Source organism: Sorex fumeus, unplaced genomic scaffold (genome assembly GCF_029834395.1).
Source record: "Sorex fumeus unplaced genomic scaffold, SorFum_2.1 ptg000039l, whole genome shotgun sequence".
Taxonomy (NCBI): Eukaryota; Metazoa; Chordata; class Mammalia; order Eulipotyphla; family Soricidae; genus Sorex; species Sorex fumeus.
In genome coordinates, this window is record NW_026606096.1 from 10079402 (window position 1) to 10151490 (window position 72089).

General features: G+C 39.1%; 1 protein-coding gene across 1 annotated transcript; it reads left to right on the top strand.

Annotated features, from left to right (window-relative positions):
• The first annotated feature begins 870 nt into the window (after positions 1 to 870).
• Positions 871 to 51315, top strand: CDCA2 (cell division cycle associated 2). The gene is made up of 14 exons (XM_056118824.1): positions 871 to 928; positions 1023 to 1205; positions 1933 to 2084; positions 11749 to 11899; positions 13631 to 13821; positions 16816 to 16900; positions 19917 to 20119; positions 23768 to 23852; positions 24304 to 24542; positions 26099 to 26177; positions 28154 to 28242; positions 30414 to 30551; positions 47182 to 47353; positions 50153 to 51315. Exons 1-14 carry the CDS (start codon positions 871 to 873, stop codon positions 51313 to 51315), a joined length of 2988 nt encoding a protein of 995 aa, XP_055974799.1.
• The last annotated feature ends 20774 nt before the right edge of the window (positions 51316 to 72089 follow it).

Genomic DNA, 72089 nt, shown 5'->3' on the forward strand with positions numbered 1-72089 from the left:
GGCGAAGGGATTCGCAGAGTCACGCCGGGCCGGGGAGGAGGCGGGGCCGCGATTTGAATCGAGCGGCGGGCGCCGAGGGACGCGTCGCTGAGAGGGTCTGGGTGAAGTGGGTCCCGGGCTTCCTGGGCCGGCGACTGCCACCCGGACCGAGTCCACCCGGGACGCCTGGTTTGGTATTAGTTGCTTTTTTTTTTTTTCCGAGCGAACCTTCGGAACCTAAAAAAAAAAAAACCCCAAACCGAACGAGATCTAGACGACAACACTTGTCTGCGGTCGGAAGTTGAGGGGGGCAAAAAAAAAAAAAAGCGAAATATTCAGCGGAGAACAGCAAAGTGCGGGACTGAGAGGTAGGACGACTGCCGTGGTTTGGTTTTCAGATTTGATCCCGAAGAGCTGTTGGACGTGTTCCTCAGAAGTATGTTTTTCTGCCCCCCCCCCCCCCCCCCCCCCGCCCCGGAGTTACTGGTCCAACCGATCACCCCGCGAGCGTTTCCAGCTTGACTTTTCTGGGGCCCGGCACACTTTGGCTGACAGGTTTTGGAAATGTCCAAAACTGAGTTTTTAAGCAGGGTGCCCACCTGCCTGCAAATGTTCGTTAAGCTGGAAAACCCAGGCTTCCAGTCCGGCATCCACCTTGTTTGTCTCAGAGTTGTCTTAACGTTTCTTTCTCTAATTTTAGCTGCGGAAGTACTTTCAAGTGGATAAATCAAAGGTCTGTATTCAGGCCTTCCCAGCTAAATGTTCTAAAGGGTTCAGTTCTGAAGGAGAATCTTGACCCAGTCACAGTATATCCCCGCCCTATCCATTCATCTAATCAGGAGGACCGGTTATTTTTCTTATTCTTTTTTTTTTTTTTTTTTTTTACTTCAGATGGAGACCAGTTCAAAAGACAAGGCCTGTGAAGTCCAGGAATCTGCTGTGAATGCTGGTTTGTAGCGATCTCTTGCCTTCTTGTGAAATTTAAGGTTTTGGTTATTTGTCCTGAATGTCTGACCCCACCCCCGCAACACGTTGTGTTTCAGAAAAAGTCTCCTTGAATTTGGGAATTGGGGAGTTTTTAACAACTCAGAAAGATACCGCTGAAGTGACTCTTAATCCTTGCGTACCAGAGGCTTTTAAATCGCCCATGAATTTTTCCTCAGTCACCGTTGAGCAATTGGGAATCACGCCTGAAAGCTTTGTTAAGAGCCCTGCAGGTAAGAGAAGTTGCCTTACTAGTGCAGTGCTTCTGGTAAGAAGTTTACAAACACATTAGGGGCCGGAGTGCTAGGACCGCGGGTAGGGCCTTGAACACAGCAGACCCAGGTTCAGTTCCTGGCATCCCATATGTTCTCCCAACCACTGCCAGGAGTAATTCCTGAGTGCAGAGCCAGAAGTAACCCCTGAGCATCACTGGGTGTGACCCAAAAAGCAAAAATTAAAAAAAAAAACACATTAAAGCACTGGGGAGATGGTATAGGGAATAGTTTAGGTACTTAATTTGTACTCAGGGTCTCCACCTACCTTGGGCAAGGTGAGGAGTGATCCCTGAGCACAGCAGAGTGTGAGCCTAACACTCCCCCTCCTCAAATAAGATAATTCAAATTTCTTGTTTACTCTCACTGCTCATATGTTACTATTGAAACTGATCAGGGAATTCCATGTGCATCACAGATGGAGCAAAAAAGGGAGATATCAAAATGTAATGATGTCTTTACTCAACAACTGTTTGATGAATGCCTTCTACTTGCCCAGTATTGCTCTTAGAGTGTGCATTAAATCAGTGGATAAAACTTCCCCTTCCAACTGATTGTATATGCATTATTTTGCCCATGAGTTTCTGTTCAGACTCCTTTACTACATGTATACAAGGTTCTCTCTCTGCTACGTGTCTGGTATTCTGGACATAATTTTTAATGCTTGATTTCAATTTAAAAGAAGGTTTCGTTTCAGAAAAGGCATCTTACCTTAAAAAATCAAGACGACGCTCCACAGTTGGTGCTCGGGGTTCTCCTGAAACAAACCATCTTATTCGCTTTATTGCTCAGCAGCGGAATTTGAAGAGTGCAGAGAAATCTCCTTTGGTACAGAATTCCCCTCTCCAGGTATGTTTTCTTCTAGCTGCTGTCATAATTCTTTTAGGAAAGTTGTTTAACTAATTCATGTGTGATTTTACTATAAATTGAATAGTCACTTTTTTTATGGAACTTTTTTTTTTCCTGGGCCTCACCCTTCAGTGCTGAGGGCTTACTCCTGGTTCTGCTTTGGGGTCACTCCTGGCGGGGCTCAGGGAACCATATGCAATGCCAAGGATTGCTTCTGGGTCAGCCACATGCAAGGCAAGCACCCAAACCACTGTACTATCTCTTCAATCCATAACATCATTTTTACTTGAAGGAATTTCTGATACATATCAGTGTTAGTCTAACTTGGGAATAGTGTCTCAAAAATTAAGTGTGTATGGACCCTTTTCCAAAAAAGTAAGAATAGAGCCCCTATTTGAGCCAGTGCTTTCATTTCTTGGTGCTTAACCCCCAAACTTAGAAACGCTAATTCGAAGAGATAAAGGCACACCTATGTTCAATGTAGTGCCTAGTACAGTAACCAGGATATGGAAACAACCCAACTGTTCAACAAAAAAAATAAATGGGTAAAGAAGTTGTGGCCTCAGGACCTGCACAGCAGCTGCAAAGCAGAGGCTTGAGTTATCACTATAATTGCCTCGTGAGTTGCAACTATAATGATAAGCTGCAGTTCTTAGACAATATTTATAAAATCTGCTGGAGGATCAAGATGGGCTTTAAGATTCTCTGGAAAAATTAATGTCTGAGGAAGTGGTGTTGGTGGCTTTCTGACTGCTATAAGGCAAATAGGCAATGTGGCAGCCCTGCCTGAGATTGTCCATAGATCTGTTGGGCTTCCTGATGTTCATTCAGGTCATGGGTTTGCTCCTGGCGATATGGCAGCCTTTGATTTGAACAACCCGAAGCAGTGGTGTCCTCAGGGGTGTCGGATTTGATATTCACTGTGGTGTTCACTTACTAAGAACCAATTTCAATGAGAATGAAGGTCAGCCTGTGAAGGAGTAACTTGCCCAGGCCATATCTGACCATGGTTCTGTTGGTGTGGGATCAAAAGATGTCATCCCCATGAATGCCATAAACTTAAAGGAGGCCTTGGAGATGGATGTGCATTGCTTCTTGTCAGGAGACCGTTTCTGGGCTGAGGACAAGGAGCACTGTGAGGAGTATGGGAGGTTGCTGCAGACCTACCTCAACAAGGTCTCTGCCAGGGTCACAGAAAGAGGCTCATTAAGGACTGTGGGTGTAGGCAGCCACTATGCAGAAATTCCGATGGTGGATGAAATTTTCAATAAATATGGTGCCAAGAAAATGGGCATCAACCATAAGGGACAGTGTATGTGTATGATGATTCACAGTGGAAGCCAAGGTACCAGGTAGCCAGAGATGCCCTGCTACCTCTGGAGAAAGCTCTGAAGAAAGACAAGAGTATAGCCAATGCCCACCAGTTGGCCCTTGCACAGATTGCTTTACCAAAGAGTCAGGGTTATCTGAAAGGAATAGTAGAGGCAGGAAATTACTCCTGGGTCAGCCACTCTTCTATGACCTTTGTAACCTGCCAAGCTTTTGCCAAGGTTGTTAACACAATCCCTCATGACTTGAACCTGAATGTGATCTACGTTTCTCACAATCTTGCCGGAGTGGAGTAGTGTGTGGTGGACAGGAAGGAGCAGATATTGTTGGTACACAGGAAGGGATCCACCCATTCTTTCCTCCTCACCAATCTTCATCACTGTCGATTGCCAATTCACGGGACAACCAGTGCTCATTGGGGGCACCATGGGAACCTTGTAGTTATGTCCCTACTGGCATTGGATAGGGTATGACTGAGGCCTTTGGAACAACCTGCCATGGAGGAGGCTGCACATTATCCCGAACAAAATCTCAGTGTGATTTAAATTTCCAGGATGTCTCAGGCAAGTTGGCAAATATGGGAATTGCCATCCTTGTTGCCTTCCCCAAACTGCTTTTGGAAGAGGTTCCTAAGCCCTGTAAGAAAGTGACCGATGTTGCGATCACTGGCCATGATGCTAGAATCAGCAAGAAGGCCCTTCAACAGAGACTGATTTCTGTGGTCAAAGGATAGAGGAGCCCTGACCCAGGCCACCTGATACCACTAAACCATAAAATGGACTTGGATTCATTTGCTCTTTAGAACTGACTCGCTGTTCAGCAGGCTCCAGAGTACACACCTAAAACTGCCTCCTTTAATGGCTGTTAGGAGGTTGCTGCTCTCCAGAGCCAAACTTAGAAAATCACCTTCCCACAGGAGCCAGGTTATCCCCATTTGTAAAGGGTTATTTAGGATCTTTCCCTGAGGGTCTCTGAGGGTCCCAGATTTTTAGGAAAATCGTTTGGGTGCAGATAGATCAAGACATTACCTTACTATCTCCTATGTCTTTAATCATCAGAATCAACTTCTGTACACTGAGTTCTGTTTATATCCTGAGAGGTGTCATGAGGAATATTCTATTAAAGTTTGAAATACGTTAAAATTGTGGTATATCCACACAACGGGATACTATGCAGCCACAAGGAAAGATGAAACTTCTTTGGTACTGGGGCTGTCCGGTTAAGTAAGTCAGTACAAATACCAAATGTTCTCATTAACTGCAGTATATAGTGAGAATGGTAGACGTCAATGTGGAGAAACCCATGGCACTGGATTTCAGAAATGAGAATGAAGTAAGAGAGAATGATGGGAGGAGAGAAGAGCAGGAGGCAGAATGGCAGTAACATGAGGCATTGGTCGGGGTCCTTGAACACACTGATATAGAGATGAGGTCATTGCAAACTACAGAACTATAGGAACCATTTAAAATGGTAAGCATCAAAACCACAAGCTATTGCGACATTTATCCCAAATTATAATTAAACCAAAAAAATTGAGTTTGTTAAGGAGGAAGATGGGAGGGAACCTTAGATCATTGATGGAGGGATGCTGACACTGGTGATATGGTCAGTGTTGAAACATTAAATTCCCGAAACTTTTCTTTTTTTTCCTTTTTTTTTTTTTCTTTTTCTTTTTGGGTCATACCCAGCAATGCACAGAGGTTACTCCTGGCTCTGCCCTCAGGAATTACTCCTGGCAGTGCTCAAGGGACCATATGGGATGCTGGGAATCGAACCTAGCTTGGCCACGTGTTATCACTCCAGCCCCAAGTTCCCAAAACTTTTATTCACAACTTTGAAAATCATTGTGAATAAATGCAAAGTTTTTAAAAATCATCTGTGAACTAAGGAAAAATGAAGATATTTCTTACTAGTTAAATAATGAGTTTAATTTAGTATTTTGAAAAACTTATTTTTACTTTTAGGAACTTAAAAACTTCCCTGTAGCTTAACTTTTCTTATAGATGGCCCAGAGGAGATATTAATGAATGTTATTTTGACATTGCATAATAAAATGGGCTGGAGCGATAGCACAGCGGGTAGGGCGTTTGCCTTGCACGCAGCCAACATGGCCGACCCGAGTTCGATTCCTCCGCCCCTCTCAGAGACCCCGGCAAGCTACTGAGAGTATTCGATATGCCAGACACAGTAACAACAAAGTCTCCAATGGAGACGTTACTGGGCCCGCTCGAGCAAACCAAGCATAATAAAATGTGTTAACATTTTGGAAGATCTGCCAAATTATCAGTCGATGCTATACTTTCAAAATGAAAGACCCATAAATTATAACAAAACTGGTGGGATTCCCTTTTTGATACTGTAACACACATAAAGAAATCTTCGGGTTTTGTGCTGTGTGAAGAAAAATATCCAGGGGTTGGAGCTATAGAACAGCAAGTAGGACACTTGGATCCTTGGGACCCCATAAAGCCAGGGGTGATCCCTGAATAAGCCTTGAGTAAGCACTGCCGGGTGTGGCCTTAAAACCAGAAAGAAGGGGCTGGAGCGATAGCACAGCGGGTAGGGTATTTGCCTTGCATGCGGCCAACCCGGGTTCGATTCCCAGCATCCCATATGGTTCTCTGAGCACCACCAGAAGTAATTCCTGAGTGCATGAGCCAGGATTAACCCCTGTGCATCACCAGATGTGATCCAAAAAAATTTAAAAAATAAATAAATAAAAAACAGAAAGAAAAATCAAAAAGAAAGAATGATACTCACAAATGTTACCAACAAGGTGTCTTCAAGGTCATCAGTAACTTTAAATGTGTAATGATTTTCTGAAAACTGTCTTTAGATACCAAGTGTGCATCATGCTTAGGTTTGAATTACGGTATTATAACTGTGATTTTTGACAAGTTCCTTAAACTGTTTCTTCGTGTAAAATAGGGGTGATAAATGTGGAAATGTTTTGATGGGCATGAGTAAGCTAATGGATAATTGATGTTTCTGAGAGATTTACTGTGAGTGTTAATTATTTTTCAAAAGCTAGGATTTTGTTCTCTCACACAGACTCTCTGCAACTATTTCGGCACTCTCCCTTTCACCAGTGTAAATTTGTAATCTTTGTGTAAATTCCAGTTTGGAGTATTTTTTAATCATGTAGATGTTTTTAGCTATTGCTCTATTTCCTTTCTTGTGCAACTTGTATATCCTGTCATTAATATGGTCTTTTTGTTTGGAGTTTGTTTTTTAAACTTAAAACATTACATAATTTCTTCCCCAAACTTTAGGGAACTTAAGGGAATTGTAAATTTGAAGTCTGTCCATGGGTTCTTCTTTCTTAGTCGTAGTTTGCATCTAAGTTTGTTAGACAGCTGTCATTTTGTGCTTTCCTTCCACCATCCTTGCTATTTACCCTTTTCCTTTGGTCTTTTTGCCTTCTCTTTTTCCTTGATTTTTTGTTTTTGTTTACTATCTTATTTTTTGGAACTGCTCTATATCTTACTAACCCTTTGGGGTATTTTTTTAATTAGAGAATTTTTTATTTTTAAATAGAGAATTTTTTTAAATTAGAGAAATCTAGATTTAAAATATTTTCCATTTACTTTAACAGTACATTTTAGCTTAGAGAGTTGAGGATGTCATTCACTCAACAAGTGTCTTGATTCCTAATCCTTTGTATGAAAAGATTTCTAAAAGCTCTATTTTTGCTGTTATACAATTATACAACATTATCTTTTACTGTGGATTCCTGAGACAATACAGTGAAAGGAGTTTTCTTTCTTGTTTCACAGAATGTTTTTTCCTTCATATTCTGTTTTCTGTCTGGTTATTTTAGGCTATGTCTGGTGCTCAGATCTTTTTCCAGGTGCCAGGTTTTCCCTGTTTCTCTTTAAAGGTGAAGCAGTAGGAGCTGGAGAGTACAGCAGGTAGAGAGTGTACCTTGTAGGCCTCCAGCCAGGGTGTGATCCCCAGCCCGTATGGTCCCCCAAGCTCTACCAGGAGTAGTCCCTGATCACAGAGCCAGGAGTGTTCCCTGAGTACCCCTAAAACCAAAAAAATAAACTGAAAAATAAAAGTGAGGCACTGGGCCAGAGAGAGGGTTCAGTGGGCTAAACACAGGCTTAACGTGCTGGCAGCCCCGCACGTTGCATGTTAGAGGCCTGAGTTCCATCTTGGAATTAAAAAACCTGCAAGGAATTTCATTGAGTATGTTGACAGATATATTTCTGTGTAGAACAAAAGAACTTTGCCAGTGGATGAAGTCCCAAAAGTCAGAATTAATGGCCTTTTCTCATTCGTGGATCAGTTTTCTTTGTGAGGAATTCCTGGGCTGTAGAACTTCGAAAATCTGCTGTGGAATTCAGTAGACGTTTCACTATTCCTTGGGGAAGAATTGGACCATTCCTGGTTTTTATGCAGCTCTCCTATCCTTATCTGTTTATTGAGTCCTTGAATCCCGAATCTCTCTGGACTCTCTGTCACTGCCCTCCCGTTGTTCATCGATTGCTCGAGTGGGCCCAGTAACGTCTCCATTGTGAGACTTGTTACTGTGTTTGGCGTATCGAATATGTCATGGGGAGCTTGCCAGGCTCTCCGAGAGGAGCGGAGCAATCGAACTCGGGTTGGCCATGTCAGCCAAGTCAGCCGCATCAGCCGAGTGCAAGGCAAACGCCCTACCCACAGTGCTATTGCTCCAGCCCTCTGGACCCTCTAAAAGACCCTTATTGATTTGTAGCAAGACCTGTGGGTTCAAGGGATGCAGATACAGTCTTTTTTTTTTTTTTCCCCTTTTTTGGGTCACACCTGGAGATGCACAGGGTTACTTACTCCTGGCTCTACACTCAGGAGTTACTCAGGTGGTGCTCAGGAGACCATATGGGATGCTGGGAATCGAACCTGGGTTGGCCGCGTGCAAGGCAAATGCCCTACCTGCTGTGCTATCACTCCAGCCCCTGCGGATACAGTCTTAATGTTCTCATGTTGAGTCCTGTCATTGTCCCTTTATTTTTTTCTGGTAGTTATGCTTTACCCAAATCTTCAGTGAGTGTGGGAAGGTGTTATAGCAAACCTGCTTGTTTCCTGTTGTCAAACCAGCATCAGCATGCAGTGCCAGGGAACAAATGAGGGTACCACACAACAAGAGTGCACCTCTAACCCTGTATTACTTCCTTGGTCACCTACACTGTATTTTTATAAAAATTAAAAGTAATTTTAAGCACTTACAAGCAAATTTTTTTAATTGAATCGCTATGGGGGACGGGGTTGGGGATGGGGGTAGTAGGCAGTGTTGTGTAGGATTGGTAGGGAAAGTCTGGGACAATTGTGGTGGAGAGTATGGTGCTGGAATGTTGTACCCACGAAAACTTGTCAGTGACAGTGTTGTAATTCATGGTGTTTAAAATTAAAAATATTTGGAGAATTGTGTCCTTCTGTTCTTACACTTACAGTGCTGCCCGTTTTTCTTTTTGTTTTTAGACACTAACTGCATTTTCCTAACTGATCCATCCACCATTCCACAGATTTAAATCCTAGCATTTACAGTTAGTATTTTGTTTTTGTTTTGATTTTTGGGCCCTAGGGTTCAGAGACTACTTCTGATTTGGTGCTACTGGCACCAAATGCTTCAAAGGAACCATATGATGTGGAGGGTGTAACCCAAGCCTCCATGCTTTGAGCTATTTGTTCAGCTGCACATTCATTCATTTAATTCATTATGCTACTGAAAGCTTTTCCATGACCTGGTTTTCTAAAAATTAAATCCAAATTCCTATTGAAGAATAGCATTGACCTCCCTGTTCAGAACTCTGTCAAACTCTAGCCTCATCTCAGCTTCCACTCCCCTGGCATGCTGGCTTTCTGGCTTCTCTTAACTACCACATTCTCACTGTTTCAAATTTCAAATCAAGTGTTACTTCAGATGGAGCACTGTCCCTGAAGTAGCACTTTGTTTCTCAGTCTCATTTCTTTCTGCCTGTTCAATAGCACTTCCTGTACCTACAACTCTACTAATATGTTAGTCATAATTTCACTTTAGAATGGTATTTTCCTCCCTTTGTCCTAAGCTAGAGTAGAATCTGCTATGTAGAAAGTGTTATTGACTGACCAGTTCATCAGACAAAAGCGTCACAAAAGCTGAACATTCTGAATATCAGTACTTTTTACTTATAAATATTGTTCTCTTTCTCTGTCAGGAAATAGGAAATTCAATTTGACTGTTGAATCATTAGTTTGTTTGAAGCAGCATTTCAAAGTACTTCACATTTTTAGGATATTAAAAAATGTTTAAAAATGACTTTGAAGAAACACTCTCAAGTAAATTGTAAAATAACTTTGAGATAACACTTTTTATATTTTATTTATATGAATAAATAATAAGTTTTTCGATAATGCATATGCTGTTGTCATAAAAGTTTTTACATCATCAATTTCCAAGTTCTATTATTATGTAATAGAGCTTGTTTTATGAGTGTTTTGAACTGAGAATAGAATCTAGTGTATGACTAGATTTACCATCAAACATGACCTCAGGATTTTAATTGATTTTCCTTCATGACAATATCTAATCAGGAGGTAATTTTTATTTTTAATTCCAGCCTGTTTTTTTTTTTAATTGACAGAAACTCCAAATCAGTGGAAATATATTAGTTTGAATAGTAAAGGAAAACAATAAAAAGAAACTGGATAAAAGAACTTACTCAGTAGTTATTTTATAAGGGTGGCTCTTAAACTTGATGTTATTTATATTTAACTGTCACTTCCATCCCTGTCAATATAAATTTTATTTGATGACTTTGGTTAAGCCCATGTTAGCAGAGCATCCAGAGAACTGTGCTTAAACTAATCATTTTAAATGAATGATTAGCTTTCAGCTGTTAAAGAGGTAAGATCTCATGAAATCAGAAAACTTAGCCAGGGAGAGCTAAAGGAGAGAAGGTAATAAACATGAGGTTATATCCTGGGAAGTGTTGTGAATGGGTGGCAGACGAATAATGAAATTAAACAAATAATAAAATGTACACTGGGGGGGCTGGAGCAATAGCACAGCAGTGGGGCATTTGCCTTGCATGCGGCCAACCGGGCCAACCCAAGTACGATTCCTCTGCCCCTCTCGAGATCCCGACAAGCTACCAAGAGTATCTTGCTCGCACGGCAGAGCCTGGCAAACTACCCATGACGTATTCGATATGCCAAACACAGTAACAACCAGTCTCACAATGGAGTTGTTACTGGGCCCACGTGAGCAAATTGATGAACAACTGGAGGACAGTGCTACACTGGGAGGAAACGTGACAAAGGCCTCAAGCAGATTTGCAACAGAAAGTTTTAGCAAACCTTTGGTAAAATTTCCAAATAGGGTCTTTCTGTCTCTTTTTTTCTGCCTTATCTCTAGGATTGAGTGCTATTTAGTGTTATTGTAATCTCTTAGGTTAACTTTTCAAACATTTTTGTGCTAACCATTTTTTTCTTTTAAAATTTGACTCACTGGGGATGTCTTAGATTATGAGCTCTAAGCTATGAAAGAACTCTTTAAGTACCTCGAAAGAATCCTTTGTGCAAGTTGGTGCAAGTTGGTTTGCCCCCAACTAAATAAGCTTATGTTTTGTCTCGATGCTCTTTTTTTGGGGGGGAGGGGGGGTCACATCTGATAGTGCTCTGGAGCTACTCCTAGCTCTGTGCTCAGAATTGACCCTTGGCTGTGCTCAATGAATTTGAACCAGGACTTCAGTCTTCAAAGCCGTATTAAAACAAGTGTCTTTACCTCCTGTACGATTTTGCCAGTGCCCTAGACGCCTTTTAAAAAGTGTTTTCTGCCTCCTCAGATTTCTTACATGGCTTATGGACTTACTTCACTATTGACATTCCACACAGCTGTTCCTCTTTGCATTGGTTTTGCTAAAAGCTAGGGGAAGAGCAGAGAGGACATTAAGATGATGGCAGCACACTGAGCATTCACATGCAGAATAGGTGATTCCAGAGAAAGGGAGAGAGAACAGTGCCTGCCATAGAGGCAGACTGGGGGGTGGGAGGGTGTTGGGTTGGCAGAGAGGGAAACTGGGGACATTGATGGTAGGAAATGTACACTGGTGAAGGGATGGATATTGGAACATTATATGACTGAACCACAATCATGAACAACTTTGTAACTGTATCTCACTGTGATTTAATTAAAATTTTTTTTAAATGTGTGATTCAAGAGAGAAGAGACTCTCATTGATATACTTTCATTGACCTTTAAGAAATCTATGTATCCACTTTTAGATACAATGGTAGCTTGGATTGAGAAACAGTATTTATTTTGATTAATAGTTTCTACATTAATAAGCTCCTAAATATGTCTGTGTTTCAGCAGAGAAGCCCTGGTCTGTATCAGAAAAATGTTAATTCTTTAAGAGAACGCATTTCTGCCTTCCAGTCAGTGTTTTACTCCATAAAGGAAAATGAGAAAAATTTGGAGCATCCTGAATTCTCAGAGACAGAAGGGTTCATGACAACAAACTTGAGTGAGTAGAGAGAATTCACTTGAGAACTTTTATTTATTCAGACAAGCAAGTCTCTGATACATGACAAAAGATTTTGTTCCAACTCATGCAAAAGCAACACTTTGAAAACACAAACTTATTTGGTTGCTGCTGCAGTAAGGAAGTGGGTTAGGGGTGCAAGGAGGCATCTGGTGCCAGGGATCCAACCCAGGCCTACATATCTTCCAGGCATTTCCTCTGATCCTGAGTCACATTCCTGACCCAAACAAAACTGTGATTTTAAGTGAATCTTGGGACCTACCATCCAAAAGTCTAGATATGGGGTTTCCTTTAACAAAAATAGGTCAACAGGCATTCCTGAACCTTCATTTCCACATGGCCATGTTCAAGTGGTTAGATGTTCAAATGTGAGCACTGGTGCATTCATTTCAGCATTTCATTCATTTCTTTAGATTGTGTGGCAAAATGGTATGTTGTGACCTTAATCGGAACATGACTTACTATTATATTTTCTAAGCATTTATATGAATAGGGCTGCAGTGATAGCACAGTGGGTAGGGATTTTGCCTTGCACGTGGCCGACCCGGGTTAGAGTCTTCCTTCCCTTTTGGAGAGCCCGGCAAGCTACCAAGAGTATCCTGCCCGCATGGCAGGGCCTGGAAAGCTCCCTGTGGCATATTTGATATGCCAAAAACAGTAACAACAAGTCTCACAATGGAGACGTTACCCACTTTTGAGCAAATCGATGAACAATGGGAGGACAGTGCTACAGTGCTTACATGAATTACCAATGGGTCCTGATAGTATAAACATATATCTAATCACACATTTCAATGGCTTGCCATATTCTTTACCATAACTTTTAGATTATCACCTTCAGCAGCACTCCATTAGCTCTTTGCATGTAAGTGCATTGTTGTTACCCATCCAGCTACCTATAGTACATGGCCTCCCTCTTACTCATTTATATGTGGTGGTTTGTTTTGGGCTAGTTTTCAGTTGCCATTGGTGTTCTTAAGTATTTTATGTGGTACTTTATCTGCTGCTTTTACTATAGTTCTGCAGATGCTCAGGTTACTCATTGTAGCAGATTACTATAATTCTGTAGATCTTTTTGGAAGAAATTTTTGTAGATACATTATGGCTCTATTTTTCATAAAACGAGCAACTCGAACAACGGGAGGACAGTGACAGTGACACAAAAAATTATTGTTAGAACATAATTACAACCTTTAAAATATTCAAAAGGAAAGTTTCCATTGTCAATTTAAAAATAGAATAAGCTACTATTTAAGAAATGTGAGTGTATTTTAGTATAGCCTTGTGTATTTTAAAGTCTGAAAAAATTAATTATTTTGCTTTTATTAGTAGTAATATTCTCTTGCCTTTCTGTTAGAGTTCTTTTTTTATTTTTGTTTTTAGGGCCACAGCTAGCAGTGCTCAGGGCTTATTCCAGGTGCTGTCGGAACTTTTTACTTATGAACATTGTAAAATAGGATTTCTCAGGGATCACTTTTGGTGGTGCTTATGAGACCATATATGGTGCTGGGGAATCAAACCCAGCCATCCCTGTACTATCTCTGGCCCTAGTTTCCCTTTTTGAGTAACATACCTTGTAGAATTTTTTTAATGATTACAGTATATGATAGAGACCTAAGCAAAATTTTACTAAAATTATGATATATGGAGTATTTGAAAATAAAGTTGTGGGAAAAAATTATGACTTTTTTTGTATTTGTTTTATGTATAAAGCCCCCAAAAGTAGAGTTGGTATGTGTCAGAAGTCTGAGATTTCTGCAAAGTCGCCCAAACGTCGGAGATTATTGTCGCCAAACGATGAAAATTGTACTGACACTCTTGATCTCCAGAAATTCAGCATTGCCACTTCTCCCAAAACAGATAGAACACTTGCTGTTGAAAATTTTCGTGCGGATCCTTCTGAGGTAATTCATTCATGGAAACAGGAAAATGAAGCATTGGTTTTCTGGCTAGACAGTTTTAAATCATTAAAACCTTTTCTCAATTATAATACCTTGTGGTTTTCCCTTATAACTGCATTTTAAATTTTGTGTGTTTATATGTATTTCCAGCTTGTTAATTTTTGTTGTTGGCTGGTGCCATCGTTGATCAGTATGTTCAGTATTTTGATTATGAAGACCTTTTTTTTTGGCCACACCTGGTGATGCCAAGGGTTACTCTGAGTTCTACACTTAAGAATTACTCCTGGCGGTGCTTGGGGCACCATATGGGATGCTGGGAATTGAACCCAGGTTGGTTACAAGCAAAGCAAGGGTCCTACCTGTTGGACTATTGCCTTGGCCTCTTGAATACTCTGAAAGGATTAAAGCCTCTATTTTTCTTCTTTTGGTGGGGAAAAAGGAGGGGTGCACCTGGCTGTACTCAGGGCTTACTCCTGGCTCTGCTCAGGAATTACTTCTGGTTGTGCTTGGTGGTCCAGATGTGGTACCGGGGTCAAACTGGAAATCTGCTATCTGTGTGCAAGGCAAGTATCTTAACCCCTAAACTGTCTCTCCTAAACTCTCTGGTATTCGCCCCTCCCATCTTCCTCTCCTTCCTTCCCTTACTCCCTTCCTTACTTTCCCCTCCCTTCCTCTCTTTCTACCTCACGCAGCTGTGTTCAGGGCTTACTCCTGGCTCTGTGCTCAGGGATCACTCCTGGTGGGGTTTGGGAACTACATGGGATGCTGGGGGATTGAACCCAGTGTTAGCTGTGAGCAAGGTAAGCTCTCTACCCACTGTACCTCCTCTCTGATTTTCTATGTGAAGAGATTTTTATAGATGTGGCAGTATCCCATGAAAAAGTTACAGCCCTGCCCCTGAGCCTTTTGACTTTTGAGGGAGGCACACATATGACTATTCAAATACCTGGTAAATGAGGTAGAGATTCTATCTGAGCTGTACGTGTCAGGTCAGAGGGTTATCTTTTTCCTAGCTGGTGTTTTACTAAGGCAGAGTCAGAGTGCTATTGGTTGTTGTTGTTCTTGGGTACCACCTGGTATTGCTCAGGGTTTACTTCCAGCTCTGTGCTCAGGACTCACTTGTGAGGGACTCAGGGCACCATATGGGGCCCCAGGGCTTAAAACCCAACTTGACTGTATGCAAGCAAAAGTCCTACTCGCTGTACTCTCTCTCAAACTCATCAGGGTACTTTTGGACAATTAATTCTTTGCTCTGCTTCTGTAAAGTGTTTGTTGGGATGTTCGTACCTTGTAACCTACCTAATGACTACCAAGTATGATAGATATAATAAAGATCCTTAATTTTGTAGTTGGGGAGATAGTTTTTTCACAACTTTTTTTGCTTTGTATTGTTAGTTCTGGTGTGAACAGTCATTTCCAATTTTTCATTTGTTTTGCTTTGCAGGACACCTATCTGTGCTCAGGGGTTATTCCTGAGTCTGTGCCTAGGGATCACTCCTGATGGGTCTCATGGACAATATGTGGTATTGTGCATCTGGCCTTGCACGTACCCTACCCTTTGTACTATTGCTCTCATCCCTCTGGTTTCTTCCCCCTTTTTTAAGGGGGGGGGAATACCTGGGGGTGCTTTCTGGCCTTTCTCATTTCTTTAGTGAGAAAAAACACCTAATGTCATTATAGTTGAAAGTTTTCGCTTATCCCCTCTGTCACGCAGAGCCAGTATAAGTCCTTTAATCTTACTTAGACTAACCAATTGCTAAATAGTTTAATAAAGTAGATGTTTGAGTAATTATTTTTCAGGGTCCAGCAGACTTTATTTCCATCTCTGAGTTACTTCAAAGCTGATTTCTCTCTCTGCTTTATTTTAGTTAATCTAAATACCCATTTGACAGAATCAATACTAAGTTTTATTAGAATTTTGATTATTTAGATCCATACTGTGATTTAGAAATGGGTATGCATTTGTGAGTGTGTTTTCTGTCCTATCCATTGAGCTTTTTCTATCCCATATCACTAGTGCCTCCTTGGAAACCTACCTTTTGTTCACTTAAAGAAGGTAGATTTCCATGGAGGAACTGGTAAGTGGAAAAACAGAAGGCACGTGCTGTTCCCCACCTGACTCCCCGTGCATGTGAGACCATCACTACCACTTTGGCTAAGGGAGTGGGACAGTATCGCTCAATTTGGGAAACACCGGATTAAATAATCACAACATTTTTTTCTTTAGTTTACAATTTTTCTCTTTCAAAAAAGCAGTTAACGTAATTTTTTAGACTTGAAGCAATTTGAAAACAAAAACATGTGCTATACGTTTTTCCAAGGTCATCAAAAATTGGTAAAGTGTTAAAAATTCAGTTAGAAAGAATCAACCCTCATATCCTCAGTTGGTAAGTTCTCAGAGCCACTGTGGATGTGTGAGTCTATGGATAATAGCAAAACCTGTGTGTAAGCTGCTTTTAAAATACATGATGGGAAATCTCTACCCCTGGTAACGTTTGATTTATAAATTTAGCAAGGTAGGAAGTTAAGAACATCAGTAAAAATAGAACACTTACAGAATATACTGTATAATATATGTATGTGGTTTTTCAACATAACTTTGTTTGATTTTGGGTCACTCGACTTATTCGGGGTTACTCCTGACTCTGCTCAGGGATCGTTTCTGACTCAGGAAGGAGACTATATGGTGTGCTGGGTATTAAACCTGGGTCAGCAGTATGCTAACCAAGTACTCTGCCTGCTGTGCTAGCTCTCTAGCCCGCTTTCAGTGTCACTTTATATATAATGTTTTGGGACCTCACTTGACCCCTGGTAAGCAACAGCAGTTTACTATGAGGAGACCACTATATTCTGACTAACTTTATAATTTTGTAACAATTAGATAATAAAGTGATTGGTTGGTTTAAAATCAGATTTCCTTAATGATCCCTCAATTCTCTGTATAGATATGTAATCCTGTATTTAAAGTTTTAATATTTTAAATATTATTTTCCCAAGAAATCTTCTGAAACTTGCTTAACACAGTCTGGATATTTGGTTGAAGAGTCTATTCCACTTTCAGATCTCACCGGGACTTCCAATGGTAAGTACTTTTTCCCTAGTACATGTACCAATTCACCCACTGAAAGATTTATTCAGTCATCATTTATGTTGCTGTATATTAAAATTTATGACAGCTAAAAGAATTCTTTCTGTTTTAGGGACTCATGTTCCTAGTAGAAATGGTTCAAAATTCTTAATGTGTGAAAGACAGCAGTTTCTGTTCTAACATGCTACCAGTGAGAAATAGGCAAATATTTCCAAGCTGATAGAGCTATTACAAAGTAAAAGATCTCTAAACATATTAATAATGCATTTTTTTTTCTCTTTTGGGTCAGACTGGTGATGCTCAGGAATTACTCCTGGCAGTGCTCAGGGGACCATATGGGATACTGAGAATTGAACCCGGGTCGGTCCTGTGCAGGGCAAACTCCCTAACCACTGTACTATCGCTCCAGTCCTAACAATGTATTTTTTAGAAAATTAGATATTTTTATCTTTGTTTTTTAATTTTTGGGTGGTTTTTTTTTTGGTATAATAAAGACCAACATTCAAAAATTATTTTCCTTTCCCAAAATCAATATACATGTAAAACAAATCACCAGGAAGTTACTGAATTTACTTTCAACTTACCTATCGTTTCTGTTTGAGGGCCAAACCAGCAGTAATCAGTGATTACTCTTGGCAAGCTCGGGGGACCATATGGGATGCAAGATATTGAACCCATGTCAGCTGTGTGCAAAGCAAGAGCCCTGCTCACTGTTCTATTGCTCTGGCTCTTTACCTTAAAGACCTATAGGTCTTTTTTTTTTTTAATCTATTCAAAAGAATCTCTGCCTTATAATTAGTGTATTTGGTATAAAAGTTATGGAGAAGAGAGGTGCCTTGTCATAGAGGCAGGCTGGGGTGGGAGGTGATTTGAAGGAGTGGGAGGGAAACTGGGAGCACTGGTGCTGGGAAATTGCACTGGTGGAGGAGTAGGTGTTACAACATTGTATGACTGAAACACAATTGTGAACAATTTTGTAATGCTCTCTCTCATGGTGATTCAATCAGTGTCACTGTCACTGTCCTCCCATTGTTCATCAGTTTGCTTGAGCGGACTCAGTAACATCTCTGTTGTGAGACTTGTTGTTACTGTGTTTGGCATATTGAATATGTCACAGGGAGCTTGCCAGGCTCTGCTGTGCGGGTGAGATACTCTCGGTAGCTTGCCGGGCTCTCCGAGAAGGGTGGAGGAATCGAACCTGGCTGGGCCGGGCCAGTGCATGCAAGGCAAACTCCCTATCACTGGTTCAGATAGCACAGCGGGTAGGGCGTTCGCCTTACAAGCGGCCAACATGGCCGACCCGCGTTCGATTCCTCCACCCCTCTCGGAGAGCCCGGCAAGCTACCGAGAGTATTCGATATGCCAGACACAGTAACAACAAAAAAATAAAAAAAAGAAAAGAAAAATTAAATAAAAGTTATGGCCAGGGCTGGAGCGATAGCACAGCAGTAGGGCGTTTGCCTTGCACGCAGCCAACATGGCTGACCCGAGTTCGATTCCTCTGCCCCTCTCGGAGAGCCCGGCAAGGTACCGAGAGTATCTCGCCCGCACGGCAGAGCCTGGCAAGCTACCCGTGATGTATTCGTTAATGCCAAACACAGTAACAACAAAGTCTCCAATGGAGACGTTCTTGGGCCCGCTCGAACAAATCGATGAACAACGGGAGGACAGTGACAGTGAAAAGTTATGGCACATGCCTAGCATGCTCCTGATCCAGATTCCTTCCCCAGCACCACCTGGCCTTCAAACAATGCTGGCTGTAAACATGGAGGCCCCAGAGCATCACTGGGTGTAGTCCCGGAGGCCCCTGAGTGCTGCTGAAGTGCAGGAGCTGAGCAGCACTGTACTCGGAGGCCCTCGTGCTCAGCCTCTGTGCTTGCTTAGCACCGCTTGGGAGGTCCACCATGAAAGAAGCCCAAGAAGGACTTTAAGAGGGGAATGGCTTAGTGTCACTTGCTTTTTTTGTTTGTTTGGGGGTCACAGTAGGCTGTGCTCAGCAATTACTCCTGACTGTTCAAGGGACCATAAGCAGTACCAAGAATTAAACCATGTACAAGGCCTTAACCCCTGTGCTATCTTTTTTGCCAGTGATCTAGAAATCACTTAGTAGGACTCACAAAACAGTTGGTGAAAGAAGATGGTAGATTGAACCACAGTGATATGATAGTGGTTAGGAAGTAAGAAGTGGTTAGATTGTTAGTACATTTGAAGATAAAGCCAACTATGTATTAATGGAACTGAAAGTTTAATGAAAAGGGTATTGAAAGAACTTTTTTGGCACAAGGAATTGGGAGAATGGCAGTGTTGTTTACTGAGATGAAGAAAACAGATGGGGAAAGAAATGTAATCTAGACCTGTTTTAGCATATTCCATGCAATATATTTTGGAGGCTATTTCTGGCTGAGTGCTTAGGATAGGCGACCATATGCAGTGCTAGCGCTCCAACTAGGATTGATCATGTGTAAGGCAAGCACCTTGATCCCTGTACTATCTCTTTGGCTTTCAAGTTTTTTTTGTTTTGTTTTGTTTTGTTTTGTTTTTGTGCAACACCTGACTGTGTGCTCAGGGGCCACACCTAGCAGAGCTTGGGGGACCATATGCTGTGCTGGGATTCAAGCCAGGTTCATGGCTGCAGGTACTTGCTAGACAGGTGTCTCAACTTCTGTACTATCTCTCCAGCCCCCTCAAATTACTTTGGGGGGTGGGTCATAGACATTATGAATATTATTTTTTTTACCTGATTTCCTGGATACTTAGATTTCCATGGGCCAGAACTCCCTTGACTTGTATCCTCAGTTCTTAAATCTGAATAAAAGCCTGCAACCAATACCACTTCTCTGGTGTCTTATATTCTCAAATGAAATCCCAGATGCTATTCCCTAAGCAGGAAATATCAGGGTTGAGTTTCATAATAGCTTGTTATTTCCTTTGCACAAACAAAATATTTTTGGTCTCAAATAAATGGATTCCAATGTCTTTCTCTTCTAATGCACACATGTTTATGTTGAAGGCATAAAGGTCGCCCGCTGTGTGCAGGGCCAAGGAGCAGCCAACACACCTGACAGATTCATGGACACTAACACAAACCCAGCTCCTGAAGTGAGGTCCATGGTGAGCCCGCTATGCGTGAGGAACTGTCCATCCTCGGAGACCGTTAAACTTCGTTCTGTGTTGAAGAAACCCTCAGTTAAACAGTTTGTAGAAGGCCTTCAGGTAAACATTGTACTACATTTCCTAATTTCATTTTGCTTCAAATATACCTTTTAAATATCATACTGGCTTCAGAAGAAATGTTGTATGTTCCCTATCCCTCTCTCCCCCCAGCCACATGCACACAAAACAATCCCACTTTTTTATTGTAGTTTAGGTACCACAGTTGCGATAGTATTAATGCTTATGGTTTTGCTGTACAGAGTTACTTCTGTACCTTTACCACCACCAGAGTTTGCAAGATTATCCACCATAGTCCTGGTGTCACTGTGCAGACTCTGCAGTGCTAGGGCTAACCCAGGCCACCCCGGCACTGTTTGGGGTCTCTAGGTCTTCAGTGGTGTTTGGGGAACCAAACAATGCTACGGATTGAATTGGGCTTGGCCACTACAAGGCCTGTGTAATCTCTGTACCATTTGTCCAGCCTCCTTTAATTTGTAGTACTGTACAGTTTTCAATACTATGGAACAAAAATAGAATATAAAAAGGCAAACTTTTGTGTGCCTCTTTTGCAAACCACAACACCCAATAAGAGAGAGAGAACAAAAGGGAATGCCCTGCCACAGAGGCAGGGGGGGATGGAGGGGATGGGGGTGGGAGGGATACAGGGATCCGTGGTGGTGGAAAATGGGCACTGGTGGAGGGATGGGTATTTGATCATTGTATAATTGGAACCCAAGCACAAAAATTTGTAAGTCTACAGCTATACCTCATGATGTCTCGCTAATAAAAATTTTTAAAAAAGGCAAACTTTTATGAATTTTATAATTCTTAATGTATGCGTTTTAATTATTCCCACGCAGAATCTGTGGTCTTGGATCCAAATATTTATTCCTCTCCAGCATGCATATTTCTCTAAATTCAAATCATCTGAGAGGAGTAGGTTAAGGGGCACTTGCTGGTATTTTATGAATAATTTCTTTTTTTCTAGTGTATATTGTGTGCTTTGAATAGAGCAGTGTCCCAAGAAGGTTATTAATTTCATTTGCTCTAGACTGTTGATCAACACCCCCCGATGAGTCTGATGTTCAAAGCCTGTTGTGAGTACTGTGAGATACTGAGAGGATGGTTGCCCACGTGCCTAGTTTCAGATCCTGACTAATGTTGAAAATGGACAACTGATTTCACCTTTCAATACCTGTCTTCCTTGGCTGTACAAGGACTATGTTAGTCACTACGTCACTGGATAATTTGCACATTGAAAGAATAATATGAAATTAAAAGCACTTTTTCCTTCCTAATTTAATCCATGGGCATTTTAACATATAACTGATTGTAAATCTGTTTGGTTTTTGTTTGTTTGGGGGCCATACCCAGCGGTGCTCAGGGCTTATTCTTGGCTCTGTGTTCAGGGATTTCTCCTTTCGAGACTCGGCATCATGTGAGGTGCCAGGGATTGAACTCAGGTCAGCCTAGTGTAAGGCAACTGCCCTATCCTCTGTACTGTCTCTCCAGCCCTGCAAATCTGCCAAAGTGACCTGAACCACCATTTTTGCATGAATATCAGATCAGGTCTTCCTTTCAAGCTGTCAATTTTTCTAGTTAAGGCGCTGATTTGGGTCTCTTCTGTTTGCTGTGTCTTCTTCAAGACTTGGCATGTTAATGATCGATATAATTTGTACAAGTGATATTTAGGGCAAACTTCAGATCTTCTCCCCAAAATCAAATGAAGACATAAAATTCAGAATATTTTTATTAATCTGCCCAAAGTGTATAGATGTGTTTCACTTGAGTTGTTTGCTAACTTTAATTAAATGAGAATCTAATAGGTGTTTCATTTTCTAAGGTCACATATTTTACAAATAATTTTTAGCGCTTTTTTCTGGTAAGAAGAATAATTGACTTAGGAGATAGTTAAGGAGGTTGGTTTGGAGGACGATTGTTCTTTTTTGTTTTGTTTTGGGCCACATCTTATGGTTCTCGGGGCTTACTTCTGTCTCTGCACTCAGGGATCACCCCTAGTGATGCTCAGGGGTCCACGTGGCTTTTGGGAATCAGCCCAGATCGGTCATGTGCAAGGCAAGTGCCTTTCACACTATAGCATCTCTCTGACCCCTGAGGATTAAAAAAAAATTTTTTTTTTAAAGTTAATGCACCATTCTTTATATAGTTATTTACAGTTAACTTTCAGGTATTGAGTTCTAGCTTAATCCAGAGTCTCCAATTCCCCGGATCCAGTTGAGCATCTTCCTCCACAAGTGTCTCCAGCTTTCCTCCCGCTCCCCAGCTTGCTCCTTAAGTTTGGTTGTTGTGGTTAGGATTTCTTGCTTTCGATATTGTGGAATATAACTATGGTTTGAATGTAGAGTTATAGAACTGCTGTACTAGAGGCCCTTGGCCCCTGCCCCTCATTAATTCCCCCAGTGCAGTTTTTTCCTTTCTTGTCCTTCCCTTCCTACACTCTAGCTTCAAGGGCGATCTAGGCTTTTCCCTTTAATACCTGGCATTTCCTTGTTCACTTATTCCAATTCTTACAGATAAGTGAGATCATTTGAGAATCGTTTCAAATCTTGGATTGGGTGCACTAGAGAGAATTGACCTTTTAGAGAGTAAGCACTGGTCAGATGGTCAGAAGCTAGAGGACAAGCAGTTAAATGTCTCATTTAGCCCTGCTAAATTACTAATGATAATTTAGACAGGAGTTGTATAAATGTTTTTTAAAAAAAAGCATGAGAGACAAAACATAATACTATACCTTTTTTTTTTAGTATAGTTCATACACCTTAGGGCCATTTATCTTATGAAAGTAAAGAACCCCAAATATTATAGCATTTGCCCTTAACATAAATAAAAAAAAATCAAAGTTGTCATTATTCCCCTGCCATCTCCCCCCCCCCCTTTTTTTTTTTTTGGTTTTCTGCTTTTTGGGTTACACCCAGTGATGCTCAGGGGTTGCTCCTGGCTCTGCACTCAGGAATCACTCCTAGCGGTACTCGGGGTACCATATGGGATGCTGGGAATCGAACCTGTTGGCCACGTGCAGGACAAACACCCTACCCGCTGTGCTATTACACGAGCCCCTGCGCTCCCCCCCCCCCCCCGCTTTTTTTAATTAGATCTCTGTGAGACACAGTTAAAAAGCTTTTATTATTGAGTTTCAGTCATACAATGATCAAACATCCATCTCTCCACCAGTGTACATTTTCCAACACCAATATCCCACCACCCCCAGTATCCCACCACCCCCCACCCAACCCCACCCCCTGCCTCTATGGCAGATAATTTCCTTCTTACTCTACTTTTGGGCATTATGGTTTGCAATACAGATACTGAGAGGCCATCATGTTTGGTCCTTAATCTACTTTCAGCACATATCTCCCATCCGGAGGAACCCTCCAACTGTCATTAACTTAGTGATTCCTTCTCTATGCCAGCTGCCTTCTTCCCTCATTCTTCAGTCTGGAGAAAATAGCACAGTTGTTAAGGCACTTGCCTTGTATACAACTGACCCAGGTTTGATACCCAGTATCACATATGGTTTCCCAAGTCCCGCAGGAGTGATCTCTGAGCACAGAGCTTGGAGTGAACCCTGAACCCTGCCAAATTTGGCCCCCAAAACCAAAAACTAAATAATTCAAAGTTGACTGTTCTTAATGATGTTCTTAATGATAATAGTTTTATATGTAAAATTATTCTCTAATATTTGTTTAGGTACACTGTGACAACCTCTGTGAAAATGAAGTTCATCCAAACTTAATTTCAAATCTTGCAAAGTGTTGCAAAGAACGAAGATCAGGTAAGAGAGTCTTATTTATTTTGCACCGTGAAGGTATCATTTTCTTCTTCTTAGAAATATCTGGTATAGTATATGGTGTTTGCAGTGTTCTTCTAATAATACTTTGATACTTTTGGAACTACACAGGGATGAAGTGGTTTAAAGGAAAGCATCTCTGGAGGGTTTCAGAATTGGTCTATCTCTTTCACACTTCTATGGTTACTTAATTTAGAAGTTATAAAGCATGTTGGTAATCGGTTTTGTAAAATTTCTAAGATACTTATATGAAAGTTACCATGAAATTTGTTGCCATGTATTAATTAGAGTAGTGCTTATATTTTTTCTTTTTAATTTTCTTCACAAACTATTTTATCTAAGTAATATTCAAATTGTCAGAGATTCTAGGGTATACATTTTGGATTAGAAATATAGCTTACTTTAAAACTATGTTCCCATTGATTATTTATACAAGATCAAGAAGACTGTAAAGAACCAGCCTCTGTAAACCTGAGGAAGAGGAAGAGAGTTACTTTTGGAGAGGATCTAAGTCCTGAAGTGTTTGATGAATCTTTGCCAGCAAACACTCCATTGCGCAAAGGAGGAACCCCAGTGTGTAAAAAGAATTTGGGTAATATCAGTCCCCATCTTGACCAGTCTCCAGTTCCTGAGCACTTCCCACAACCAAACTTTGATGACAAGGGGGAGAATCTTGTAAGTGTGAAAAATTGTTTGTATTTCATCATACCTAGCCTGTTTTGCATTCTTTGAAATCATGAAGTAGGCTAAATGATGGGCATGGGCTTTGTATAAATTAAACATTTTTTAAAAGTTTTTGGGCCATACCTGGTGGTGGTGAAGAATTACTCCTGTCTCTGCCCAGGGATCACTTCTGGCTGGGCTAAGAGGACCAGATGGTTTGCAAGAGATACAACCTGGGTCAGCCTTGTGCAAGGCAGTTGTCCTACCATTGTACTATTGTTCCAGCCCCAATTAAAACATTTTTTTTAATTGTTGTTTGTTACCAGTTTTCCTCTGCTAAAGCAACAGTCTATGATGCTTGTACATAGCATATTTCATGGTATGCTGTTGATCATAAGATCTGTGACTTTTATGTTTTACTTAGACAAAGGTCAACTAAGATAGATTCTAAGAATTGTAAGATGAATTCCAATTTCAGAGTTACTAAATTGTTAAGGAGTAACAGTCTTAAAATTGATAGACCACAAATAAAAATTTTTTTCCTTTATTTTTTCCAATATTTTCCTATGTATTTTTCCCCTAGGGGGTCAACTGTGTTCAGGGCCTATTCCTGGCTCTGTGCTCAGTGATCACTCTTGGTGGGGCTCAGGGACCATACATGCTGCTGGGAATTGAACCCAGGTCAGCTTCAAGAATGGTGATTCTATCCATGTAATAACATTAAGTTGAAAATGTCTGGCATATGATCATAACACTTGGTATGATTGCCAGGACACGGAAGTAATCCATAAGTGTAATGATGGATAAATTGATAAAGAATTTGAGTTATGTTTACATAATGGCATTCTATGCAGGTTTAAGAAAAGATGAAATCTAAAAGAAGAAAAAAGAAAAGATGAAATCCCATTTTTTTCTAAACTGTTAATATAATGCATTATACAGATTGTTTTTCATATAAAAAACAAGTTTGGTTAAATTTCACATCATCATAATTTTTATGGTATTACATGGTATTATATTTTTATGAATTCATAAGGATACTGACCTATAAGGTTTTAGGGTTTTTTGTTTTGTTTTATACTTGGCCGTGCCCAGGGGTTACTCCTGGCTCTGCACTCAGGAGTCACTTCTATTGGTGCTCAGGACACCATATGGACTGCCAGGATCAAACCCAGTCAGCTCTCTGCAAGGCACACAAGCGCCTTATCCACTGTACTATTTTTCTGCCCCTGAGTCTGTAATTTTCTTTTAAAGTCTTATCATATTATCAAGTTAATGCTAATATTAATGAGTTGGGAAGTGCTTCCACTTTCCCAATTTGTTTGGGAGAGTACATATAGAAGCAGTATTATATTTTCCATAGATGTTTTCTAGAATTCATTAATTCAACCTTTGAGCCATCACCCAGGCCCCTGACATTTTTTTCTTAATCTTTTATTGGTTTTCTATTTTTATGTTGATTGCAACTCATGCAATAATTAGTTCTTTTCATTTTCATTTGGTTACATTATCATGTAACTGTTGAATTTAAGGATGTCTAATTTCTACTTTTTTTCTTTTTTATTCAGGAAAATATAGAACCTCTTCAGGTAGCATTTGCAGTTCTGAGCCCTCTTAATAAATCTACAGTCTCAGAGACTCTTTCAGGTAGTAAATTTCCTTTGCCTTACATATGTATACATATACATGAAATTTAATTTTTAGAAAATTTTAAATTATTACAATATATGTTTGGTTTAAAAGACCATGTAATTTCAAGGAAATTTTTTTATTCCAAGTCTCACATTTTATATTATCTCTATATTTAGCTTCCTTAGATTAGCAGTTCCAATTTGTTTTTATTTGGGGGCCACATCCACAGGTCCTGGTGATGCTCAGGGGACTATCCAGGGTGCTGGGGTAAAACTTGACTTGGCGACATGAAAGGCAAATGCCCTCCCCATTGTATTCTCAAGTAGTAAGTAATGTATATACCCTTTCAATTCTTAAATATCTCTGTAAGGTACTTAGACCGAATCTTAAGTAAGCTCCTTTAAAAAAATCTGCACAATTTACCTCACACCACTCACATTCCAAGAGTAGTACACCATGCTTGATGGGGTTTAAAGTAGAAGGCACCCAATCTTAGAGGGAAATATATTTTTACAGATAGCTAGATATAGTTAGATAGACAGACAGACAGACAAGCACACAGGCTCAACCCTTAACAGCATATTAGTAATCTCTTACAGAAGTGCTTATTAGCCTTGTTGAAAAACAACAATCTTCACAATCCTCACACACTCTCCTCTAAGGAAAGTTTTTTGGAGCATTTTCAGCAGTTTATAACAAACAATACAAAATAAATTATTTCAGTTCTGCTTTGGAGCAGGGGTTGGGGTTTGGGATAGATACATCCAAATATGGTGGTGGGAAGGTATAATGGTGGTGGGATCGGTGCTCAAATATCAAATGTAATCAAATATTGTGAACTATTTTATAAAATTATAATAAAATTTAAATTTTAAATGGTAAGGGTTAGTCTTTAAATATGCAGAATGGTTTATTGACATTAACATGGTATTCAGAGCATATGTTCTTTCCAAAAGCCTGGCATTTTTCTGAGCATGACTAAATGACAAAGAGCTCTCTCAGTTTTCATGAAAAATGAGGACTCCACTGGCAATTAATTGTAGTGGGAAAAATACTTAGAATGAGAAGTTATTCATTTCTCTTTCTGGTTGGAATCTTTCAATAGCCTGTTGGCTATGAGACACAAATCATTTTCATTACCAGGGAATTTAGCCATAGATTATTAAACTAGAGTTAATTTTTGAGTGTAACCTATATTGCTCCAAAACTTATACTCTGAAAAACATACTGCCTTTTATTTATACCATTAAAAGTGAACAAATTTATTTTGGTGGTTTTGGTTTTTTGGATGTTGGACCCATGGTGCTCAGGGCTTGCTCCTCGCTCTGTGTTCACTTCTCGTTGGGCTTGGGTGACCTTCTGAGGTGCCAGGTATCAAACCCAGGTTGCACATGTGAAAGGCAACAGCCCTTCCCACTCTACTATCTCTTCAGTCTCCCCAAATTATTTTTAACTTTTGTAAAGTTAAGTATTTTTGTATGCATCTTAATGTCATTTATTGCAGTTCTATTTTATGAAATGAGGTTGAAAAATGAACATCATTAAAATTTCTAGTATTTCTTATACTACAATTTTATCTGTTATATTATATATGCACTCTATGGAAAGGGCAGGAATTTGGGGATATTCATTAAATAAAGCACAAAAATTATTTTTTAATCTTGAAACTTTTTTTTTTTGAGTGAGGGTGGGTTTGGGCCAAATCAGGCAGAATTCAGGGCTTACTCCTTGGGGTTGAAGCTCAGAGATCATTTCTAATAGTATTTGGGAAATCGTTTGTGATGTTGGGGATCAAATCAAAGTCAGTTCTGTGCAGGGCTTTTATCCTAATGACCTTATCCGTTATACTATCTCTTTAGCCCCTCAAAAACTTAATTCTAGTGTTCAGATGATATAATAATCGAAGCACATAGGTATCCAAAAGATTATCCAGTGTATCCAAATGATGATTTGTTTGTTAATTACACTGATATTGCTATCTTTCCCGTCAGGCACTGATACCTTCAGCTCTTCAAATAACTGTGAGAATATATCTCCTCGGAAAGGTGCTAGAGTAACAAGAACCTCTAGCAGAAGAAGTGTATGTATTTAAATATATTTGGTACAATGTTTTGTTAATAAATCTTGCAGGTTTATTTTTTTGTATGTTCATGATCAATGGTTATAGACAAATCTTGATTTGACCAACATTAGCAAGAGCTAATATTTTCTCCTACTTAGTATATAATCTGATTGGATATTAATTCCTTTAGAAGAAATTTTTTTTTAAATGTGGGAGTACTGCTATTTATTTTGCCATTGATTAAGCTGAATTTAATCACGTGCTCCATGATTACATTTTTTAATAATTTTTTTAATTGAATATCTGGAGATAGATCATTATAAAACTATTTATAATTGGGTTTCAGTCATATATTAATCTGACACCCATCCTTCCACCAGTATACATTTCCCAACACCAGTGTTCCCTGTTTCCCTACCACCATCCCCCAGTTCCCTACCCCTTCACTTCACCCCCAGCCTCCCTCTATGGGAGGCATTTTGCTTCTTCTCTCTCTCTCCTTTTCCGTTTGTGCATTATGGTTTGCAATATAAGTTCTAAAAGGTCATTGTGTTTGTTCAGGTCACTCTATATTTTTTTTGGAATGGTAAGACTGGAGTAGCTTTTTAACTGGGTGGGGTCTGGATGATTTGTTTGTTAATTATACTGAAGCCTTGTCAAGGCTTCTGGAAGTACAAGGAAGTAGCCCATCTAGACCCTGAGAAAGCCTGGAGATTTCAGTCAAAACCTGCATATCAGAATTTTCAGCAGATTATGTCTTGATGTGGTAGAGTCAGACCGAGGGTATGGTGGTGATTTTAGATTATGGGAGCAAGCGGCTGCCAGGAGCTCTGCTTGGGCTGGCTCCAGGCTGATCCTCTTCCATTTATCCCTGTCTGTTCAGCCTTGTTTAGGTCTGAGATTAACTGTGGCTTTGGATCTCTTTAGAGATTTATGTATGGGTCTCTGAAGCAAGGCCGGTAGTAGAGCTTACATGGTGGTGCTGGAGTTGGTTCATTTGGGTGAATATCAGTGTTTCCAGGAGTGTTGGGAAGCTAGCCCATCCCAACTCCAAGAAAGCCTGAAGATCCTTTAGAAGAAAATTTAATGAAACAAAATACTTTCAGAGTTTTTGTTAATAAAATAAAGTAACTTATTTGATAAGGATTAATGTGGTTTGTGAACTTCGTTGAGGAGTAGAATAGGAAAGAATGGCATATGGACATGCAGAAGATTGTCTCAATCTAGCATTAAAACTCCTCTTACTGATTCACATCTGATATGGAACTTTTTAATCCATTTTTCATTTTACTTATGTGCAGGACATTAGAAAGAGTTCTGAGTTCAGCCACTGCATGTGGCTGACCAGTTTCCTTCACCAGTTGTTGAAGAGGTCTTCCTTGCGCCACTTAATATTTTTTTTGCAACTTTAGAAGATTAGCTGTCTGTGTATGAGGATCTGTCTCTGGATTTTCAATTCTATTCCATTAATCTGAGAATCTGTTCTTATTCTAGTACCTCACTGTTTTGATTATTGCTGCCTTATAGTACAGTAATGCAGTTTAAATTTTGGGAGAATAATGTCTCCCATCTTTTTTTCCTTGAAGACTGCTTTAGCTATTAGGATGGGGGGCGGGGGTGGGGTGGTATTATTCCATATGAATTTTAGATGTATTTTATTTTTTTTTAAATATGTTGAAGGTATTATAGGGAATTCATTGAATCTGTATAATGCTTTGAGGAGTATTGTAAGTTTACTATGATTTTGTTAAGGAATTTTGAATTGATACTCATCAGAAAAATTGGTCTGAAATAGTCTTTTGACACTAGTCTGTCTTCATTGGGTATTGCTCCAATGTTAGTTTCATAGAAGCTATTAGGAGGATTCTTGTTTCTTAGTATTTTGAAAGCACTTAAAGAGTAAATTTTGTAAATTTTTAAAGGTCTGATATAACCCTCCAGTAAATCCATCTGACTCAGGGCTTTTGTTCTTAGGGAGATTTTTAGTTACCACAATTTTTTTAAAAGACTTTTTGCTTATATTATTGGATTGAGTTTTGAATTGAAACTTAGAAAATCTAAGAGTCTGTGATACCTCTCCCCAATCCAACAAGTATAAAATGGTAGAAATAGCATAGGAAGGAAAATAAATGTGAAACACACATTAAGTTCCAATGTTCCATGATATTCCTACTTTAAATTCTTTATAGCAATCGATCAGTTTTGCAGAAGAAAATGTTTGCAACTTACTTAATACAGAAGTTCAGCCTTGTAAAGAAAAGAAAACGAAAAGGAGGAAGTCTCAAGAAAGCAAGTGCTCAGACAAAGTACGTCCAAAAAAGAATCGGGTAAGTGCATATTTAAAGATGTAATAGAGTTGAAGTGATGCATTTGGGAGGTTGAAGGGTGTGAGTTTGAGACCATAGCTAGTGGACCTCAGGGTTTTCTTCTGGTTCTGTTCTTAGGGGTTACTCTTGCTGGTGCTTGGAGGATAATATGTAATGCTAGAAATTAAGCTAGGTTGACTATATGCAAGGCTTAATTCTGTACTATATCTCTGGCCTGAGAAGTGGTACATTTCTTTGTCAAATGGTTAGAAAAACATGGAAACAATCTTTTTTTCTCTGTTAACTTTCCACTATCTTAGTATAGTATAGTAAAGCCCATAACAAATAACTCAATTATTTAGTGCCCATTTTTGGCATCTTCCACATTATGTTTTGGACATAGTAGGTCCAACCAAGTATAGTCAATTCTTAAGTAGAGTAACTTTGTTCTACATCATTTTGATTAGAAAAATGATTCCCTGTGGATGAATGAAATGTCATCAGTTAAGGACCTGGTTTTGTTTCATGTCATTTTCAGTTAAAGGCACAGTTCCCAAGAACCTATCAGCGTCATTAAGTGAGGAATTAATTTTATCCACACAAATGCTTATTTGTTTGTTATTTTTTAATATGATCTAACCTCTCACTTCATATTCTTAAACAGAGATGAGTATAGCTTTTGATATTTGTTTAACTTAGTCTTTACTAGTGATTATAACACTTCCAGGTTTTAGGAAAGAATTTAGAAACCAATTCAGTCTTCTTCAATACTCCAAAAGCTAAGCCAGCTAGATTATTCATTTAATGTGTATAAAACAAACATTTTAATGTCCTTTCTCTGACCCTAGAATCCTCTTCATTTAGTGTCCCCATTCACTTATATACTTCTTCTAGAACTCATTATCTCTGGTTCCCATAATCTCCGGTTTTCAGATATGCCCTTATTTTCTGTGTTTCCTTGCTTGTCTTAAACTGCATATGTAGTTTTCATAACTTGTCAGTAACCTCAGATTTTTCTCTCCCAGCTCAACTCTGTTTGAAACTCTGGTTTCAACACTGTAATCTGCTATGCTAACATTGCTCCTGGAGAGATTTGTGTGGGTACAAGTACAGTTAATTGTTGGTGTTTTCTGGTCTGGTCTTATTCTCTCAACTTTTGCCTTTACTGTATTTTTCTAAGATGTTTCATAATTTAGTGAGTAAAATTCACTTCCTCCTTAGACGTCTTACTCTTCTTGGCATCTTCACAGCATTTAACAAGACTGAGATATTTGACACCAATCCTACACTAGAGTTTATTTACTTTCTACTGTTACTGGTATATATTTTTCCCCCATCGTCCTTAAATGTTAATATTATTTGAAGTTATATTCTTAGCCCTTCTAAATTGTATGTTTTCTTGGTGATTTGATACGTATCATGATTGATGACTCCAACTATTCCCTCATTAAAAAATATATATTGTCTATATATATATATGAATGTATATCATTATTATTTTATATATAAATATATGTTCACCTGCTCACCAAACATCTCTTTCTAAACCATCTATGTGACTTCAAAGCCTACGTTTTAAGCCTAAGATACTGCTCAAATGATAAAATATTTGCCGAGTATGTGCAAGACCCCGAGTTCCCCAGCACTTCATGGCCACCCCAAGACATGAGTCTTACCTGCTGTATTGTATCTCCATCCCTGAAACTAATACTTTTAAAATTAAACTCATAATTTAATTACATCATATACTGAACCAAAAATACTCCACTAGGTGTGACCCTGGTGGGCCCCAAGCATCACCAGGCTCAAAAAGCTGAACTCAGGACCAAAAATCAAGTCAAGTATTGCTGGGAATGGCCTCCAATCCCCTGAGCACTTCTGGGTGTGGCCTCTATAAAAAGAAATGAACTTTGCATTTTAAGTATCTCATGCTCAAGGTTTACTCCTAGCTCTTCACTCAGGGATAACTCCTAGCAGGCTTTGGCGGGGGCGGGGCGGGAGGGTGCGTGGTGTGCTGAAAATTCAAGTTGGGTCAGCTGTGTGTAACACAAGAGCCTTACCCGCTGTACTATCACTCTGGTTCTGAAACTAACATTTTAAAATTAAGCTCATTTTTTCATTCTAAGATATATGTACCAAAAAACAGTCAATGAAGTTTCCTCATGCTCAGTGAAAAAAGAATGTTGTTGCTTCTCACAGTTTAAAAATGGCACAATCCTCCCAAGCCAGTGAAGCAAGATGAAACTGGAAGTTTTCCCATTTATTTTGTAGGGCTCTGTCTCCTTTGAAAAAGTTCCTTGCTGAGTACTTCCCAAAACATTGTTTAGATTCAATTCATTACCTATACAAATACCCATGGCATTTTTCAAAGAAAGAGCTCAACACTCCTGAAATTCAGATGGAACAATAAACCCCTTGAATAGCTAAAGCAATCCTTGGGGAAAAGAAGATGGGAGGCATCACCATCCCCAACTTAAAAATATACAACAAAGCAGTGGGAATTAAAACAGCATGGTATTGGAATAGAGGCAGCCCTTCAGATCAGTGGAATAGAGTAGAATATCTTGAGACAGACCCTCAGATATGTGATTAGTTAGTCTTTGATATAAGAGCAAAAAATTTGAAATGGAGCAAGGAAAGCTTCTTCAACAAGTGGTGATGGGAAAACTGATCAGCTCTGTACAAAAAGATGAACTCATACCTCTTTCTAACTTCATGCACAAAAGTCATATCAAAATGAATTAAAGACCTTGATATCAGACCTGAATCCATAGGTACATAAAAGAAAACATGGGCAGATCTCTCCATGACATTGAAGCCAAAGGCATGAAACACCACAGACCAAGCAAGTGGAAGCAAAGATAAACAAATGGGATTACATTAAATAATGAAGTTTTTGACCTCAAAGGAAATGATCACTAGGATACAACGAAAGTCCATAGAATGGGAGAAATTATTCAGCTAATCTGATAAGCCATCTGATAAGGGGCTAATATAAAAAATGTATAAATTACTGGTAGATGCACTTTACAAGGGGCTGAAGCGATAGTACAGCGGGTAGGGCATTTGCCTTGCACACGGCTGAACTGGGTTCAATCTCCAGCATGCCATATGGTCCCCCAAGCACCACCGGGAGTAATTCTAGAGTGCATGAGCCAGGAGTAACTCCTGAATATCGCTGGAAGTTATCCTAAAAGCCAAAAAAAAAAAAGAAGAAGCACTTTCAAGAAAAAATTTTCAAGTCCATCAAAAAAATGGGGAGAAGAGATGAACAGAAACTTCCTCAGTGAAGCAGTACAGGTGGCCATGTAAAATAATCTACATACCTAATCATGAGGGAGATGCAAGTCAAAACAACAATGAGATGCCACCTCACACCAGAGAGATTGGCACAAGAAGATCAAGAACAGCCAATGCTTCCGTGTATGCGGGCAGAAAGGAACCCTCATTCATTGCTGGTGGGAATGTTGGGAATGTGGGTGGGAATATTCATCCAGCCTTTCTAAAAACATCTAGAAATTGAATTTCCATTTGAACCAACTGTGCCCTTTCGGAATAAACTCCAAGGACCCAAAAACAAATGAACAAAAGACATTTGTACCCTTATGTTCCTTGCAGCACAATCCACAATAGCCAAAATCTTGACGCAATCTAAGTGTCCAAGAATAGGTGACTGGATAAAGAAATAATGGTACATATACACAATGGAATACTACTTGGCTATAAGAAAAGATAAAGTCATAAAGTTTGTTGCTATGTGGAGGGACCTGGAGACTATTGTGCTGAGTGAAGTTAGAGTGACTGACTGAATGGTCTCTCATCTGTGGGATATAAAGAAACACAGTGGTGGAATAAAGGCAAAGGAAATCGTGCATGAGAACTGGTACTCAGTAGAAAACATGCCACTTGAAGGGCCTGGGAGACAGGACAGGGAGGGGACAATGTCAGTAGTGGAGGGAGTGTTCAGCTGGGAGGAGGAAGTGGTGCTGAAAGGTGGTACAGTGTTGCATATGAAATCCTATTGACAACAATACTGTAAACCACTGTGCACAAACTTATATGGGGAAAAAAAAACAACCTCCTGCAAAAGCTGAGTGGTAAATAAATTGAGGGGGGGTAACGGGGGACAATAGTGAAGGGAAGTGGACACTGGTGAAGGTATTGGTGTTAAAACATTGTATGCCTGAGACCCTTTCATGAATAACCTTTAATTTCAGTGTCAAATTGAAAATATTTAAAATAAAAAATTCCTTTGCTGAAAAAAGTTACACACAAATTTAAAAATATTTCTATACTTTATATTATTCCATTATAATTTTTCATATATATCATGTATAAAGACTGTGAACATATTTCTCTGCATAAACTCAATACCCTTGAAATTCAAGGATTATGGCTTAATAATTGCTTCATACCTGCCGGAACCTCACTAAGTAAAAATAGTTGGAGTAATAAAATAGTAATGATTTGAGGAAGGGATATTTAGCCTTTAGTGAATTTCTGGAAGTTAAAGCAGATGGGAGCATGTTGACAGAGAGGTGGAAAGATTTACAGCCCAGAATGTGCTAAGGGGGAGCTAGAGAGGTGCTGGGAGGCAGCCTGCTCATGCAAATCCCAAGAGACCCCGGGCCTAGTTTGGCAGGTACAATGGATGATTGAGAGTGAGAAGAAGTAGTGAAAAACAGATTAATTGAAGTTTTATATGTGAAACAGTTTACACCAGTCAGCACCCTCCCCCCATCCTCCCCACAAAGCTCAGAACAGATGTTATCATATAGGCTAAAGCCCTCATTCTGGTTTTGAGGGGTCTTGACGGTCAGCTCTTCCCCTAAAGCAAAGACTCTAGGTGACCCCTCCCTTTCTGTATGGTCTGGTGTCAGCACAGTGTTCCTTAAAGAATTTCCATGCAGGGAAGAGCTAGAAAGCATGAAAACCCAGACTAATTTGTTTGCTCTATACTTCAATAAAAATCTGACAACAGAGTAGAACCAGAAATGTTGGTAGACCAGACTTCTGGTCTGGTGATGGCCCCTGAACAAAACAATAGCAAAAGTAAAAAAGAAGAGGGTGCTATTTGGGGCTGGGGGTGGATGGAACAGAAAAGCTATAAAAAGTAATGACCAGACTAAGGAATAAAGTTAAGTCTCCCAGAAGGAGTTTTTTTTTTCCCTTTTTTTCTTTTTTTTGGCTTTTTGGGTCATACCCGGCGATACATAGGGGTTACTCCTGGCTCATGCACTCAGGAACAACTCTTGGTGGTGCTTGGGGGACCATATGGGATGCTGGGAATCGAACCCAAGTTGTCCGCGTGCAAGGCAAACACTCTACCCACTGTGCTATTGCTCCAGCCCCTTGTCTCCCAGAAGGAGGAACGAAAGGGATATTAGCCTTAAAATAGCAGACATGCAGCACCAAACTTGTAGATTTTATAGGGACTTCAGAGAACTGAAAATTGTAGAATGAAAGAAATTATCAGAATAAGAGTTCCCAGATTTAAAAAAAGAAATCTTCAATTTAAAGGATTCACTGAGAGTTGGCACAGTAAAAAAAACAGGTTCAAACTTTGATGTGTCATTGTGAAATTGAACAGTAAGGATAATGAGAAAAGTGGGCTTTTTCTACCCAGAAACAAGAACCAGTGGTATCAAGTTTAACATCAATTTGACTGCTGAAAAATAATTTCATAGAATTCTTAATGCTTTAAAAGAAACTTAATGTGAAACTGACATTCAACTTGTAGGCAAATTCACTTACATGTGAAATAAGAAATTAAAACTTAGATATACTGGAATTTTTTTTTTTTTGGATATGGTTAGAGGAAATACTCTAGCAAAACTAGGAAATAAGCAAGAACATTCAGCATACAGAATATCTAATAATACAAGGAAGCAGTGCAAGGGAAATCTCTTGATTATAGCTGTTTTGGCAGCCTTAAAGAGCAATGTTTAAATTTGGGGAGTGGGGTAAGGGAGGTTATGGGGCTTTACACCAGGCCTCTGGAGAGAATAACAAAAAGATTTGTGATCGAGAAAATGGAAAATATGGCATAGAAGAAAAAGAAAGGAAATTATATACTATTTTCAACAAAGGTCTATATAGAAAAGTTTGAGGGGTGTATATGAAGTAAAGGCGGGTCAAGTGCGATTTCCAGTAATAATTAAGTTTAAGAAAAAGTATATTTTTTCCCTTGGGAATCATCTGACAGGACTCAGGGAGGAAAGGAATGTGAGCTCTGTGCTTGGCAACCATAACTGTTTTCACAGTCTTAACATGTTCTCAATGAAGACAAAGCTTTAACAATTTGATTATTGTGCAGGATGGTGTAAGTGTTGCTAATGCAGAATGGGGAGAAGTTGGTAGAAAAGATAAAGGTTAAGGTGTTTACACTAGTTTAGTGATTTGGTCAAGCACCTGGACAATATGGCTTCTAAATCCTGGGTTGACTGATACCCAGCAGTGGCAAGATTCTTAACTCAATTGGTTAAATTTGCTGATTTTGAAAAAGTGGGGGAGCAGGTGTCTTTGAACCACACCTGGTGATGCACAAGGGCTACTGAGTCCAGGAGTTATGCTGAGTGGGGCTTGCGGGACCATATGCAGTGCTGAGGATTGTATGCTGGACCTGCAGCATGCAAAGACCAGTGAACTAACTCTCCAGCCTCTTTATATTGGTTTAAAATAGAGAGTATTAATGGTAGTTTATAAGTGTGTTAGTATTACATGAAATAATAAATGCAGAAACTCTGAGAATAATGCCTAGCCATCATGAGCACTAGGGCAATAATTGCATTTATAGTTTTTAATTAATTATGGTCTTCAATTAATCTCTAATAGAGATTTTTTTTGGGAGATTTCTGGGTTGGTTTTTTTTTTTAATTTTTATTAGTGAAAGGAGCACCAAATAGAGATTATTTTTTAAGTTGGTGGAAAGGAATAGAAATGTAAATTCTGAGGTAAACAATAGAATGAGTGAGGTGTCAGTAGAGATAATAGTATATTATGTACTTGACATTTGCTAAGATTATGATCTTTAATGTTCTTGGCACACACACAAACAAGATGATAAGTAGTATATTTGAGGTGATGTATACATGTATTAATTTGATTGTGATAATCATTTTATAGTGTATATATATTAAATCATTCTATACCTTTTAAAATTATATGCAATATAAATATATGCAATCCCTATTCTTTCAATTGTACCTCAGTAGATCTGGAAATTGTTCTAAATAAACAAAGTTGCTAACATAAAGTAGCTTTTGAATTCACAATTGTGGATTACTTCATAACTAAGAAATGGAGAATGCCATTTGTGGAATATAAAGTAACAGAATGGGAAGCTTACACCCAAGAATACTAGAGATGAGTACCAGGAGGATTGCGCCAAGGCTTGGAAGCTGGCCTCACATGTTGGGGGAAAAGGCAGCTCAGATAGAGAAGGGACCACCAAGTAAAGGGTTCTTGGAGAGCCCTCTTAGGATGGAGAGGCGTGCTGAAAGTATACCATAGACCAAACATGATGGCCACTTAATACCTCTATTGCAAACCACAACACCCAGAAGGAGAGAGAAAACAAAAGGGAATGCCCTGCCTCAGAGGCAGAGTGGGGAGAGGGGGAAAGGGCTACTGGGATCATTGGTGGTGGAGAATGGGCACTGGTGGAGGGATGGGTACTTGATCATTGTATGACTAAAATGTAAGCACAAAAGTTTGTGAGTCACGTACCTCACAGTGATTCATAAAAAAAAAAAAATAGAGAATGCTTCCATTCTATAACCAGAAACAGTGGAGTGAGAGATTCATGAATTCCACTCCATTTGAACCACACAGTGTGCACATGTACAGGAAAAAATTCTAACTTCTTAAGAATATTTACAAGACAAACCTAGATAAGTATTTTAGTTCAAAGTAAAGAAAAAAAAATTAATACCACAAATTTTAAGGGACCATTGGGTTAAAAAAAATGCACCGCTATAGAAAAATAGGAGTACTGAATGAAGGACTGGAGAGATAGTGCTGAGATTAGGGTCTTTGCTTGCATACAGTGAACCTCAGTTTATTTCTAGCAATGCACAAATCTCTGAGCAGAGCCAGGGTTTGCCCCTGAACACTTCTAAATGTGTCTAAAGACACAGAAAATAGAAGCACATACTGAAAATGGTTGTTAGACATTTAAAAATATTTATCATAATAAGGAAAGTGCAACGCTGGAATACTTTTAGATACTACTTTTTATTTTTCATGATTTACAGTTCTGTCAATGTGCATACAACATTCCAGTACCACACCAGCTACTGAAGTGTCCATTACCCTCCACCGTTGTCTTCACCTTTCTCACCTCTGTCTCCATGATAAGCTCAGTTCTGTCACTCGGTTTATAGATTTTTGTGGCCATTTGTTATTCTCTTATAATGCTTCTTTATATCCTCCATATGAGAAAGATCATACTATATCTGCCCTTCTCCTGGTTTCTTACCTTTTCGTGCAAAACCACAGGAGTTGACCACATACTCTGGGCAATGCTAGAGGTCTGATGTGCTTAGATTTTTTTTTTCTCTGGTACTGCAAATCTCATGAAGGATATTTTGGCAATACCAAGCCAAAGCATATATTTGTTTACCTTTGTTTCAGCAATTCCACTTCTAGTAACATGGTCAATGTGTAACACTATCATCATAATTTGGTAATTTGTAACATGGATTCTAACTGGTTTGCAGTATAACTGCATAAGTTGCAGGTGCTTAGTAATCATGTTGCAAAGTAATGGTGTGCCATGATCTATAATTTAGTCAGCTCTTACCAAAATTAATATGATTCATTACAGCACTTTTTGTAATGCAAAATGAAAACAAATCAAATGCCTGTCAAAATGAGGCACTGACTGTTCAAGTGAGTTTTCTTTTTTTAATATATATTTTATTTTCATAAAAGTAGTTCATAATAGTTCATTACAGATAATATTCAAACACCAATCCCACCACTGAGCACCTTCCCACCACAATAAAAGGGAAGTGTGCAAAGGTTGTTTGTATTTTTTTCTGAAGCCACTTAAACCTATAGATTAGAGAATACAGGCAAGTATGTTAAAACCAAACAAATGTGTGCTACTTCTGATAAGTAAGAGAGATAGACTGTAAGAGGTTGTGCAGCCGCAAATGCTACAGGAAGTTCTGTATCATTCTCTTCTGAGAGCTTTAGTATAGTCTCTGGGTTTTGGCTGTTGATGAGATTACATGGCGCTGAATGTGACTGCCAAGCAACTGGAAAACTGAGGACCTGGCGGGAGGAGGCCCAATCCTGATTCGAGTGGGCTTGGAGATCAAGTGAGTTTCTTATAGAAAGTAATTACAACAAATTCCAATGACTGCTATGGAATGTTAACAGGATGTAAATACTATTCACTGGAAAGTAGGTTGAAAAATGACCTAAGTAGTGAGTTGTTGGGGCTGTGTTGTGTTCCCCTAGAATTCATGTATTGACATCATAAACCCCCAATACTTCAGAATGTGAGTATTTGGAGAAGGGGCTTCCAGTTAAAATGAGGCTGCTTGGATGATCCTTAACTCATACTGACTGATGTTCTTAAAAAGGGAAATTTGGGCATGAGAACCCAGACAGGAGAAGACTATGGGCAATGTAGCTGGAAGAGCAGCCCCTCCCCCACTCCTCTCCAGCCAAGGAGAGAAGCCTCAATGGAGACTGGCCATACTAAGACTTGAACATGGACTTACAACATCCAGAACTGGTTGAAAAATACTCTTTAAGCAGGGTACAGTTATTTGTAACGACAGTTAATATGGCTAGCTAATACTGCCTATAACCTAAGAAAACAAACCAGAATGTGAAAGGTAATAATATATGGGGAACAGAACAATAGTAATACAGTTAGGATGCTTGCCTTGCATGTAGCTGACATGGATTCGATTCCTGTCATCCCATATGAAGCTATCCTTAAGTCTGACAAGAGTTATCCCTAAGCAAGAGCCACAATTAAGTCCTGAGCACTACTGGGCATGACCCGAAAAATAAAAATGTTTTAATAAGTAAAACAAATTAACAAATTTGTTTTATTATTATTAAACAATTATTATCAATATTATTAAATAAATTATTAATGAATTAATAGGCCCTCCCGTTGATCGTCGATTTGCTCGAGCGGGCCCAGTAATGTCTCCATTGGAGACTTTGTTGTTACTGTGTCTGGCATATCAAATACTCTCGGTAGCTTGCCGGGCATAAAAGCAAATATGTACATACACACATACTAAAATCTTTTAGTTGCAAAAGTAGAAGAACAAGAGGCTAGGGAGATAGTTAATGTGTAGAATATATGTATGAGGCACCAAAGCTGTCTTCTTGATATTGTGTCACTCTGCCTTTGTAGCCCTTGGGCATCACTGGATGTGGTTTTTTTTTTGTTTTTTGTTTTTGTTTTTGTTTTTGTTTTTGTCTCACACCCAGAGATGCTCAGGGGTTTACTTTGTTCACTGGCCCCATCGCATGGCTGAGAACTGCTGCTCTTCCAGCTGTTTCCCTGGCCACAGGTGAGTGGTCTAAGAGTGACCACCGTCTAACCATGTGTGAGAGTTAGGTCAAAGAGGAAGTTACCTGATGCAAGGCCTCATGCAAGGCAAACACTTTCCCCACTTAATACTACTCCATCCCTGGATGTGGTTCTTTTTAAAAACAAACAAAAAAACAACAACAACAACAACAAACTAGTGAGACTAAGCCAGTGAAAATTGGTGAACTGTAGGAATGTAAGGGACAGAAGAAGGAATAGGAAGGAGCGTTAATCTTCCTCTGCATGTGTTACTAGTTTTGACTTTGAATTCTATACGTGTTTTATATGACTAGGAGACCAATTAAACCTATGAAAAAGAAAAGATTGAAAAAGAAGAGAAATAATTATTAATCAGCATAATGGCTTAACTCACAAAGACTTGCTTTTCAAAAACAAGAAACTTGAACAAGTTTGAGAGGGGGGAGGAAGGAATAGGAAGACTGGAATCAACATCATCAGCACAGTGGTGAGGATCTCGGATACTTCGGTGAAAGTTCAGTGATTTTGAACATCAAAACCATAAATGGTAACACTATTAGAACTTTTAATTACAATGAAAATTAAAGGTTAATTTTTCAAGTAAAAGTCAGTATTTTATAAGTACTTGAATTTAGAAATACTTTCATGAATGTATGTTTCTCTCCCATTTGAAATAATGCAAAGCCTTAGAAACCGAGTATGTTTGGTATCCATATTGTCATCTTAAATATCATTTTCAACGGAAAGATTAGAGCTCCTTTGTTAAATGACTTCATATTTACAACAACAAATATAGAAAATGAGCCTGATTCTGTTCCAATATGTCATGAAGGAACCTAAGAAATGACTGGAGCCAAGTTTTCTGGAAGATGCTTTCATTGACCAAAAGTGGGACAGAAATTATTATAGTAGATTAAAAAATATCAAATATGGAAAAGTTAAAAATTACATGAATAATTCTGTAATAATTATTTTGTAAATAATTATGTAAATAGCAATACTACGCAAAAACCTCTTAGTTGTTCTTAGGACACTTTTTCCTCTAATATCTGGAAAATGTTGGAGATCCAGTTCAGGTAAACTAACAGTCCCTGAGGGAGAATCCTTTATAGATTTCCCACTAGTCAGTCAAAACACATGTTCCTGGAAACTTCTGTAAGACTGATGGTGTTTACTAAACTGGATTTTGTTCCTGGGTTCTTCGTGGGAAGTGAGCATACAAAACTCCTGTGTTTATTATACTAAAGTTTCTTTATTGTATGTTCGGGGGTAAGGAACCCCCGAATGTCCAGGCCTATCTTGCTATATGATTCTTAGGTATGGCATCATGCATCCTGTCCACTTGGTGATTTCTTTTCAGTGAATGTTGGTGTCGGGCCTGTTCCCCGCTCTTTCTCGGTGTCTGAGACCGTTTCCCCTGTCTCCCACTGTATTCCTAGTGCAAGGTCTACTGCTGCAGCCTGTTGCTAGGGCACTGTGCACTGCTGGTTAGGTACTGTCCTGCTGCTCTTTTCCCCTTTGCCTTTACTTTGTTCACTGGCCCCATCGCATGGCTGAGAACTGCTGCTCTTCCAGCTGTTTCCCTGGCCACAGGTGAGTGGTCTAAGAGTGACCACCGTCTAACCATGTGTGAGAGTTAGGTCAAAGAGGAAGTTACCTGATTTTAGTCCCCCTTTCTACCAACAGCCATTCCCATGGTCTCTCTCTGACTTCTGCAGATGAGATTGAACATGACCTTAACTAGATTTCATGGTGCTCCTCCCCTCTCCCTTTCATTTCCACCATGACAATGGGAATGAAGTGGCCAGGTGAGACTGACCATTGAGGCCACTGGTCAGTCATGAGGCCACAGTGAAGAATTGTGGGTTTCCTGATATAGTAAGGGAGGCTTCTGTCATATGTGAAATACTCCCTCAAACAGAATCGAAGTTGAATCCAAGCATTGATCTGTTGATCAGCCTATGAAGTTGCAGTGCTGGGGGTAAATGAAACATGCCATGATGTCAGTCAAGCAAATCCAGACTTTGGCTAAGTCTACAGGATAGATGCCTCACTTTATTCACCAAATGAGTGACAAGAAAAAGGTCTGTCAACCATAAGGAATGTGTGGAGAACTTATTGGAATCCTGATTTAAACAATTGTAACACGCACACGCACGCACACACACACACACACACACACACACACGGGCTAATTGGAGAAATCTGGTCGGAAGAATAGAAGGGGGAATTGCTGGCAGTGGTTTTTTTTTTTTTGTTTTGTGTTTTTGAGGGGGGATTGCTAAAGTGGTTTTTTTGTGTGTGTTGACAAAAAAACGCACTCTTTTGTTTGAGATTTTTATTAAGTTTACATGTCCTTCATAAAAAGACCAGAGATTCTTAGTACCCTTAACCCAATTCCTTCCCATGGGAACATCATCCACGACTAGAACATTTCACAATAGTACAATATCAATCTGCTGTCAAGATGCAGAACATTTCCACTGCTCTGAGGATCTTTGCTGTATCCACTTCCCATCCCTTCCCCTACTGTAACCCTCTGGCAACCACTACTATGTTCTATGTTTCTTTTTTTTTGTTTGTTCATTTTGGGTCCACACCTGGTGGTGCTCAGGGCTTACTCCTCTCAGGGCTCAGAAGACCATATGGGGTGCCAGGAAGCAAACTCAGATTTTCCATGTAGAAGGCAAGTGCCCTACCCACTGCACTATCTTACCAGCCTCAGTATTCTTTATTCTTTATTTCTTGAATTTGTTGTTTTGAGAATAGTATGTAAATGGCGTCATAGGCTGTAAATTTTGAATTGGCTTTTACCACATAGTTTTCTAGAGCTGTGTTCAGATTGTTGTATGTATTCTTTGTATTGCAGAGTAGTATTTGTAGCTTTTTTTTTTTAAGCAAGAAATGAATCAAGTACAATGCCTGGCAATAAGACGTTTCATTTTACTGTAGAGGAGGGGGAAGAAAAACATCCTCTGTTTTAGAAATACTTCACACGTATAATGTAATGTCTAGGATCTGCTTAAGTCTGAGGGAAAGAAGTTTTAAGTCAATCATAATTTGTGTGTTAGTTGTGAAAAATGAATTGTTTTTTTCTTAGTTGAGGTCTTTCATCATGTTTAGCAAACTTTCCATAAACTTAACTGAATAGCTTTTGTTTGAGGCCATACCGGGTCGCCTCAGGTCCCTCTCCAGCTCTGGTTGCCCCTTTAATGTTCAGAGAATGAACTTGGGTCTCCATCATGCAAAGCCACGTTCCAACCCTTTGAACTATCTCCTGGGTCTTTAGCTCTATTTTTCTTTTATTTGCAGCTCTAATTTTATTGTGTAGTCACTTTGTTTTAGGTGTAGTCGTTGACTGAGACTTTTTCCCTAAGATTCCAAAATTCTCCAAACAGTGATTTCTTTTTCCTTGTGTAGAAATTGGAAACTTAGATATTATAACCTGATAACATTGACCGTAGATTATGAACTGTATTCCATAAAAATCCTAAGCATGATTTGATATTCAAATTACTTTCCCCAAGACAATTCTGAAAGTAGTATGAAGGAATTTAAAAGAACAGGAAGAGATAACACATAGTTTTATTATGAGTAAAGCATTGCATTAATCATTTCATGTATTAGTTATGCATCGAAGTATCCTTTGGTAAATGCTATCTTGATTCCCATTTAGTAAAGGGAGAAAGAGGTACAGAGAGGTGAGTTAATTTGCCTAAGATTATAAAGCAGTTAAGAAACAGGATAGAATTTGAGGTAGGAGGTTAATGGGAGCCTGGGTCACACTCTGGGGTGCTGCAGGTTTACTTCTGTGTTCGAGGAGTACTACTGGTGGAACTTGGTGGAATGTATGTTGTACCAGGATTTGAAATGGTGTCAGCTACTTGCAAGGCAAGCACCTTAACTACTCTGTGCTTCTCCAACCCCACAGATGGGGTTTTAATTGATCTAAGCCAAAGTCCAAATGTTTCTCTTTTTTAACTCATGTATGAAAATCTGTTAGTATTCTCTCAGCTTCCACATCTTTTGACCAAGTTATTGTTTCTTCCAACCCTTCCAAGGAATGTTTATGGTTTCTCTATGTATAGTTCATGGAAAAACATTTGACTCAGCAGTTTCCTAATGTCTATAAAGATTAATTTTACAAGGAAGTCTTAGAATTTACTCTTAAGTGTATATTGTAAATCACCAAGAGGAAGATTTATATAGTTCTCAAATTATTTTTCCATGGGATGTTTTGTTTTGTTTTGTTTTGTTTTTACAGGAAATCTATAGCTGAAGGACCCTACTTCCATGCCTTTTTATGCTGTTGAAAATCATCCACTGTTTCACACCATAGGAAATCTCGTATTCTGTCAGCAAAACAACCTTCCTTAAATGGAAACTTAAATGTTGTCATTCTCTAAATAACCGTGCAGTCATCCCTGCTTGCTCTGTTAGTCTTTGCTCTTTCTTAGTGAGCCCATTGGGCACACCTTATTGCCTGTCGCTCTTCCTCTGGGCCATGCTGCCTCATGTAGAGCTCTTCAGTATGACCCTCATTTTTTGGGAGAACACCTCTGCCCTGTTCTGGTTATTGGCCAATGCAGTGTTCATTTCTTCCAGATCATTTTCTCTGGAGCCTGTTGGGAACACTCATTTGTGTTCCTCCCACACCATTGGTTCCCCACACACCCTTGTATCCCCTCTTGAGAACATCAAGTAGACTTCCTCTCAGTCCTGTGTGACGAGTTCATCATGGAACATACATATTATAATTTCAGTCTATGTAGATTTTAATTTTGGTACCTGAGGCAGTAAGCTCTGTAAAGACCAGACAGTTTACCCAGCAAGTTACTACCTGCATTTACCAGTTTCTTGAAAAAAAGTTTGAATGGATTGTTTCTGGGAACATTGTTAAAAATCTCTTCCTTAGATTGTTTGTTCTGATGGCTTTCTCCAATATCAAACTGAATGTATTTCATTCTTTTTTTTCTTTTGCTCATAACAATCATTCTGTTATTTCAGTATAGTATTTGAGTTTCCTTTAAGCATTTTTCCATATGAAACTTTCTTTTTAACATGGAACATTAGTTCCTTTTGCTGATGCAGCAATCAAAATTGAACTTAATACTGTGTTACAGATTTTATTAAAGGAGTTCTAATTTTTCTAAAACCTGCATGCTTTCAAACATTTGTACCCAAATGTTTGTCCTTCATCTTCTACTTGTGCTTGTTAGAATCTGTTGGTTAACCTTTTTTTTTTTTTTTTTTTTTTTTGCTTTTTCGGTTACACCTGGCTCTGCACTCAGGAATTACTTCTGGCGGTTCTCAGGGGACCATATGGGATGCTGGGAATTGAACCCGGGTCAGCCGTGTGCAAGGCAAACGCCCTACCCGCGAATCTGTTGTATTTTAATCCATTCTCTTTAGTCATTGGTTTGAATCAGCTTAGCAAACTATTATTTTACCTTCAAGTTTTATGTATGCACCATTGTTTCTTTATACAGATCTATTACTAGAAAATACTTTGCACTACCACTAGATAACTCATTCTAGTTTAAATTGTCATCCTCAGTACATACTAATCACAAACAACAGTGGTCATACCTGGCAGTGCACAGGGGCATATTTCTGGCTTTATGCTAAGGGATCACTCCTGGGGGTGCTCAGGACCAAGTGGTGCCAGGGATGAAACCAGGTTCAGTTGCAATTCTACCTGCTGCACTGTCTTCCTAGCCCAGATATCTCAGTTTTTCAAAAATAAATTGAAGGAACATTTATTTGTAACGTTAGAGGTTTCAGATTTGAAAAATTAGAATTCAGCATCTGTAGTGTGTATTCCATATAGGAACAAATACCAGAAGTCTGTCTGATTCCATAGGATCTTGTTTTTACTTCTTTTGGCAAGTATTTTTTTGAAATATAGGTTACCCAGCTATTTGGAAATTGACTTGTTCTTCTTGTTTTATATGACTTTGTGTTAGCCACCAAATTTTCTTTCCCTGACTCAGATTTCTTAAATTTGAAATGAAGTAACTGGTTTTACATTCTTCTGTAAAAATAAAAAGTCAAAGTTACAGTGCTGCATCTTTCTCAATTGCAGTGTCTTACTATTTTTCTCAGGCTTTAAAAAGTTGCAGAAAGAAGAGAGGAAGGCCCAAGAAAGCTGTTCAGAAGTCTTTATATGGGGAACGAGACATTGCTTCTAAGAAGCCTCTCCTAAGTCCTATTCCTGAGCTGCCTGAGTTCCTAGACGTGATGCCCTCATTTCCAAGCTTTCAAAGGATGGAGTCAGGTATTCTGTTCTTTTCCTTCTATTTAAATGAATCTTATCTGCCCATCCACCCCTCTTTGTTGCTATTTCACCCTCTCCTCCCCTTTCCATTTACTGTGTAAAAATTACGAGCTTGTGTGTGTGTGTGTGTGTGTGTGTGTGTGTGTGTGTTTATGTGTTTTGTTTTTAAATAGCATCCCCTTATTACCATGAAAGGATTTGGGTTTGGGTTTCGTATTTTTCGTGGTACCAGGAATTGAACACAGGGCCAAACATGCAAGACAAATACTTTATTTCTAAGCTTCTGCCACTATTTGCCTTGAGAGATTTAAGTTAAGGAGATGTGATTCTTCAGTTACCAGGGCTCTTTTCAGAATCCAATATGGATGCTCTGTGTCCTCTCCCCAGAGTAGTATTCACAGAAGATTTTGCTCTTAATTTTAGGGGAAATTTTTTTTTCTCCTCTCTGCCACCTTGCATTAAAGAGAACCGTAGCACTGTCCTCCTGTTGTTCATTGAGTAGGCACCAGTAGCATCTCTATTGTAAGACTTCTTATTACTGTTTTTGGCATATTGAATATGGCACGGGTATCTTGCCAGGCTCTGCAGCGCAGGCGCGATACTCTCGATAGCTTGCTGGGGCATTAAAGAGAAATATGTAAAAGAAATACTTTGATTTTTGTTTCGATGGAGGTGACACTAAGAATTAATTAGAATGTATTCTAAAAATAAACTTAGAATTAATGTTTATGAATTGAACTCAGTTGAATTTCAAAGTTGAATTTCAAAGGTCAGATTAAGACAATTGATACCCAAGTAGATAAAAATTGGATTGGAGCTGTAGCTGGTTTGAATTGCCTGGGGTTTAAATTGAGCAAATCATGCTGAAAATAATGAGTATAAGCCTACTTGGTACAGTAATTTTTTGTAGATTCATTTTTAAATACCATTGTCAATCATCATTCCTACATTCCATTTGCAACATACTAGATTGAATTTGGAATAGATTTAAGAATAAATGATATGTGTCACTCTAGGCTATTTATTAAGAAAAACACAAAAGTTTAAACTTATACACTGTACCCCAGAGTTATATTCCCTGTTCTCTGGCCCCAGGGCACACCCACATCTGGGCATCCTGCCCCAGAAAGAGAAGAGAACCTCCATTTCTCTTACATCTGGTCTCTAAAAGGCTGCTTAGCCTTTAAGATTTGGCTGAGCTGGCTGCCTTTTCAGGGAAACCTTTGTTTGCACTACACCTATGCCACCTGGGGGATGATGATTAGTTCTGCTCCCTGCCTGCAAGTTACAGTCCCCCTGAGACTGGAAGCTAAGTCTTATTTTTATTACCCGATTCCTAACAGGAGTTTTTCTGAAGGTGTTTAAACAGTGACTTCATATATATTTTCCATTCCTTATCTTTTCAGATAATTTCTTTTTAAAAATATTTTAACTCTTCAATGATTGCTGTCTGCTACAAGGGATAAAAACAACTGTTTTCTACCTTCCCTTCCCTCTCTCTTCGTTTCTCCCCTCCTTTCCTCCTCCCTTCTTTTTTTCTTCCTCCCTCCTTTCTTGTCTTATTCACCTATTCTCTCTTCCTTTAACTCTTTTCTTACCTTCCTTCTCGAATATTGTGATTTCATGATAAATTTATAGCACTGTAGCACTGTCCTCCCATTGTTTGCTCGAGCAGGCCCAGTAACGTCTCACAAGGGAGACTGTGTTTGGCATATCAAATATATCAAATACATCATGGGTAGCTTGCCAGGCTTTGCCGTGCAGGATGGGGCAAAGAGATGGGGCAGGAGCCATAGATAAATTTATAAATATGCATATTTTAAATTGTGTTAGAGCCCAAATCACAGTTATCCCTGAGTAGCCTATTATTATCTTTCTTTTAGCTTCACAGACCATGTTTCTCAGTATTCAGATCATAAATATACAATTTTCATACTGAAATGTGTTTTTAGATTTTGAGATTTGTATATGTTTAGTATACTTTCCAAGTTTTGATTTTGCTCAAAACATTTTTTATGTTCTTTTGCCTGGCTAATTAAAATCTTTATTATTGGAAAGAATAAGAGAGAAGCCATCTAATTAATCCTGATCTGCAGAACTCAGAATGCCTGAATGTATTTGGCTATGTTATCCACCCATCCTAAGAAAACCATGATGATATTTTTGTCTGCAATGTGATGTCATGTGGCAAAAAGGCTTCAGATGTCATAATATCTTGGAAGATGAATTTTTCATTAGAGGTTGAGGTAGATTATTAGGATTTTGAAGCAGACGTGGTACGGCACAGTTTATATTGATTTAACTCAGCCTGAGACTTGAGTATCTTTTGGTGGGCCCTTTTAACCACTTCCTCAGTCACCTGAGAATTGCAAGTTTGCTGTCCGCTATTTCAAGGGAGACACTAATAGAAACTTTCAGAAGCACCATATTGCCCATTTTCAAAAATTCAATTTTGAGGAAATGGGAAATGTGACTGCCTTATGCTTCCTGACCCTGTAGTATGTGGAAAGTACATTAGATTAGAAGGAGCAATTTAACATACAGTTCTCATTTTTATGGTCTGAAGTTATGTGCTTTATTAATTCATGCATTAAATACATATTTTCTTAGCCTGTGCATTGAGGAAGAACTCGAAGGAAAAGAAATGACAAATGGGGTGAGGAAACAGTACCACACTTATAAGTCTCATGGTCTTTGAAAACTAATAACACAGAAATCAGTAGGGTACCTTTCTGGTTTACTTCCATATTTTGTTTTTTTCATTCTAATGACATTTGTACTTATTTACATACCCCATAGATGATTTTACCTCAAATGGTGAACTTGCAGAAGTGCAGCTTCCTAAAATAAACACCCTTCTGCCTGAGAACCCAGAAGACTTGCAGGTGAATCAAGGTTTTAACTGTGATGTGCCTGAATTCCGCAGCTCCTACGTAAAAAGTTCCACAGCACTTGATACAACTACTTTTGATCAAGATTTAAATACAGATACTAGAGAAGTTAACACAAATGAAAACATTCCAAAAGCAGAAACTATTTTGGAACGTGGAAAGGAGCTGAAAGGTGGAACTGAGAATAACAGTCTTATTTCTTGTGCTTCTTTGATGGAACAACCTGTTGATTTAGGTGGTCTAGAACCTGCTTTGCTCTGCCAGCCCCAGGAATTTTCTGTGTCCAGTCAAAATGTGGGAAACCTCTCTCAAATCTTTAAAATTTCAGAAGATGAATACGTAAAATGTGAGAAGCAAGATGACTTCTTGGTAGCTGCAGCAGGGAAGTTGCAGACCAAACATCTAATGACAGATGCACAAAAAGACTTTGATTGTTCAGATGTCCTAGCAGACAAGATGAAAGAAAGTCAAAGTGAGGAGCTGGGCAGGAGCTCTGCAGAGAGTAGTCGAGGCAGTTGTAGAGACCGGAAACAGAGAAGGCGGTCCCAGTGTTTTTCCGGAGGCCAGAGTTTACCTTTGGAAAAAGAGAGAAATCAACAACCATGTGTAACTGTAGAAACAAATTTAGAAAACCTTGAGCTAAATTCTGAGCTCTACAAAGATTTATGCGACTCCATAGAACAAACCTTTCAGCGAGCAAGTAGTAAAACAAAAGTTCGACGAAGCACAAGGCTGCAGAAGGATTTGGAGAACAAAGGGCTTGTGTGGGTTTCTCCTCCATCCTGCACGTCCCAGAAAACCAAAAGGAGAACAGTAAGTACATTTGACAGCAGCGGGTATGAAAATCTGTCCTCCAGTAAAGAAACGGCGTTCTCGGGACAAACACTGTGGGTGCCGCCCATTATACCAAGTAAAGAGAACAGCATTGCCACTTCTTCTGATTTACCTGGCAAGAGGAGGAAGAGCTTTTGTACATCTGTACTTGAAAATAGAAGAAATACTACTCAGTCCAAAAGAAGAATGCATAACCACAGGGGAGAAAAGTCTTCAAATGACCCAGCAGAGATCTAAAGCAAGAAATGCATTTTCTGCTAACACTTGGCCAGAAACAAAGTAAGCATGACGGGGAAAAGCATCTCCCGTTCATTCTAGTTCTCATGCCTTGTTCACCTTCAAAGTGTGAAAAGTTTCAAATAAAGCCATTTGAGTCAGATCTACTTTCCAGTAGATATAATTGAGTTTCTTAATCTCTCCCCAAAAAAGCATTCTCTTAAGTCCTCGCCCCCAATGGCAAATGCTTTATTAGCATTATGTTGAAAGAATTACCGACTCTTTGTTTTTGGCTGGGGAGCTACACCTGGCAGTGCTCAATACTTACTCCTGGTTTTGCCCTCAGGATCCCTCCTGCTAGTGCTGGGAAGGTCAGCCACATGCCAGGCAACTCCTTACTTGGTATACTCTCTCTCCAGCCCAATTCTTAAATTTTAATTTTCACGGGGCTAGAAAGAACAGTGGTGGGCTGTTTGCCTTACATGCAGCCTGGTTTGAATTGCAGCACCAGATATGGTTTCCCAAGCACAAACCAGAGGTCACTCGTGAATGCTGAGCCAGGAATAGCCCCTGAACACCATCTGGTGTGGGCCCCTAACTCCCAACCCTTCCCCTACCAATTTTTTTAAAGTTTTTATGTTAGTACATATGTGTGTGCCTCTGTTATAATTAGCATGTTGGAGAAGTGACTCCTGTGTGAGAGGAGTTATTCTTTAAAATACAAAATGATAAAATTCATACAGCTTTATAAAAATTGGAGGTAATATGAGGTTGGAAACTTAAAGGAAGTGGGGTGCAAGGGGGTTTATTTAAAAGTAGTGCAAGGAAGCTGATTAAAAATTAATCAGAAGGGAAGGAAATTATAAAACTTATTTTCCCTTTGGGTGAAAGTTGCAGCTTTAATAAAATTATGGTCTCAAATGAAAGTTTTAATAGATTAAAATCATCTTTAATGTGAAAATTTGGAAAATTCTTATAATGAGAATGGTATAGATTTATCTTTATAAAATGAATATAAACTTAATGTGAAAGCAGATTTTTCTTCAAGCAAGATTCTTAAATGCTTTGTATGGTGATAGGAGAATAGCTTTGGGGAATTTTTTGTTGTTTTTGATGGTTCCAGGAATAGAATTCAGGGCCTCAAATAAAAGGCCAAATGCTCTGCTTCTAAGATACATTGCCAGCAGCCCCAAGGGAATTAGTTTTTGATAAAAACATAGCTAAATTGAACTCATCTCCTAAATTATTCAAAATTTGTCAGAGTTTAGGGTTTTATTCAAAGTTCTCCCTAAAAATTTCAAATAAAAAAACTCACTTGAAATGAAACCTTAGGAAATTAATTTAGTAATATGAAGGTTGGTTAGGAAAAAAGCAAAACTTTTTCCAGTAGTTGTAACATTTTTTCCTCTGGCTTGTTTTTTCCTTGTAACTCCCCCCCACCCCCATGTCTTTTTTCAGTAGTTGTAACGTTTTTTAAAGTACTATTGCTTATCTCAGATTTTCTAATTCAGCCTCAGCAGACCTATTTTGTTAATAGAGGTTTGAAAGTGTAGATTGTTCTAAAGTTGATATTTGTGAATGCACATAAATCATTGTATCATTAAACAATTGTCTTTGAAACCCTTTAAATCATTAAACTTTCTCTCTCCATGATAGCAGAAACATGTTAACAAATAGAGCTCTCTATAAATAACACAACAGGGAAGAAAGCTCCTGCTGAGAGACCCATTTCCCCTCCTTAGATAGAGACTATTCGTTACCTTCTTGGCACCAATAGGTCTGGAACTCCTGCTGCTAAAGACTAATGTATTTTACATTAACACACAGTGATCCCTAATTTCTTCTGCTAAAAGGTGGATTGTTAGAAATTTCTTTTATCCTTACATGTGCATTACTTATAAATTTCTCCAGAACTTAGACCACTGGAAGGGACCAGTTCAGACAATGAAGTAACTTAGGAATCTTTTTGGTTTGGGTAATTTAAAACCAGAACAACAAAAAACTTTCACAACTGTAAGATCTTAGAAGATTGGTTTTTAATGTTTCTTTGTTTTAATGTAAGGGCTAAAACTAATTTTTGGTTACATTTAAATTATTTTTGTTTCTCAGAAAACTGATAATCATGTTACACTTTGATGTCATTTTGAAAACTTTTCAGTAAGTGATTTGGGGTTTTTCATGCAAAACTTCTCATTTTCTAACATTTGCACTGAAAAACTACAAGTTTTGTTGGTTTTACGTATTTCAATATAAATATTTTGTTGCTGCTTTCAAATATTAGGCATTTTTTCTAAAAAGCAAAGCAACTTAGTTTTATCTAAGTCCCCTTTGCATCATAAGGTTTGTAAAAAGTTACTAATTTCTATATTTGATCATACTTGTTTTTGACCATTTCTTTAATGATTAATGCAAAGTTGGCTTCCAAGGAGTTTTACCCCTTTTTTGCTTTTTTGCTTCCCTGTACAAAATGTTGCCTTGGCTTCTTCTCCTGCTGCTGTAGAGGCTTATTTAATCCAGAAGATGGCAGCATGGCATCTGTGTGCATTAGCTTCCATCAGGGCAGCACTACTTGCTGCCCAGGCTTCTTTTGAGCTTTTATTGGTACTTACCGTAAAAGTAACACATGCCTAAGGAAAGAAACGGTCTAAACAACTGTCTACCCTGCCCTCATTTTAGCTAGCATCCTGCAGTCCTACTGTCCGAGTGTTACCACCACCCTAGCTTCCACTCTTTGCCTTTGTCATCTGGGATATAGCCCCTCTGGTTTTCTGTCAGGCCACTCTGTGTCCATTCTGCAGCTTGATTTTGTTGTCTTTATTTTTTATTTTTTTGACCCTCACCCCCCTCCCTACAACTTGATTTTTTTTTTCAACAAATACACCAGGAATATCCATCCATGTTGTTTTGGAGACCCCTGCTGCTACTTCAGTCCTTTAAAAGTTACATTCTACTCATATCCTTATTGGATGCTAGCTGTCTCCAGTTTTTTGGTTAATGAAAATTTTGTCATACTGGGTTTGCATAAAAATGCCCGTGTAAGATAAATCCTCAATAAAAATTCTTCACGCTTATCTGGCGAGGTCACTTTGTAAGGATTTTGCATCCTTGTCCCCTTTCTATCAGCTATATTCTTCTGCCACTTAATGCTACTTTGCTTTCATTTTCTTTCACTGTCCTTCAGTTGAGGGTTACTATTACACTGGCGTGACCAGGGAAAACAGATTAATAATGCCTAACTGGTGCTTTAAAACAAAAAGTTAACTTTTTTTAAAATCAGGTTTATTGAGGTATAATCAAAGTATGCTCAATTTCTTTTTTAAAGTAAAATTTGAATTTTATTTTGAGTGCATAAGCAAAACTTTTAAAGGCACTAACAAAAATAGCTGGGAGTAGCTGTCTTGGGGTAAAATCTCACTGTTTCTAGGTTAAGATCTTCACTTTATTATCTGATAAACTCTTCATCTCACTTGCATGAAGATCTTCTGTTTCAGCCAAACAGTTCCTCTGCCCAGCTCTGGCTCCGCAAAATCACTCATTTAATTTCTATCTTTGTCCTTTTGCCTTTAGGTAGGATCATGTGGTGCGTTTGCGTCTGTGTATGTCTTTTTAATGTATCAGAGTGCTTTGGAGATCCATCTGTGTTGCGTGTTATAAAAACTGATTGCTGTTTATTGCTTGGTAGCATTCTATTTATCGATATACCAGTTTGTTTATCCATTCATCTCTTGATGGACATGTTTGACTGTTATAAATAAAGCTGTTGTAAATATTCACATATGGATTTTCTAATAAACCCCTTTTCATTGATTTTGGGTAGTAGATTCATTGATCTGGGTGTGGGATTCCTGGAATGTGTAGATGACTGTCCAACTTTTTAAGAAACCTCCAACGTTGCCATAACAGATATACCATTTTGCATTCACACCTGCAACAAAATGACTTGCTCCACAGCTTCACCAGCAAATGATGGCTTTCATGTGAAGTTGCCAATATGTGTGCAGTGGTCCCCTTGTGGTTTTGGTTTTTATTTTCCAAGTGACCAAAGATGTTGAGCATTTTAAGTTGCCACCCTTTATATTTGTGAAGTCATTCAGATCTCTTGCCTGTTTTCTTTTATTGTCTCATTGAGTCAAAGAATTCTGTATATTTGGGTACAAGTTCTTTATAAGATTGTCTTGCAAATATTTTTTCTTCTCAGTTTTCTTAACAGTTTCATGATAAGCAGGTTTAAATTTTTATGAAATCTTTTTTCTTCCTTTTCTTTAATGGTACGTGCTTTTGTGTCCTATATAGGAAATCTTTGCTGAACACAAGAACTCAAGAATTTTATTTTCTGTGTTTCTTCTAGAAGTTTTAGCCATTGCTTGAGTCTCATAGCCATTTGAGTTAGCTTTAGTATCTGTGTAAGGTGAGAGTAATTTTTGTTTGTTTGTGTTTTGTGAGTGGGAGGGAATAGCAGTTGTGCTCAGACCTCATTCCTCTCTCTGTGCTCAGGGACCACTCCTCCTGGGACTCAGGAGATCATATGGGCTGCCAGGAATTGAACCTGGGTTGGGTGTGTGCAAGGCAAACACCCTGTCTACTGTACTACCAGTGCAGTCCCCAAATGAGGATTTTTTTTTAATAAAAAACATTCACTGCCATTTGTTGAAACTCTTGTATATTCCTCATCGAATTACAAATGGATAGCACAGGTAGGGCCTTTGCCTTGCACGCAGGCAACCGGGGTTCGATTTCTCCACCCCTCTAGGAGAGCCTGGCAAGCTACCGAGAGTATCTTGCCATTGCGCCAGAGCCTGGCCAAGCTTTCCGTGGCATATCTTATATGCCAAAAACAGTAACAATAAGTCTCACGATGGAGACATGACTGGTGCCCACTCAAGCAAATCCATGAACAACGGGAGGACAGTGCTACAGTGCTCCTTTGTTGAAATTGGTTGATTTTTTTTTTCTTTTGGCTGGGGAGAGGGAGGAGTATACCTGCTGGTGCTCAGGGCCTATCCCTGGCTCTCTGCTTAGGAGTAACTTCTCGAGGTGCTTAGGGAACCAAACGTGGTGCCAGGGATGAAACCCAGGTCAGCTGCATGCAAGGCAAACACTTTACCTTCTGTGCTATCCAGCACTGAAATTGGTTAACATTATGTGGAGGTCTATTTTTGAACTTTATTCTGATCTAGTTTTTTAATATCTTGTTAAATCAATATCATATGGATTAGTGTTAATTTTTTTTTCTTTACTATCCTACTTATGTTTGTAATGTTTGAGGGGGAAACAGGGAGAAGAAGCCTTATAGAAGCAAAAGATTGATCAACCCAGTCTCTCTGGAGCAGTTGATCACACCCAGACCTGCATTTTCATTTAGGGAAATTAGGGAATAATAATAAGCTATCAAATATGGTATGTTAACCAACTCGCTTGAATTCCAGTACATGCAATCTAATCTTATAAATTGGTTTACTGCAGTTCATAATTTTTAAACTAACTTTGAGTCACTCTGTTTACTCATTGAGAAAGAATTCTTTTTTGGACACTACCATATATATCAGTAAAGGTAAAAAGGTAAAGGCCCTCCCGTTGATCGTCAATTTGTTCGAGCGGGCCCAGTAACGTCTCCATTAGAGACTTTGTTGTTACTGTGTCTGGCATGTTGAATACTCTCGGTAGCTTGCCGGGCTCTCCGAGAGGAGCGGAGGAATCGAACTCGGGTCGGCCATGTTGGCCGCGTGTAAGGCGAACGCCCTACCCACTGTGCTATCGCTCCAGCCCTATATATATCAGTAAGAAAATTAAATGAATTCAGTTAACATAAGCTTTAAAGGTAGATTCACTTCTTTTATCAACAGGTTTTCAACATAATTTTGTATAAAAATGGTTACCTTTATTCAGAAAGTAGCCTTAGCATTTGAGAATTAAAGATTCCCCTTCCAACCTAAAAGTAGAATATTTCTATAAAGCTGGTAAGACAAAATAGTAAAGATCAAAGAAGTAATTATCATTCATTTACAAAGGAGAATTGCTGAATGCTCCCAGACACTTCAAAAATAATCTAACCAAACTAACACATAAAACATAATACACGAATGGTAAACACAATCATGATGAGGCATATACAGCCTCCAATAAAAAGTGTCCTTAGGATGGGGCCACCCAGTTTGTGTGGAGTTTGAGCTGCCTCTAGAACAGGTGCTGCAAAAACTCTGTCAAAAAGTTTGTCATAAGGGCCAAAAAAATTAAATCCTCGATTTCATTTCTAAGGTTTAAGTACAAATGTCTTTTTGAAAAGTAAAGCAGCAGAACAGACTTAAGATATGGGAGACACTTCTACATGGAAAACGTGGGAAAACAACTGCACTAAATCTAAATCTCCCAGGTAGACAAAGTATAGATTCCTTAATGTATTTTCCAGGCATTTATTCAACAGCTACGATTGACCAAGTCCCAATTTTTAAATGTAGTCACTGCCTTCAGAATCCATAGCTTTCTCTAAGGGAACAGAATTATAATAATGGTATGATTGTAAAGAAATGTCCAAAATCTCTCCACCACCAATATCAGATTAGGTAAATCTTTCGGAAAAATGATGCTTGAATTAAGTTTATTACTAGTTTTAGAAGAATAGGAATCCAAAAGGCACAGGCACATTATATTCCAAATTTACTTTCATTTTATTCACTGAGACTAGGGATTGTAAATTTGCTTCACTTCATACACTTTGTGTTTTAAATACTTTTTTTAACTTTCAGTTATAATCTAACCAATAAGTACATCTAGACAAAACATGGATTTGAAATTTGTATAAAGATTAAATTGCACAGTTTTAAGGAAATCTCTTGAATGCTTACGTGTGTGTGTGTGTGTGTGTGTGTGTGTGTGTGTGTGTGAGTGTGTGCTGATAGTGTGTCTGATGATTTAGAATCCTAGGTCAAGTGAGCATAATCAAGATGAAATTTAATTACAATAAGTACGGTTACAATAAAATAAGTGCTTTTAAAATCTTACATTTTTGTAAAGATTGTTCCGTAGACTTGCCTTGGCTCTAGAATGAATTAACTGCTAATGTGTCTTATAATTAGAGTTTGCTTAATATATTTATATGTTCAGTTTTGTATATTTTTAGAGGCTTTATCTAAGAGTTAAATGAAATCATGCTAGAATTTGGAAAAAAAAATGCCTTAGTGAGAAAATTAGCAGTACTGCCGTTCTGCTGATTGATGATTTTGTCCCCCTATCTTCAACCAAGGTCATACTTAGCCAGGTTGTAACTTTAAGTTTTATTAGAAATTTTTTGTAAGTTTTTAGGATATTGGAAGACAGTTGTTTTGGAACTGCTTCTGTTTTTTGATCTTTTGAATATCTGACTTACATGAAAAGAAAAATGAGTATGCACGTTATGGAAAAATAAGTTTTCTTAAGGAGTAGCTCAAGATTTTGTGACAAATTTCCACATGATTGTTTTTATTTATTTTATTTTTTCCCAGTGATTGGTTTTAGAGAGCTATCTTTCATATCATTTTCTCTTATGACATTTACACACATTTTGACTGTGATTTTTAAAAAATTATTTAAGATAAAAATAGCCCACAGGGGTGTAAACAACTGTTTTAGATATAAATGAAGAAAATACAAATTATGAAAATTTGGGATTTTACATTCCTAAATTTATTATGTGTGAATTTTTAAGCTTTGAAATGTAAGAATAATTCTTACTTGTTACATCAAATAACTTATTCTCATAACTTTATTACCCACTTAAATTCTAATTTTAAAAATTACTTCCACATTGGTGGAGTTTTGTAAGCTAAGTGTATACAGTGATTTGTTAGTGCAGTTTTTATTTTAGTATGTAAAATCTGCGTTTTCAGTGTTCTGATATCCCTGAGTGCTTAGCATAAACGTAAGGAAACCCCAGTTTCTTCTCTACTTAGGCAGTAACAGCTTAATAACATCAAGTGTTTGTGAAAAATAAATTTTCCCAGAATAAGATCCAAACAGTAAAATACTTTTATCCCCTTTAAGCTTCATCACAAAAACAAGTAAAAGGATTTTTTCAGTTCAAATGTATTTCATTCATATGCTTGGAGAGCTTAAATGTAAAATGTGTGAATTTTTGCCTAACATTTGAACCAGAACAATGAGTTCCTTTTCTAATTGTTCATAATCCAGCAATAACCCAAAGCAACCAGTCTTTTCTTATTTTAAGTATTTATTAGAAATGAAGATTTCAGAAATAGTCCCTAACTCAAACCTGAAAAACCTGGTGTTAGTCTTGGGTGATTTCCAGTGACCCTGTGACTCCCTTCTTCCTGCCCCCTGTGTAGAGTTGGAACTCGGCAGCCATTTTTGTTTTTGGAAGGGAAAGGAGACAGATATAATGAATGACTTTTATTGTGCAATATTTCAAACTCTCTTGAATGCATTCGAATGGGATGGAAACTGTTCTGCCCTATGTCATAGCCAAAACAAACAAAACATATTCCCTAAACCTGGATGTGTGTTTCTCTCAAGCTGGCAGTAGTTAGAGCTCAGCTCTCAAACAAAAATTTGGTTTGACAATTTTTAGCCCTTGTTCAACTGACTATTAGAATAGGTCACAGCCAAAGCAAATACTGTGGGGAAAAATTAATACACATATTTACAGCTTGCAGGTGGCATTTTCCCCCCTTAAATGTTAGCTATTTGTCTCAAAGAATTGCATTTGTGATAATACTTTAAAATTGACTACACTTTTTTACTAATACTTTTTCAATGAACTCTCTCCAGTAATAGTAGCTCCAAATGTAAAATTCTATAGAGGTCCCTAAAGAGTGATAAATGTTTGAATTTAAGTATTTAAACATTTAGAAAGACCACCACAAATTTAAGAATCTAGAAATATTAGTCCCAACAAATATATAATGAAACGCCTGATGGCAACTTTCTACTGACTCCCAAAGAGTTCTCTTGAGTTTCTGTGACTACTTTATGATGACACCAACAACATGGTTTGCTGGATCTGCTCATGTTGCTAAATGCCCCCACTGGATCTGTGAGGGAGAAAGGATGCTGCAAAACCCAGAGAATTCATTTTGTAATGTGCCGTTGTGCTTCATGACCTTGACAAAACATGGTTTTTATTAGTCACAATAATAACTTAAAATTTATGGTCACCTATGACCAATGGATTCTTGGTTTGTGTCTTCACTGAGAAATAAATTGGGAACAGAGCATTTTAAGCCAGATATCTGCCTCTCAAAATGGTAACATAGACTTTAATCCACCTTTTAGGTCTTCCCTTTGAAATGAAAAACATTTCATCAAATGTTTTGTTAGCCGATTTCAGACATCTCTGTGAGTGGAAATAAACCTTTGGATAATGTTGCTGGCTGTTAACTTTTCATATAGAAAACATTGCAGGAGAAGCATTGCCTGCACCTTGCGTTTCAGTGAGAAACATCACGTGTTGACACAGATTTGCTGCATCCCAAGCTCTGAGAAGTCCAGTTACATTCCTATCAACTAGCCTGATTACCATGGCCATAAGTCATTTCAAAGAGTAGTTGCCTGGTTTCTTACTGTCTTTATAATTGGTGGGAGAGAAAGAGACCTCCCTGAGTGGTGGGTATTGCTAATGCTCATGGCTCTCAGGAAGTTGGGAGGCAAATGTAAGATTCACAGAAGCAGTTGGGGTGTGGAGACACTTGGAGAAAATCTCTATTTTTAAACACTTTAGACCTCATGTAAATATGGCAGATGCATGGGATTCTTTCATTAGGTAACGCAGAAATACTTGGATATTGGTTTGTGTGAGGTGTTTTTTTGTTGTTGTTTGTTTTTTTGGGGGGGATCACACCGGCCAATTCACAGGAGTTATTCCATATGGCTCTGCACTCAGGAATTACTCCTGGTGGTGCTGGTCAGGGATGGGCAGGCAGGCGGCGGGGGGATCATATGGGATGCTGGGAATCGAACCCCAGCTCGGCCGCGTACAAAGCAAATGCCCTACCTGCTGTACTATAGCTCGAGCCCAGAGGTGTTTTTGGTTTGACGTGTGAGAAATACAACTTTCCCCTTCTCCCAAGCAAACTTTTGTAAATTTAAAAATATTTTCCTTGGGGATAGGATTTAGCTCAATGGTAGAGCACATGCTTCGTGTATGTGAAGCTCTTGAGTTCAATCTGTCATATCCTAGAAATAATTATGTTCCCTTCCCTAGAAATTTGGAGCTTCTAAATTCCCACTTGGTCTTCTTTTCCCCTTAGAAACAAACACCCTTGCATTTCTACTCAAATTCTTTCATCTTGCATTTTACCCTCAGTTTTTATTTTGTACTCAGTGCATTGTGGGGAAACACACAAAACATCACACAGCATTTCTCATCAGTGTCATGTGGCCTTCCTGTGAACCTCAGGATATTCCAAGGTGGGGGGCGCTACAGGTGAAAATCATGTAAATGGGGGGCATGACACGGAACTAGGGGGCCAACCAGTAGGACAGGCTGGTTTTAAGAAGGAAACAAGGTTGGAAGGGGGCACAGTTACAACAAGATTGAGAACACGGTTCTGGGGTACTGTTTTGTAGTCTCCTAGTCCTAGAAGAACAAAACAGCATGGGGTATTGTTCTTATCTTAAACTAAATTGGACTAGAGGGAAGTGACTTTCATCTGTTAGCAGCAGGCAATAATAAAGTCTGGCAGAGACTGGGAGTCTACTAACACCCAGCCTGTGGTTTATTTCACTCACTCCAGCTGCCTTCTCCAGCACTAACGTGCTTTTAGGAGGCCAGGAAGGCGGTTGGGTACTTGTTGGCTGTTCTTGCAAAAGTTGAGTTGGGAGCCCTTGAACTCAATAGCTACAATGGGATTTTGAAGCCTTCCAGAATTGCGTTTCTAATCAAAAGTTGAATTTGTTTTCTTAAAACTGGTGAATGATGAGTGTTGATTTACCTTTTCTTTTTTAATATAAATGTGGGGGGAGGGGGGGTGCGTGGGGGGAGAGCAGGGAGGAAGCCAGAAGAAACAACATTTAAACTAGCAACCAGGATCGCATCTGCATTTCCATGCCAACCCTTGACGGAGGGAGCGGCTCCACTCCCCGGAGAAAGAACCAGCAACCTGCCCCTGTCTTGTAAGTGTCTGAATGGATTTATAGCTTGTGTTTTTCCAAAGGAGGAAAACAATTCTTGGCATATCCCAAACACTTGTGAAGTTTTGTGTCCGTTTGACATTTCACTGTCTTCTCAGCCTGCCATCTCCACGAGCTCAGTACTACCAGGCCAAAGCTGTAACAATATTAAGATGTTTTCCTCAACCTTGTCCCCAGAAAGATACTCTGTTTCCAGAAGATTATTTTCCCCTGAGCATTACATCATAAATTGATTCAGTTCTTGGAGGAAGAAACTGGACAAAATATAATAGATTACCTCCCAGGGAAGCATACTTAGGTTGTTAAGTATTCCCACCAGAAAACTAAGAAACTGCTTATATATTATTACTCTGTCCACATTTAACCTTTCACCTTATTGCAGCTGACCAGGGTGCTTTTTTTTCTATAAAGGTTTTTATTTTAGTGGGGGTCAGAGAGAACATTTCACCTTTATTTATTCATTTTTAAGAAACACAAGTATTCTTTGTTTTTTTGCCATTCCCCAGACATTCCTCAAGCTGGTGAGCCATGACCCTGGAACAAGTTAGGATGTAGCAGCCACAAATAGGTGTCATTTCAATATGGGTACAAAACTTTCCTCCCTGTTTTGAAGGGTGAGGGCGCTGCTGCTCAGTGAACTTTCCTTGAAGGTCCAGTGCCCTCTATGAGCATCCTGGCCAAGAGCGAAGAAGGTCAGACTGGGGGAGCTTTTGGGAACCATCGTGGCGCTCTTACAAATACTGTGGCCTTGCAAGCAATGTTCGCACTGGAGTAAAAGATCAAGTTTCCTCTTTGCTGGGAACTAGTTCTCTGAGAAAGATGTTAATGATTGATGAAATAACTCCCCTCCAATAAATAGTGCAGTAAGAAATTGGGAGCTATTTTCTTTCCCAAGTTTGCAAGTTGGCGTGGAGAAGGAGACAGGCTAGAGTTGGCGGCATACGTTTAATGACCTGGGAGAGCAGTAACTTGGAATGAAAGTACAATGGATGGAAGAGTGGATGGACCCAGGAACTGCTAATAAAATAGCAAGACTTTCATCACCAAATGCCCAGCTGGTGACTGGAAGCCAGTCAGCATCCAAAGCCTGGTTAACATTACAGCAGAAATTCCCAAACTGGTTGGCTGAAACACGACCCCTCCCCCCCCGCCCCCACGCTGCCCTGGTTTTCCAGATTAAAAAGAAAAAAGTTACTCTGGAAATCTGTCTCTGAGAGTGGTGCCCCTCTCAACCGACCCCTCCCCCCCCCGTCACCCCCATAGCATCTGGACCACATGGAGTGCAAGGAATCAGATCCAGGTTGGTTGGGTTCAAGACAAGCACCTTAACTTTATGTACAATCTCTGTGTTACCCGTCTCCAGCATCCTCCTTCCTATTTTTCTTACAGAAGCCCATTCCCATGGAGGCACGGGAGGGTAACTGGGGCCATTGATGGTGGAAAGTGTACATGGTAAAGGGATGGATGTCAGAACATTGTATGACCAAAACCCAATCATGAAAACCTTTGTGTATCTTAAAGTGATTCAATTAAAAAATAAATTAATTAACGACAACAACAACATTCTTTTGTAATTGAGAGAAGAAAAGTAGGGTAATCACTGTAGCAGGCATTTTTAAGATGCTAGCATCTGAGCTATCTTCAGTTAATTATCTTCAGTTAGGCCCGTACGGACGTCAAGGGCACAGCTTTCAAGGAGTTGATGTGAGTTGCTCCATATCATACAGAGGCAAGGCTGGAATTTGGAGTCTTTCTTCTTCTTGGGTCCATTCTTCATTGATGAAAATACAGTAACTAGACAAATCTGGAGACTATGAACAAGTTAAATAGAACAGGTGTTTTATCTATGCTAGGTGGGATGATTTTAACATTATGCTCTTGGTGGAAACTGACTTTCCTTGTGATTTGGGACACAAACATCATTTTGTTGCTTTCTGGATACATCTTCCAACATCCAGCCGTGCTCTCGTGTTGTTGGCCCAGAGCCTCGTTCTCTGTGTCTCCTCCAGAAGAAATCAATTGGTCCCTTTATAAATTTTAAATTCTACAGATCCTACTGCACCTTCACTTTTAATTTATAGTTGAGTATCAAATTATGGGGCCTTTTGTCCAAATCAGTGTGATTATTAGACATGTAATCCTGTGCAAAATGTACAAGCTTTTGATAAATTCTTTTTTACTTTTCAAAACTCCTAGTCTTTGCCTAGTGTTTTCTTATGATTGAAGTAAACAGGGCTATTCCTACCATCCAACTGCATGTCTCCACCCTTTGTTTCACAGCAAAGGGTCAGGTGTGCAATTTAGTCCGGGACTGTGGAAATTTGCCAGAATTGTTGCTTGAGCCCAGCTAAAAAAGAGTCCCCCATCAGATCCTAAATCTAATTCTGCAAGTGACTTAGATAAACGAGAGACCCTCCATTCTATAGGAATAAGACAAAGTCTCAACCCCAAGCTAAAATCTGAACAGTGGCAGATTTTCCCAATCGGCGGCTTCACTCTCCCTGAGCCCAGGACACACCTGTACCCTCTTGGTAGTGTTGTACGGCACGTGATATTTACCACTGCACTGGCTTGGAAACCTCCTGAAATGGAATCCAGTAGGGCTTCCTTGTATTGTATATAATCCAAAGTAACTAGCTCAGCACCAACCACAAAAATATTTTAATAGATGATTGTCAGAGGCCGTTGAGACTTTGCTGGGGGAGGAATCCTCTGCATTTGGTGCCGTGACAGTTATTTCTGTTATCCAAACCTGCCATTCTTCACCCTTGGGACAGTCATTGAGTGTGGGAGTGGGTTGGCATTTTACCTGCAGAAAGTGCCCTGGTGCCCTACCTTAAGCATCCCTAGAACACATTGGCCCCCAGGCTTTTTTTTTCAAATGTATGATCAGCACAATGACTTACAATATTGTTAATGACAGGGCTTCGTTCAGACAACATTCCAGAGTGACTGCTTACCTCCATTAGTGTCTCTCCAACTCAAACTTCCCCTATATCTTCCTGCCATAGTAATCTCAGTTCTGTAGACCAGTTCTTGTGTCCTTTTGTCTTTGGCCACTTCTTATTTCCTTACTATAATTCTTTGTATGCCACATATGGTAGAGATCATTCTATATCTAAATAGTTCTGACTGACTTTGCTCAGCGCCATACCTTCCGGTTCCATCCGAATAATGGAAAATTCCATGATTTAAGAAAAGATGACCCAAGTCTTTTAAACTCTCTACTTCCAAATCCTTCTTCTGTAAACTTAATCCTTTCAATGCCAGTAGCCAATGAGTCTTATGAGTTAATACCAGACATTTGGGGCCTGTAGAGAGAGTGCAGGGGTTAAAGCATTTAACTTGCTTCCTCTCAGTACCAGTTTGAATTCCTCTGCAGCATAAATGATTCCCTGAGTACACCTGAGCACAAAGCCTCTGAGCATCACTGGGTGTGACTCACAATTCCTTCATGCTATGATTTTTTTTTTAAAAAAGTCTTAATGAGAAAGAGAGAGAGAATAACACATTTGAAGTCAGACCTGAATTTGAATCTCAGTGACCCAATTTCTGTGTTATTTGCTTAATAACCTTTCTGAACTTCAATTGTCACATGTATTAAGTTAGAGTCATAATAGCACTTTTTCTTTGACAATTATAATGGATATTGAATTATATGTGATAATGTATGTAAAGTCTCGTAGGTGTTTGGTGTGTGGTAGGGATTCAATAAAAGAATATTAATTTTTAATTTTAACCTAATTTCAGAGTCAAAAGAATAGTTCAATAACTTCCACTAATATTACTCAAGATTAACATTTTACTAAACTTGCTTTCTTTGAAGAGATAGATAAATATAGATAGAAAGAAAATGTATCTCTTTCAGAGGGAGAGATTTTCTTTTTCAACTGAAGTGAAAGATATGATGACCCTTCATTTTAAAGTTTTCAGTGTATATTTTATAAAAGTATACATATAACATAATATTATATGACAAATCTTACTTAGCTATCATAATTACAGGAATAAAACTAACTGAAACAGCTCCATGATGTTTCTCTAACTCAGTTTTAATCACTATTCATCCGAGTCTAGTACTAGATGCTTTAAAAAATATTCCATTAACATCTCCTACCACCAATGTGGAACAGATAATACTAACAAGATTTGAAGACCACAGAAACTATGAAGACCCAAAGAGTTTGGTTATTTATCCAAAGGATCTTAGTAAGTGATTTGAAATCAGTTGTCAGGACTCTGAACTCTATGTTCTTTCCAATAGTACTTTTAACAAAATGGTGTTTCCTGTTGCCTACTAGATTATCCACTGCATTCTATTATGATATTAGGAAAAAGAAAACAAGTCCCAATTCTGCCAGGTCCCTCAGTGACTGTGTGCTGACCTGTGTTCAATGTGTCTCCTATTTCTGAGCTATAGCAGTTCTGTTCTGAAAATTCTTCATAATTCTGATGAGCACTTAAGAACTTTATTTGAAGTTATCACAAAGCTCTTAAAATGCTAACATTTGGGTTGGTTAGGACTTTATTTGAGTCATCTGTTGGTATGCCGCTGGCTCGGATTAGATACATGAGGAACAGTCAGACCCCGGGATTTGTTTTCTTATGTCCCAGTTGAATATCACTGGTGGCTCTGATTCAGTCCTCCTTTGCCTAAATAGTAGAGAACAGCAGCATCACAATCTGTGAAGGTGAAATATCCTTTAGAGTTTTCTTACTAGCACTGAGGAATTTATATTAAATCCAATGGTGGTGCTTGTGTCCTTCTATGGCCCATCTTGTGGTCAGGGACCCTTCTGGCACTAGCATGATATGAACTTCAGAGACAATCCCTGTGTTCTAATAAGAGCTGATTCTCATTCAAATTAAAAATTCAATGTAATTCGATCTTAATTCACATCAACAGTTTGGGAACCATGGTTGAATATCAACGTTGAAAGAGAGATTCTGGGGTCCCTGTCTATAGAACTTAGAAATGGGGAAAGACTTCTTTCAAGACATTGAAAACAGAGAATTCAGAGTCAAAAGTCCTAGAATCAGATCCTAGTTCCACCACTCAGCTAAGCACCCCTGAACAAATCCATCTCAAATTCATTGTCTGAATGTGCCAGTGTCTACCTTTCACATTTTTGTGAGAGCTAATGTAAGTAAAACATGTCATAGGGACCCTGGCCTCAATTCTTAATTATAACAATAATCTTAAGAAGGGCATCATCCATACTGTTTTCCAGAAGGGCTGAACCACTCGGCATTCCCACCAGCAGTGAAGGAGGGTCCCTTTCTCGCCACGTCCGCGCCAGCACCGGTTGCTTTTGTTCTTGTGGATGTGGGCCAGTCTCTGTGGTGTGAAATGATACCTCATTGTTGTTTTGATCTGCATCTCCCTGATGATTAATGATGTAGAGCATTTTCTCATGTGCCTTTTAGCCATTTGGATTTCTTCTTTGAGAAAGTTTCTGTTCATTTCATCGCCCCATTTTTTGATGGGGTTGGATGTTTTCTTCTTGTGGAGTTCAACCAGTGCTTTGTATATCCTTGATATCAACCCCTTGTCGGATGTGTATTGGGTAAATATCCTTTCCCATTCTGTAGACTGTCTTTGTATTTTGGTCACTGTTTCTTTTGAGGTGCAGAAGCTTCTTAGTTTAAGATAGTCCCATTTATCTATCTTTGTTTTCACTTGCTTGGCCAGTGGTATGACATCTTTGAAGAAACCATTAGCTTCAATATCATGAAGGGTTTTGACAACATGGTGTTTCACTAATAAAAGTTAAAAATAAAAAAAAATGGGCATTAAAGGAACTTTCCACAATATAGTCAATAGCTATCTAAAAAAATTGAAGGGCAAAGAGTAAACTTTTCTCCTTTATTTCCTTCCTCTTTGTTCTGCTCTCTTATGGTGTTCTTTTCCTTATTCTTTCCACATATCCCTCGTCCCTCCACGACCCTCACCCTCTGCAACCCAGCCCTGGATGTTCTGGAAGGAAGATGCTAATTATTAAAGAACATCCGGTTCTTGGCATTCTATGTAGAAGAAATCAATGATTTTGAGGACCCTGAAGAGAATAGTTGATTTTGTGAAGGCTTAATAAAAAAATCAACAATCAAACAAAAGCGTTTTCCCCTCTGAATCATTCCGTGTTGTTGTTCCCGAACATCTGGGCAGAGGGGAGGCCAGCCTTTGCGAGGCCCCCTCCCAACCCTGCTTCATGGGCTGTAGCTACGCCTGTTTCTGCCTCATTTGGAACATAAGCCATCATTCCAGGACTCTCTTTCTGGAGCTGCCACTAACTACGTGGATGAGTTATTTCCCAACTTTGAACTTCAGTTTTTCAAATGGAACAAGTCAGGCGAGACTTGCCATAATTGATGAAAATACCGCTCAGATTTAAAGCTTAATCGTATACTCTTATGCCGTTTCCTGCATATCCATCTCGTCTTGACAGCAAGGTCTTCAAGCTGGGGGACAGTGTCATACGCATAGGAAGGAGTGAAGATTTAGAAGCAGAGGCCACAGGTTCAAAACCCAGCTCTGCCACCTACACTTTCCTCCACTAGCAAATGGGCTGATGTACCTAAAACATGGGGTTAGTGCAAACACTAAAAAGGCACTAAAAACAGCACTGGGTAGATTTTTCAAGGGTATTCATTATTGTCGCATGTTGCCCAGGGTACAGCATGAAGTTAGTTTTCATTGACTTCCATCTGGAATGGAAGACGACCTCTGGGAGCTGCAGCAGTGAATTTTCCCATAGTCCTTTGATGGGTTTACTTTGTAAATACTTTGTCCCTGCAGCAGCGTGGTGTTCCCAGTGAGCCACTACTGTATTGTGGCCAGAGGAGAGAGAAAGATATTCACACTGGGAAGAATGGAATACAGAGTTGTCTGCTCTGTAACTGCTGCTGGTAGTTTCCAGAAATCCTGTCCCACAGAAGACAGGAACCAAGTGACCATCTGTATAAAATATCTCCCAGCCCCACACAGCCACGGCAAGGCCATCTCAGCCCTGCTGAAGGAAGAGTTCCGGGTAGCATAAAGGGGTCACCACAGCATGGGCTCCCCTCATATCTCATAAGTTCATTGCTGAGGTCAAAGTTTTTGAGGTTTAAATTCTGCTCAGTATAGACAAAGAGACTCTATGGCTTCGTGTCCCTGCATACAGTGCCTTTCTGGGGGCAATGGTACAAAGCCCCAGATCAGGTGACTGAATTTGCTTTGGTCCACTTTTCCGATGACCCTGACATTGAAAGTAATCTTTCAAATGTCCTCCTTTAACACACTCCTTGACCAGGATTAAGACAGCCTCCCTGCCAGTCACCTTGAGACTCTTCACTATTTTGATGGTTCAAGGCCTTCTTACTGCTGGCTTTCCCAAGAATGTACCAGAACAGAAGGGCTGTGTCTTAATTATTTCTTTGGCCACATCTATTTTGGTCAGGATGTTCCAGCTGAAGTCACCCTGATGAAGGCGCTCTCAACAAGTGGTTTCAAGATACCGTATTTGATCTGAATCCCTTTCACAACAGAGACCCACCAGGTCTGGATCATGAGGACTAATTCATTCCACTAATGATACTAATTGATGGGCTGGAGCGATAGCACAGCGGTGAGGGCGTTTGCCTTGCACGCGGTCTGGCGGACCCAGTTTGATTCCTCCGCTGCTCTTGGATAGCCCGGCAAGCTACCGAGAGTATCCCGCCCACATGGCAGAGCATGGCAAGTTCCCTGTGGCGTATTCGATATGCCAAAAACAGTAACAAGTCTCACAATGGAGACATTACTGGTGCCTGCTCGAGCAAATCGATGAACAACAGGAGGACAGTGACAGTGACTAACTGATAATTCGTCCCATGTTTACCAGTTACATTCACAGGCAATACTACGCAGAGAGTATTGACAATCCAACAATGACACAACGGTTACTAACTATGCTAATAAAATGCATTGCAAATAGCTATGCTAATGACTAACAATATCAATGATATTAATTGCATTACAGTAATTTTAACTCAAGGCAGAAAGGTAAAGGTAAAGGCCCTCCCGTTGATCGTTGATTTGCTCGAGCGGGCCCAGTAACGTCTCCATTGGAGACTTTGTTGTTACTGTGTCTGGCATATCGAATACTCTCGGTAGCTTGCCGGGCTCTCTGAGAGGGGCGGAGGAATCAAACTCGGGTCGGCCATGTTGGCCGCATGTAAGGCGAACGCCCTACCCGCTGTGCTATTGCTCCAGCCCCGACTCAAGGCAGAAAAATTCAAAGAAATGAAAAAGAGCAAGGAAGAAGAAAAGGAAACTCAAGAAAAGAATAAAGAAAATAGGAAATAAAAAAAACCCAAGAAAACAAAATCATTAAGAAAACAAAGGAAAAAAATTAAGGAAAAATGTAAAGATAAAGAAGTAAAAAAAAAATAAAGCGAAATGAAAAGAAAAAAGTTAAGAAAGAAAAACATTCCTCACAGTGACTCATTAAAAATAAAAAAAAATTTAACAAAAAGAAAAAAATTTTAAATGGGGTAAAAGGAGAAAAATCTCTTACTGAAGTATTTATGCTGAGACTCTGAGGATAAAAACTGCTTGCTGGGCTCTAAGGATAAAAATTCAGCTGACTGAAAGCATTAATAGTGTTGTAAATATAACCCAATTATATAATCACTGTCACTGTCCTCCCATTGTTCATCAATTTGCTTGAGCGGGCCCAGTAATGTCTCCATTGTGACACTTGTTACTGTGTTTTGGCATATCGAGTATGTCATGGGTAGCTTGCCAGGCTTTGCCGTGCGGGCAAAATACTCTTGGTAGAGATAATTATATAATAATTTCTTAAAAGTTTATGAATGGGATGAGATGGAAGAGATGGGGGTCTCAGTGGAGGTACAGTGATTCTGGTTATGACAGTGGAATTGGAAAACTCTATTATTAACAATATTGTAAATCACAGTGCTTAAAAACAAAGCCAGTCTAGCTAAGAGCATCTCTATGTGTTTCACAACTCCAGTCTAAGACTTAGAGAGCAAGTAAGGGATCGAACATGCCCAGAGACAAACCACAGTGGCTTTCTCATTATTTTGATACCAATAACTTTATATTCTAAAAAACAACACACACAAAAAAATGGCATTGCCCCTCCCCCTAACACATACATACATAAAAGGGAAAAAACAATAAAAGCACAAGGAGCAATGCTTGTGCACATTGCTAGATATTGGCATTTACTTAATTAGTTGTAATTAGTAGGATGCTTTGGAGGCCTTTTTATTTCTTTAAATTTTTTCTTTTGTTTACAATTTTTTAAATTTTGAATCACTGTGAGAAAAATACATCCAACACCAATGAAAAATGGGGAGAAAAAATAAATGGAGACGTCCTCAAAGAAGAAATACACGTGGCCTAAAGGCACATGAAAAAATGTTCTGCATCACTAATCATCAGGGAGATGCAAATTGAAACAATGAGATATCACCTCACACCACAGAGACTGGCACACATCAAAAAGAACAAGAACAACCAGTGCCGCCATGGGCATTCGGAGAAAGGGACTCTCATTAATTGTTGGTGGGAATGCCGACTGGTTCAGCCCTATTGGAAAGCAATTATGGGCCTTTTTATTTCTAGTTAAACAATCTAGCTATTTGTGGGAACAGTGTGATAGCACAGTGGTTAGGGTGCTTGCCAC

Excerpts from the sequence above, each read along its gene's own strand:
- CDCA2 (XM_056118824.1), top strand. The coding sequence starts at position 871 with ATGGAGACCAGTTCAAAAGACAAGGCCTGTGAAGTCCAGGAATCTGCT. Across the intron at positions 11,900-13,630 it reads GTTCATGACAACAAACTTGA|CCCCCAAAAGTAGAGTTGGT; the intron begins GTGAGTAGAGAG and ends TTATGTATAAAG. Across the intron at positions 23,853-24,303 it reads TTGCAAAGAACGAAGATCAG|ATCAAGAAGACTGTAAAGAA; the intron begins GTAAGAGAGTCT and ends TATTTATACAAG.